Raw genomic sequence first — 52,591 nt, 5'->3', positions numbered from 1 at the left:
GATTCAGCTCCTGGGTTTATGCATTTTATCTGTGATATCTCAGACCAATCAGTGCTGTTTGTTCCTGCCTTGCTAAACTGGGGTAGCAAAATACATTTGGCAAATGTCTGGTGTTCATCATCTTACTATTTTTATAATTGCAAACTATTTGTGTCTTCAATGCTGACTCATAAAGCAAGGTATTTCATTGAAGCTGAAAGGGAAATGACCCTGCATCTTTTCCAGCTTATTTGTCATCTAATTTTTCTGTCCCTCTTAGGGAATCTCTGTCCTACTTTCTGTCACACATATTAGTCTTGGCTGATTGATATGAAGAGATAAAGAGCCTTGAGCAAAAACAGTTTTATAAACAAAGACAGAAAAATTCTTTTGCTTAGTTTATGAGAAAAAAAATATCTAAAGCAAAATGAAAGAGCATTAACTGACCCATTTCAGACTATCTTAAGAGTATGTTAACAAAGAAACTAAATTGTAAATTTGATAGTTTATAAATTTAAAAAACCCCATATAAATAAATAAACCAATGGTGGCTTCATTGTCATATTTTTTTTCTACTGAAATGTGTTTATGACTTATGACCTGAATAGTGCCGTGAAAAAAATGTGTATTGCAGATTAGATTTATGTATTAAATCCTTGTAAATTACACCTAGGAAAAAGTCTGTATTTGTTGTCAGTCACAGAAGTCCCATAAATGAAAAAGGCAAAATCACTTCTGGTGATTTTTCATGTAGAATTTGCTGAAGTAATAAATTATATGTAGATATCCTTACTCTTTGTGGCATAAAAAACTAGTTTCAATACAAAGACCATTAGAACTTGGCAAGTTGATTGGGAGTTGAAACCTGGATGAAGAAAATTTATACCTAATGACAAAACCCTGAAGAGAAGGAGTTAACATCCTCTGCTTCTAGGTATCTTGAAGGACAGATGGCCACAAGGAATTCCTTACTCAAATAGTTTTAACTTCAAAATATAATTCAATAAAATGTTTTGTTGTTATTCATAGTATTCCATGTAATTATATTTAATTGATTAAAGCATATCAGTTTTTGCCTTTTATATGTAATTGAAATTTCCATTCAAATTAGCTTAACTCAAATCATGAATAAAAAGGAATCCCCTTAGAAGTAAGAAGCATTGTCTGGCTTTTTCTAATTAGAGCACCGTCTAAAAACTAAGTTACCTAATTATATGTTCTTCTAGTTCCTGAAGAAAAAGTACCAGATTTAGGAAAAACATCTCACTTATTGGCAAAACATCATGTCTTAATAATTGCTAAAAGCGAGAATCAATCTTCAGAAAAATAACTAAGTATAACAAGTGTGAGATAAGAATAAAGCCACATTTTGAATCAGGATGTGTTCTTTGCTGAGCTAAATCATGTTAAAATTAGCTTTTTCAGCCTTACCCATATGTTACCTTTCTCTTTGAGCTCTTGTAGGCTTTGCGTGCCTTTGATAAGAGCTGCATTTGTGAATCTAATTTTTCTAGGTTTTCTTTCTGATATCAGTTGAGTAATGAACAATTAATCGATGACCTCAAATGATGTGGTGAGTTCAAATTTACATCTTTCTCTCTCTCTTTTCTATTTAGTGAAAGCATGCTGAAGTCAATGCGTCCAGTGGATGTGCTAGGCACTCAAATACCAGGTGCTTGGCTCCGCAATGAAATCCGAAGTCCTCTGTTCAGAAATATATACAGTTCACAAAGAGAATAAAACTCTTCAGGATGTAATCCAGTGTAGCCATTACACTGATTTATGAGACCAGCTAAAACACACAGCTGCTTCAATCTAGGCATGTGGAAATAACAGAAAGAATGATGAACCTCTCTCTGAGGTGCCCTGGTGTCTACATGGGATCCATCTCTCTGAAGTGTCTCCTGAAGCTCCATCCTGAAGGCAACACTGAAATGGTGGGAGCATTTGGACACAAAATGGGAGCACAGTCAGGCTCTTTCCCACCCAGGATATTCAGACCAACATCTCCCACCTTGAGACCATGACACAAAGCCAAGGCAAGGTTCCCTCTTGGACCTGGCCCTGTCATGCAGTCAGTCATTAAGAGACTTACTGGGTGAGAAAGGGAGGGGGTACAGGGACCAAGACCTTGCAGCCTGGTGCTGGGCTTCCTTGGTTTTGGAGCCTGCACACCTCTCTATGGCTCTACATTTTATACTAAACAGCTTCTGGATAAAATGAAGGTGCTGACAGCATTTAGAGGTGGCTAAGGGGAAAGGGAGGTGCTCAAGAATATTATTATGGTTTGGTCTCACTTCTGTGACTTTTAGTGCTTTCTTAAGTCTAGCTCTTGGTCACTTCTCCGAGAGTTTAGAAGTAAAAGAACTGGCACTGCTTTGTTTCTCAGCACATGGATACTAATTGTTTCCCTTTGGATTTATGCCACGTCATTTAAAAAAATATGCAGTGAATAAACAAAGCTGTAAGTCATGTGCAATCATACCAAACCTACTGGAGTTATTAACAGCACACACTCATTGACTTTGTAATGGAGAGATACAACTTTCTGTTAGAACCTCTCCTCAAAAAGCGACCATAGAAAAACCCACGCTCAGATGGACTTCATTCTGAAGAATTCTGAAAGAAGAATTCTGAAAGAATTATTGTTGAAAATTTTTCAGTATTTACCATAGTGAAATTCCACTGAATTGTCCATCTTTGGAGTGCTCCCTGAATACTCAGAAACTGCTAAGCTGGTAATCTTGGCTCCACATACTTTCTATGCCCTTGCAATATAGAGGCATGTACTACTATAACACAGAAGTTTAATTAAAACATTCTTTTAAATGTCTGAAATAAATTAATTCCCATTTCTGCCTTAAAAAAAAAAAAAGTTTAAAACAAAAAGCAAGAATTTGTTCACATGGTGTTACTCTTTCTCTTATCAACTTGCTGGAGAGACTTTTTGTTGTGGTCTTGATTCTTAAGTGCCATTCGCACTCACCCCAGGACATGAAGCACTGAGTAGAGTGAAATAATGGATGTACCCTCCTTAAATCTTCCAGTGGACAGGGCAGGGAACAGCTAGCCTGCACTTTTTTTTCAGAACATAATGTTAAAGACAGTTCTGCACAGACTGGATTGTTTTCCTCAGCTCTGATTTTGAGGAATTTGTCACACACTCGACAGTACTGACACGTGACCAACCCATGCATTGGCACATGTATGATCTTTGTATTTAATACATTCAATAATTAAAAATGCCTAGCACTCCAGCCTCAATCAGTTACTTGAAGTGGGTAGAATTCATACAGGAAATGTCCATTTTCTCTTTAAAGAATCTCTAGGTTTGTCCCTAAAATGAACAAAGTTATCCATAAAAGCATCTCATCTGGTTGGTTTCAGCAAACAGACTAGGAGTTTTTACATCTCAAATTAAGGCTGACTTGCTCTTTTCCTCATCTTTGACGGTAAAACTCAACAGATCATTCTAACTACTCCCTGATACAAAAATGATGTTTTGAATCACATCTTCATATTTATGCAAAGGTCTAAGCTATGCCACATTTCAACACCAGCTTCATGTAAGGGAAATGCATCATTGAAGTGTGTTTGACAGTCTTATGGTGATCTTCAGCACAGGCACAGGAGGATAAAGGGCTGGCTAAAAACTCCAATTAAGTTTTGATTGTAAACTTCACTCCTTTCTTTACAAAAATCATCAGACAGATGCTGTATCTTGTTAAGTAAGAAAAAAAAAGAGAGAGCTGGTGAGATGCACAGTTTTTCATTCAGATTAGTTTGCAGGTGCTGCGCACAGGGCTTTACTGATGATGTGAATCAGTTGTCTGGGTAGCAAAATATTGTCCCCAGGCTCCCAGGCTGTGAGCAAATACTCCGCCGCAGGCCTGTTCCTAACAAGTGTAGAGGGATTAGAAACCATTTGCCTACTTTGAACTGTTTTGCTCCTACTTTCCCACGTGAGAGAGGTTTATGGATCACTTAAGGGAGGGAAAAGTGGTGCTTGCAGGGGACGTCTTTGAAGTGAACTTAAATTTTTGGGTGATATAGCATGTTTTCCAGGCAAACTGCTGCTTGACTAGAAGAAGTGACACAGGCAGCTGGCCACCCACTGCTTTGCGGTGCCTTCGCGTGAAGTCTGGTGCCACATGGGGTATTGTGAAGTGATCTGCAATGGATTTAAGATGGCTTTGAAGAGACTGTCTGAATTTTCTCAGAGGAAAGGAAATTGCCACCTGTTTTTCTTTTCTCACCTCTTCACCATTGAAATGTTAAGTCTAGTTTTCCTTGGTTTAGACATAGACTGTGAGGAACACGGGCAAATGAGAAAAGTGTAAATAAAAGATAGCCATCTGCAGCTGTAGCAATAAATAGCATTGTCTGTAAACTTAATACTTGATCCATGTCTTCAGCCTGAGGAGAGTGGAAAAGCATCCACATCAGTGCACTATTCTTCATTATTCAGCATGAATAATGAAAAAATTCATCCCTTTAAGCAGGAGGAAAATTAGTCTAGTCTTAAGTCTCTTAGTTCAAAGCAGTTTAAAAGCTTAGCCTAGCTGTTTAGGAATAAAATTTGAATGGAGGACTGGTAGAAAGGTGTTCATCTCTTGCAGAACAGACAATTCAACTGTGTAACAGATCATCTCTGCAATGGTGCACCCACATTAACTATTTCAGCCTAAGCCTCCTCTGAAAACAGGACCTTCCAAATAGCACTGGGTAGAGCACTAGAGCATAAGCTGGGCCCACAAATCTGTGCCAGGGAAGGAGGGACAGAAAACATCTTAACAAGATTATCTTATGCCAAGTTCTGTTCTAACAAGATGTGTCTGAGAGAGGGGCTGCTCTGATTTAACTGAGTTGGGAGGGGGATGTGGGATTGTGCCCATACCATTTGATGTGTAATGTATATGGGTAGAAACAGGGAAAGGAGATTGTTTCCCTCTCCCTCTAAAGGAGCTTATTACTGTATCTGAAGGACAACTGGCAGAGGAAAGGCTACACTAGGCACGGTCCTCTTGGCTGAGTAGCCATGGTTCAGGAAGCCTTCCAACTTTTTCTCCACTTTCTTTCACTGCACTATGAGGAGAAGGGCAAAACCAGAAAAAAATGGCTTGCTGCCCTGTGGCTGAGGGCTAAAGCACCATCTCCTTTGAAATCCTAATAAAGCACTTAACTGCTTGCTGTTGCCTTTTGCATCTTTCTCCTTTACTTGGGTATGTGTAGATTGGCAGCTACAGTATATAGAAGCACTTTCAGTACTTGAGCTTTCCCTGTGTTCTCTGGGGTTCAGCAAAGTTCATTAGGGCCATACACTTTCTCACGATTTTTCACGTTGTCCAGTTATGTGCTTTTGCACTCTCATTTTGCAAGGCTAAGTCAGGGAAGCAATTAAATTAATGCATAAAGAGCTCAAAAGCTTGTAAATAATGCAATACTGCATATTGGCACAGAAAGCAAAGAAAAGTGCTATCAAAAAAAGGTGGCAAGGCTTTTAAAGTGCTTCTCTGATGGGTCAAAATGAATGCCATGTGCCCATTGTACTTGTTCTTCTAAAATCAGCAGTGTCTGTGCTGCAGTGTGGCCCCCATGTTAAAATCAGTGTTTTAAGAAAGTTGTTCTGTGAGTAGTGGGACTAAGTGATCCCAGTTTCCTATGAATTGCCCTTTGCCTCCAGTCTTTTATCTCCCCTCTATTACACTTTCCTCCAATTTGAATAATGTCTGGTCTCTACCATGTGCTCCTGATGCAGCAGCTGTCAATTCTTGACCTGAGAAACAGAGCCAGAGCTAATGTGAAGCTACCCATGGAAGATTACCCATGTTTGACTGCCAGCTGGTTGTCAGCAGCTGCATGTGTGAAGAGCAGCCACATCCTAGTTGCTTTGCCTTCATGAGGGAAGACAATTGGGCTTTTTGTGTGCTGGCCATCTTTAAGTTTTCACAAAGTGTATACAAGACAGTTATATTTAAAATGTCTACCTTTTTGTCAATTTTGGTAGAAATTAGCCAGTGGTTTCAAAATTATAGTGTGAGGAAAGTGCCAAGTAAGACAGGTGCAGAAAATCACAGCCTCAAAAGACTTCCTTCCTTGGGAAGTCAGGCTTGAAACAGTTAATGCCAGCATTGCATATTTGTCTCCTCCCTCTTCAACCTGCAAGGTTGATATTTCCAAGATAGTATTTGTCAATCAGGAGGACTAAGCATTTTTTTAATGGTAATACAAATTCTCATATAACTGTAGCTGAGGCTTCAAAATATCATTGTTACATTGTAAGTTTAATTTAAAAACAAACAAACAAACAAACAAGTTGCCAGAACAGGCTCACCTGTTTTGGTTCTCTTGCTGATTTGGCATCTTGTCCATCTAAGTCCAGCATAAATAGCTAATTCTAACCAGGGCTCCCAAAAGCTATGGAGTGGCACCAGTCATCCTAAGCATGCAGAAAAGGAACAGCTGATGACTGTTTTTACACACCATCTTCCTCTAAATGTTAGACGGTGCTTTGCAATGTACTATTATTATTTATACTTCAGCAATACCAAGAAGTCCTTGCTGAAAGTGGAGCCTGAAGGTTCTATTTTTTTGTATCTACATGCTGTAGGAGATAATCTTGTCCCCAGCTCCCCTCTATGCCTTTCCCCGAAAATATCACAGCTAATTAGGCAAAGAGTGGAAGAGGGAAGACAGGCGCCACGAAATGAGGTGACTTGCGCCTGGCTCCAGAGCAGATCAGTGTCTGAGCTGAGAATAGAGCTCAGCCTCCCGCCTCCCCATCGGAATCTCTTCCCTGGACTCCCCCGCCGCGTCGCAAGGTCCCAAATAAAATGTAGCATTTTTAATATGGTGTTACAAAACTCAAAGTTTTAATGAAACATTCTAAATAAACATTCTAAATACTTATTTAATGTAGAAAACTGTGAAAAACCCTTGAAATATGCTGTGTCTTGGGATATGGCTGAGCAGTATTCACTCACTTTTATGCAAGGTTATTATAATCTTTGTTGAAACAAGGAAAAAAGGGGGAGAAGAAAGTAATTCATTTCAAGGATTCTGCTTCATCACATGCTTTACAGGAACTCATGAATTGTCAGGCTGCTGTGACCTCTCATGAGAATTATATTCCCGTTAAGTATATTTGTGTTTACATTATCTTTAGCATAAATGCATGAACATGCATTTACCGTGCACAGGCTTGTCTTGTCTCTTGGCCTTGTTGAAGTGATACAATTTTATTCACCACCACATTCTTTTCCTTAATACACTTTTCTCTCTTGTAGGACTTTTCTTTCTTCATTACTGACTTGCATCACAGATGGTCTTTATTCCCCTTTTCTTCTGAATTAAATAGATAAATGCAGGTTCCTGTGGATATGAAAGGGGTTATGAGTCATACAAACATAAATATGTTAACTTCTCCTTGTGTGGGTTGAAATCCATTAGAAACATTCTTATTCCATGTGGCTTAACCTTGCTCTTTTTTCCTTGTCAGTTTTAACTGACAAGCCACGATTAATTAAAATGTAATTTGGACACAGCTCATCAGACTGTTAGACCTGGGCATCACAAGGCATTCGTGTAATTCCAGGTGCAAAGACACGCAATTTTACGTTGTTGCCTGTCAGTATCATTGTACTATGATGATAATGGATTTAATACCTGGGATTGCAAGGCAATCTTTTGGGGGTTAGGGCAGTACGACTGAAAGTTAGATTCTCTAACTTCTCCTCCCTGTTGAGTACAAAGCAACAGATTCTCTCCTGTTGCAAGGGCTTTTATATTTATTTTTTCAGCTCTCATAAGGATATGTGTACTAGGGGCAGGCTGGTCCCCTAGCCTGCTTTCCCAAATGGTTTTCCCTGCCTTAAGTGGCTGCTGTCCATGAGATCCCCACCTGTGTAGGTTACCCCATGAATGAAAGGAGAAGGCCTCAAGTTGCACCAGGGGAGGTTCAAATTGGACATTAGGAGAAATGTCTTCACTGAAGGGGTCATCAGATGTTGGAACAGGCTGCCCAGGGAAGTGATTGAGCCACCATCCCTGGAAATGTTTAAAAGACATGTAGATGAGGTTCTTAGGGGCATGGTTTAGTGCCAGTGTTAACAGTTGGACTCAGTGATCTTGAGGGTCTTTTCCAACCGAAATGATTCTATGAATCTATGATTGATTCTATAATTCTCCTTGGGGAGGAGTGGTGAAATGCTGAGTCCCCGTGTGCCTGAGTTCCCTCCATGTCACGTGTGCTTCTAATTGAGAGACAGAGAAGGCCACCAGGAAGTCTGCTGTGTTCAGCACTGTACTGCAAAACCATAGGGAAGCAACAAGTTCTGCACTGGGGAAAAAAAGGAAAAGTGATACTGTAAGCAAGCAGAAAACAATGGTGATGTGCCCTTTTCGCTGTCTGAATTTTAACTGCAGTAGAATGTCTGCAAGAGTGAGGAGGAGAATATGGATTCCTTACCCATCTTTCCCAAGAGTCATAAGCATTATCAGTTAGACTGGACCTTGCACAAGAGACAGTTTTCAAGTGTTCTTAATGAATCCACAGAGGATGGGATGTTTCTTATGATGGTGCAAAAGTCCATATTTTTGTTTATATTTGAGAGGTTTCTCAGATCAAATCTGCAGTTTTAAAATTCTTGCTCTTTCCACCAACAGTAATCCAGGGAACTGGTTATGTGACAAGACCTTATTTCAAATGATAAGCTTTAATTTAAGTGAGGATTAATTTGAGAAAGATCTACAGCCATATTACACAGAAGACTGACATCAATATCTCATGAAGTCCCTCCCTTTTGCATGTGTGAACATGACAGGCTGTGGCCACATTCCCCAAAGATGCACAGAGGCTGGTCAGTTTGAGTCCAGCCCACCTACTCCTGGAAACAGAAACACTTTCCCTGTTCCAGACTTTTTATTCAATACAGAAGTGAAGAATTGAATTTACTCAAGTGCAGCTGCTGAACATGGGGAGAGAGGAACATATATCGCCCATCAAATTGCCTAAAGAGATGCCCAGAAAATCAGTGATGCCTCTTCTGCCTTGTCAGCGGCAGCTGTTTTTCTCAGGTGGCGCTCAGAAGTCAGACATGTTCATCAGTACTGACCTGTGTTAGATTAAATGACCTTGGGGTAAAAGATGGTGTCAGATTGGCATTGTTATTTCTGGTTTACTGATCTGTTTTTTCCCATCCATCCTTATTTTTCTGGTAGTATTCCATTTCTATAAGAATATAGACATATATAAGAATATAGACATATGTAAGAAAGAGGCTGCTTCCAAACACTAGGAATTGTGTCATTTAAAAATGTACCTGTACACTATCTCACAGTGTTTGCAGCTAAATTCTCTGTTGCCTGAGACAGTGGCAATGAAAATTTTGTCTCCCTTAGGCTAAGATTCCTCTTCACTTCACATGAGGGCATGAAATAAGCTGATAGGTAGCAAGCAGAGGTATTCTCAGCAGGGAGAACGTTCAAAACTTCCGAGCAAGGAAGGGAGTATATTTTCAAAACTATGTTGACAATCAGGGAATTTGGCTTCTTAAAAATCCACAAGCTTATGTGTGCGTAGGTATCTAAATACCTATGGGACTTTCAATAAATGCTTCCAGCATCAAATATTGCAATGATAATGGTAAGTATTGAGACACATAAACTCGGGCAGCTGGGGTTCTGCTTCTATTTCTGTGACCTGCTATGTGACCCTGAGTCTCTTTGTGTCTCAGTCTTGTCACATCTAATATTCATTTAAGACAGTAAAATAAAAGACAATTTCTGCACCTTAACTGTTTCCTCCAGCTCTAGATTTTGGTCAGGTCATCTATTAATGAAGTTCCTATGTGCCCTACATCACTGTGTGAGATTTCACTGAATGTTGATGATCTTTGAGATACTTGAACGAAAGGCACTATTAGGATATATAACAGAATGTCTTCCTTGAGAAGTGTCTTAATGATGGACATGCCATTTTGAGAGTCTTCCTAGAAGGCAAGAGTCATAATCCTGTACATATTAGTTTAGCACAGGTAGAGGACAAATCCAGAGTGTGAGGGGATGTCAGGCGGTCACAGTTTCTACTCATTCAATACTAATGAGTTCCTCTTAAAATAATACATTACCAATTTCTAAAACAAGTCATTGAGAATTATCCACATCATTAAAACATTGCCATTTATAATACAGCTATTATCAATGCCCTTTTCTATTGCAGCTTCTAATTATCTGAATTTGACACTGATTAAGTATACTCATGAATTAGAAACTGAAATAAGGCAGTATGTGAGAGGAAGATAACACAACTTACTCTGGTGAACCTATGGTGCTTTTTTTCTAAATATGCCCTTTAAACAAAAAGTTAATTCTGGAAAGAAGTACAGAATGATGTTCATTATCATTATTGGTTAGGTAATAAGAAGTTGCCGAAGTCTGAGTTTTGCTTTGAGTATCTGCTGGTCTGCTGACTGAGGCTGAGGGTGTTTTGGATCCTGATCGTTTATCTTGTGAATTTGTTCAGTGCTGTTGTGTAAATGACTGTAATATCACTGTTCTGGCAATATGATATATTGTCTTGGTTCCACTCAGGTATCAGGACTTGGTGTTTCTATTTGGAGCTATTTTCTGCATTACATTTAGCATACATCTAAGGAGTAGCATGGATGTAAGTATTTAATTTTTTGTAAAATTTATTTTTGAGGGTGGAGGTTAAACATGTGTTGTTCAAATACAGTTGGGCATTTGTTTTTTGTGGTTAGAATAATGCCTGTCATTTTTGTTACTTTGTGGGTGGCTTTTGATTTCTTATTGAGGACAACTGAAAAATTTGCTTCTGGAGTTATAACAGCAGCTGACTGTTAGCTACTATCAGATGCTTTTTCAGATTCAGATTAATTCCTTCAACTTTTGCCCCTTGTATTTCATATACTCAAGCCACAGAACACAAGATGGAAACGTGATTTGGAGAGAACTCACTTTTATTTTAAATCCCCTGTAAAGGTCAGGGTTTTTGTCTTTATTTTTATATTAAGTGCATCAGGTTTCTTTCTTAAAAGGGCGCCATGATAACTGCTGTCTTGTTTACAATATAGATATTTTTGCAAATATGAAATCATGCCTGTTAGTTCTGCCAGTAGCAGCAGTGTCAGGATGCCTGCCACACACGTCTGTATTTCCAGCTCTGTGTCGGCGAGAGCCGCTCTGCGCTGCATGATGTGACAAAGTTCAGTGTGCCCAAAGCAACCATTGGCTCCTGGGCGTCTGGAATATCCCAGTGCTGTGTGGTATTCAGATTCATCTGAAAAGGAGAGGCACACTTTTCTTTATAGACTGAGGACCGATTACGTTATAGTGCTGAGCTTCAGGAATTCAAACCTGATTTGCCTCCTGGAGGACTATAAACAAGACGGAAAACCACTGTGTATGAATGTCTTTCACATACAAATGACAAGCTAACATTTTTATTATTGAAATCACATCATGAAACTGCTAATTTTATGCTGATTTCTTCAATATTCTAGATTAGACTTCTGGACATTAGGAAGACAGCTCTCATCAGACTTTTTGAATAAACTGATTAGCCTTAAAGTATCTGTTTTTTTCTTGTCAATGGCCAATCGTAATGTATTTTAACTTACTTAAAACAGAGGCAAATAAATATATATAGTTCAGTTGTTCCTCTGCTCTTCTTACTTTTTCCTTACTTGATATGGTAAGTGTATACAGGCAATTTACCATTTCCAAAACAATGTGTTGTGATATCAGAATGGACAATCATATCTGGGGTACGATATAATAAATCCATCATGAAAAAATGAGGCTTTTATTTTAATTTTATTTTCCTAAGAATGTGATGAGAAACACAGAAAAAGCAATCTCTGAGCATGATCACCTAGAGAAAATAATTTCCCAAGAGGATCAGTAGGATCTTTTGTTTTACAGATCTCCTTTAAGCACAGCCCTTGAAACAGAACAGATGCCAGCAGAATCCTGGGTCTCGAGGGAGGAGAAAAGGAGGGAAAGAATAGGTGATTTCTAAGACATAAGGAAATCATTGAGATTAGGGCAAGGTTGAAAGAAAACAGGATTTCTTCCTGGAAGAGGCTGAACATCCATTTCCAAGGGTGTACCAACATAATCTGTTGTCAGTCATAGGCATATGTAGATACCATGTGTGTGACCTGGGTATGCAACACATCGACACATGTATTTGACAACTTTCTGCTCATTAGTCATTAGGCTGTAATTTCAGCCTGTGAAATTAAGCATTCTTACAGGTTAAAAGGCTATTATTGAGGAGCAAATCTTGTGGTTCTTGTTTCTGCTTATTAAGAATTAGTAAAGGAAGTTGCAGATGGTTTAGTAGATGAATGGGATGGTTGAGATCACCGGCTGGTTAAAAAGTGGATTAAAAGGAAATCAGCTTCACTGACTGTTGAAGAAAGAGGTAACAAATTTCCAGAAGCAAGTAGGAATGAAATGTCTTCAAAAGTATGTATTCATTCTTCATCTGGTTTTCGTTCTACAAGAAGAGATGTGAGTACTATGGGTGAGTGCTGACTTTTGAGTCATGTTGCATTCTCATTTCAGAAAACAACTGCAGGGAGTAATACCAGATAATGAGGATTGATACTTAGCTCTGCTTTGCATCTACAGACAGCAAATCCCTTTAACTGGTGTCATTATCCACATTTTACAGGTAGGGAAGGTCACACACAAAAATGTGGAATACCCTGATGGAGGAGTCCCAGAGCCAGGACCTGAACACAGTCCCTGAATTCTTAAGACAGCATTAAGTAATTGAGATGCCAAGAACTCCAGAAATTAGCAGTGACATTGTTTAAAGAACCATCTGAAAGATGGGGAATGGCAGAAGACACCTCCTATTGACTTCAGTGAAGCCAAGATTTCACATGGGCATTGAGTGTGACAGAAGAGGTGACCTGTTACACCATATCAGCTGCATGTGTGAAAAATGGCTGAAAAGCAACATGCTAGTTACTCCAGGCAGTTCTAACCCAGACCTATTATTTGAAAACAACTTTGATACTTGGGGCAAACAGATAATGATGATGTAGAATTAACAAGCTTAATGGGGTAAGGCAAAAATAAGAAAATAAATACAGAATTACAGAGATTTTAAACTTGAAAATTTCACATGGAAGTGAAATTATGCTAAATTTTTAAATAGCAACTTGTTAACTTAGCCTTACAATTTGTTGCAGATTTTGACACCCTGGGTTTTGACAAGTTTCCATTACATTGTCTGTCTATACTTTTATTTTACATGGCTTCATTCATCAGATAGTCTAGCAAAATCTAAATGCTCTGTATCAGAGCCAGAAAATATATTTGAACTTACTGTCCATGTCTTTACATGCAACCCTTAAGAATCACAGTGAAAAACATTTCAGGATAAGTATTTACCAAGGTCTACATTTACAGAGGTGTTTGTGTCAGACTGTATAGCTTCAAAAATTATTAAATACTCTGGAAGTAAAATCATACAAGACAAGTTAGTTAGATTGGGCAGCCAAACAAAACTTTCAGTAAATGACAGAAATGAGAGTATAAGGGATATTTATTTAGCATGTTCTGCTTTGTTCTGTTCATACAATTTGAGCCCAGAATGATGGAGCACTAAGTCTTTTAGTCTGACCTACTATATATACTTGACCACTAAATTTTATCCAATTATGTCTGTGGTAAATCCAATTACTTCTGTTGGGATACAGTATATTTTCCACTGAGACATCTTGTTTTATCTGGAGATTTCCAGAGAAGAAAACACAACTTCTCTCCATAATTTGTGCCAATGATTGCTCATTCCCATTGTTAACATTTCTAATTTGAATTTGTCCAACTTCAGCTTCCATATGTCGACCCTCTGTTATTCTATTCCTCTACAAGATTAAAGGGCCTTCTAATTCCTGGTCTTTTCCCCTATGAAGGTATGTATGTGCTGTTATCCAATTGCATCTTCTTCTTAGTATGGTAAGTAATTTGACTTATTTTTATACAATCCTTAAATCATCTTTGTGGCTTGTCACTTGTCTCACATATTTTTCAAACATGCCCCTATAACTATGCATGCCAGATATGTAGCCAGCATCCCATGGACAGCCTGGATGCTGCAGCACAGGGAGATGAAATTAACTCCTTCGTCCTTCTCATGCTTTATGAAGACGTTGGGCAACCAGCTGTTCACGCATCCAATATACGCTTTATTCGCATCACTTAGCACTTGTCTTTTTAAATCCAAGCCAAACTAAATTACTTGCCAAGTCTACTTGGCATGTACGGTGCTACAATCAAAGTGTCTGCTTTCATGCGCGGGCTTGCTGCTGCGCCTGGCGTCCCGCCACCCGGGGAACAGCTGCGGGGATGCGTGAAGCCCCATCACATCACCAACACCCGTGCCGGGCGAGTAGGCTAGAGGGGGAAACGGGCACTCCTCGGTGTCCGGGGCCAGGCACGACGTCTCCGCTGGCAGCTGACAGGAGAGGGGCCCGGGGAAAAAGGAGAAGGGGTTGCGGCGCCGAGGGGAAGTGGGAGGCGAGCATACCCGAGGGCGGGCGAGCGCCTGCGGCGGTGGCGGCGGGGAGGCGCCGGGCTGCCCCGGGAGGGCGGACCGGGGCGGGTTGTGGAGGTGTGACCGCTGGTGTGACCGTTCCCCGGCACCGCCCTCCCCGCCGGGTTCCCTCCTTTCATCCCAGCCGGGAGGCGGCGCGGAGAGACCGGGTGTGCGGTGCGGTGCGGTGGGGTGCGGTGCGGGCAGCCCCCGGCCCCAGCCGAGCCTCCGCGCTATGCCGGCCGCCGCGCCGCCCACGCTGCACCCCGCGGCGGGGTCCTGCTGCCCCTACGGCCACTGCGCGGGTGAGTGCCCCCTTCTCTCCATCCCCCGCTTCGGGGGCAGCCCCCGCGCCCCGTCACCGGCCCCTCTGCCTGGCAGGTGACCGGCTGAGGGGGTCCTTTTGGGAGGAGGGGAGTGAACCGGCAGCGCCGCACCCCGGCTGCGGGGCGTGCGAGGCGGATCCGGCGGCGGCGAAACTTCCTCCCCGAGACCTTGCGTGTCTGTGGGGTTGCGGTGACCGCCGTGGCGTGAGGGAGCGGGGGGAGCTCTCGGTGATGTTTGGGCTTGACATAGGAGCTTGAGAAGGACGGAGGAAGGGGCAATTCCTGCTTGGCGGTGGGACTGAGGGGGGACGGGGTCTTTAGGAAGGAAGGCAGGCTTTTGTAAAAGGGGATTCCCGAAGCTGCGAAGTTGGGGTGATCGTTCCACCGTGATTGAAAAATCAATTACTTGTATTTTTTATTAAAGCCGCCGCCCCGCCACGCTTTGTATCGTAGTGGAAACTAATGAAGCGGCTTCGTGTCCCAGCTTTTGGGAAGCAGAGCAAGAGGTTACAGCAACACGGAGATCAAGTCTCTGCTGCTTCCCACGGGGATGCTGGGTGGGGGTCAGGCGGTCTGTGCCCCCTTTCCCAGGCTGAGAGACCCCCCTCCTCAGCCGTGTCGAGGTATAAGAACAAGCTACGGAGTCTGAATGTGGAGTCAGTGTTTACTGTTCTGAAAGGCAGGCACGGTGTCAGCGGTACTGCAATAAAAATTGAAGATTGGAAGTAACTTGCACTCTTAATAGTCGGTGTGAGTATAGTTCATTTGGGATGAATGCTCATGGGCTGCTCAGAGAGCACTGAGGCTCTGCAAAAATAAAGTAAATAGCACGTGATGCAAAGATTTTAAGCTGTTGCACAATCATGTGTTAAAACATACCTGAAGGTTGTGAATTTTCCCTCAGCTGGGAAATGGCTACAGCTGGAGCTACGTGGGTTAACAGGCACAGGCTTAAAGGATAGGGAGGGAAGGGATGCTGTGATTCGGTAGCCAGTCCTCTCTGGGTAAAAATGCCAGTTGTGTCCTTGTGTAGTTATATTGGTTATGTTTGCTCCTATTTAATAACAGAACAGATATTTATAGGAAAGCTATTCCATAAGTTTTCACTGCACAGTGTTATTTTTTGCCCTCCTTAGGGGACATTCAGTACACAACATCATCAGGACTGGATGGGCTGCTGGTTTGAGCTAAAGGAACAGTTTTCAGTTTGTGAGACACTGTGTTTGGAAACAACCCCATAAACGCAAAACTTTTGTTACACTGTGTACTGAAAGGTTTCCTTTTTTAAAAACAAACAAACTCAACAGTATGAAATAATTCTGGATTCTTCCTCTGAGCATTTAGACTGCAACATATATTGTGTGAAAGGATGATCGAAGAGTATCACCAATACTGGCAGTTCATCATGCATGCTTTTGCTACTAGCTTTATATAGAAATGAAAATATATGTATATGCATGTTTGCATGCAAGTTTGTCTTCCCACCTCCTTGACTCCTTTTTCTTTAGCCTATCTTTTTCTTGCAGTTCTTGTGTTTTTACTCTAAATGCAGTTTTTACTCTTTGAAATGTTGAGAACAGCAGAGCGCTGAAACAGTTGGCAAGTGAACCCAAGCTTACAAAACATATTACAGCTACTTTACGTAGCAGAAGTGCAGTTATTATAGCAACTCTGTCAGGTTCTTCTCAAGAGGTGGCTGCATTTTATATCCCAGGAAGCCATCCTGCAGTTCTCTGAAAAAAATACTGGTCCTGCAGAGTTAGTCTCTTTCTTGTAGTGTAATGGATGTGGATCTCCTGACATGGCATGACTCTTACTACAAAAATTTTGTAGGATGTTAGGACACAATAGCTGAGAGCTAGCTTCTTATAAATCTCCGTCTGTGGTTCATTAGCCTGAATTGGTTAACTGGACTTAAACTGTCAGCAAAGATAAGGTAACTTGGTTTTAATGCAAGATATTGGCAACTGTTCAAGCCGTTGCATTTAAGCTGTGCTAAAGTTACTTTGTCTTTATTTTTATTTATTTATTTTTTAAATACTCAATTACCTTGAGCAAGTTAACCTGAGTTTTGAATGTATCTTCATCTGACAGTGTCACTATATGCTTTATATCCATCTGCACTCCTGCTTTTTCTAGTCATATTCTGCAGAGCTTCAGAATTTTTGCACCTGTGGGACTTTCAGCATGTGGTGGCTAAGGGAAGTTGTGTGGGATTCATTTCCCCATTTCTAAGATTACTTAGCTTAGTTTGTTTTCTGCAGAAACAGCTATAGGTTTGTAGAAATCAGGAAATCTGGTTGTCCTTCCTTCTTTTCTATCAGCTCTAGCACGAATTGAGTTGGTTTTTGTCTCTGCTTTTCCTCTGTTCCTTTGACTTGATGATTCCTAAACATTTAACAACATTTGACATCAGTGTTATATGTATTTTCTTGTAAATATAATTAGCATCAGAACATTATGGTCTGATCCAGATCTCACTGAAGGTAATGTGAATCTCTTAATTAACTTCAGTGCAACTTGGATCAAAGCTGCAAATGTAGTTGAAAGGGGTGCTATGTGACACTTCCTAACAGTATACTATTTTCCACGTTTTTCTCATTTTCAGGGCATGGGGTCTGTCCTTTTGGAGTGTTCACCAGGAAACAATGAAAAAAAGGAGTGAGAGCTGCTCCCTTGATTGGTTATAATGTAAATTTGGGGGTTTGGTAATGCAAATTGTTCATCTTATCTAGCAGTAATTTGCCTTCATTGCAGATGAAAGTCTGCACATTTACTATCTTCTCTCTGTTGCTAGTATAGTTTACTCAGTCTAATTATTGTAAGAATGCAAAACAATTATTTATGTCATTTATTCTTAGAAGAAGCTCTCATTAATCATTCTGAAAACACCATCTCCCACTCAATCAGTATTGCTAGCCTGCGCAGATACTCCAATTTTTCAGTTTTCTTGTCACCCCAAATAATGTAGTTAATGGAAATGCTGAGAAATGTCTGGTGCTGTGAAAATCCTGATCTTTCTGCTTGTCATCATGCTTTTAAGTCTGATTAGCACGGGCTTAGAGTTTTCCCTGAGAAAACCGTTTACTTTTATAAGTTCTGTGAAACAATTTATTTTGCAATGTAGACTGTAATATATGAGTCTGTTCTGAAAACATGGTTCTATAATAATGGGGTTGGAAATTCTACATTTATGTGCGAGCTAAACTCTTAGTTGTGCTAAATTTCCAAAAAACACTTTTGGGTAATTGCCCTTTTTGCAAACCAGATGGAGAATCAGACTCTGGCTGGATCTTTCCTTTAGTTATGCAACAAGGTTATCGGTAATAAAGGATATGGAAGCCTAATTAAACCCTCAGTGACACCTCTGCAAGCTCTCTTATTTTCACTGGGTTTGCTCAGTTGCAACTGATTAGTCATCAACTGGAGATTTAGGAAGCAATGCAAATAACATCTCCCCCAAGAAGAAACAGAATCCTGCTCCTTTGACTGAGGCAATGTTGGCTAACAGGATTAAAAGCAATGAAAGCTTATTTGGTATTGAAACATCAATAATTAATTTGAAATATATGGTAGTTCAGGAGTCAAGAGCATCAACATGAAAGTGAAACTCCCTGCACACAGAGCCTTGAGAAGCACACGGAGGGCTTTGCCAGATGGATGCTGGCAAATATTGCAGTTGTGTAAGATGTTTTTATTTCCCTCTGTCACTTCTGTCCCACTCCTGAAAGATTCTTGATGGAAGGTCCTGGACTGCAGAGCTCACTTCCCTGGTTACTGGGGCAGACCCTAAAGCTGTCAAACTGCAGAAAGCAGCCATGGCTGTTCCCAATAAAATACACAGCCTGTCATCTTTGAAAGAAATGAACTAAATGAGCAGTTTCATAATATTCTTTTTTTGGTTTTATGCAGGGTAGCAACTTAAACTGAGCCTCACACCTCCAAAGGCACTGATTCATTTCACGTGCAGTCTTACGTATCACTTAGTCTTTACAAATTATGCATCTGTATACTTCTTTAAAGGGCTTGCTTTATGCTCACTTTTAATTTGCTACCCTTAAAATGTCAGAAAGGAGATAATGAAAGTGGGGTTCTGCTCAAAAAAAAGAGAGTAAAAATGATGGCACTCGTGACTCATTGTCAGACTACTTGAAATTTTTACCTTCATCTGCTGCTCTGGGGGTGATTCAGCTCAGTTTAACACTAACACATGGTAATAGCCATCTGTGTTTGCTGTAAATATTTTATTTTTTAATTACAAATGGCTTGATTTAGAAAATCTTAAATGATGCAGTGGGGTGGCTGTGGGCCTGCAAGGGAAGAAGGTGAGCACCTGGGAAGGTAACTTTTGCCCAGCCACTGTTGCTGGGTGGGAAAAGGAGCATAACACTGAGAGAGCAAACCACGCTGCCCTGCAGCGGGCTAGACCCTGCTGCTCCATCCTGGGGGGGAGCTGGACAGGAGAGGGCTGGGGAAGGCTGCAAAGGGGCTCTGAACATTTAGTGAAGGAGAAGGGGGGTTGGAAGAAGAGGCAAGGAAGACCCCGAGTTTATCTTCTTTGAGGAGAAAGAAGGAAAGGTCCTGCTAAATGTCATTTATCACTTGTGGTTCTCATACAGTAAATATGGTCACATGTTGCTGTGTGCTGAGCCTCCTACATGCATTTCACTGTAGGATGGTACCCACAGTGGGGCTGGAGTGACACAGGCACTATGAGGAGAGACTGAGAGTGGGGTTTGTTCAGCCTGGAGAAGAAAAGGCTGAGAGGGAATCTTATCAATGCTTACAAATATCTCAAGAGTGGATGGCAAGAGGATGGGACCAGGCTTTTTTCAGTGGTGCCCAATGATAGGGTGAGGGGCAATGGGAACAGACTGAAGCACAGGAGATTCCATCTGAATATGAGGAGAAACTTCTTTACCTTGAGGGTGCCAGCGCACTGGAACAGGCTGCCCAGAGAGGTTGTGGAGTCTCCGCTGGAAACATTCAAAACCCTCCTGGACACATTCTTGCACAATCTGCTCTGGGTGAACCTGCTTTAGCAGGTGGGTTGGACTACATGATCTCCAGAGGTCCCTTCCAACCCAAACCATTCTGTGATCCATCCTCAGAATGGAAAAATCCAGAACTCATGTAGCCATAGCGAGGGATCCAATTCCCTCAGCTGAAGTCCAGCCATCTGTAAGGTTTTCACCCAGGGTGAACCTCCAGACAGTCCTTCCCATCTTAGGAACTCCTTTGCTACAAAATCTGCCTGCTTTTTAGCTGCTCTGGTACCCTTTGCCCTTGAGGATCTCCCATAAACTCAGAGATCTATGTCCCGAAACTGGCAGTGAAAAGGAAGTGAGTGAAATGGGCAGGGAGAAAGGAGCAGAGTCCCTTCATCTCTATTTCTGAAGTGAAAGATTGGGCAAGAATGAAAATGGGCATTTGTGGGACTGAAAGGTGTGGGGACCTGTAGTTTCCAGTTTGCATGTCATAATGGATGTTTATTTTATTATTAAAATAAAAAGCTTTCATTCTTAAAATAAAAAGCAGGTGCATTGAAGATATGGTGTATGATGCAAAGTTGTGAAGTCTTCTTGCCTGCCCTTAAGAGGGCAGGGATGGGTACAAGGGTGTGCATCTCCCATACCCTTGCTCTCTAGGAGTAGCCACTAAGGACGTTTTCTTTCCTCGCAGCTGACACTTTGGCACTCACTTAATGGGACCAGACATATTTGGCCGGGAGAAACTTTAGTTCTGTTGGTGACATGTGGGACAGAAGGAACCCAACTTGACATACAGCCGAGTTTGCAGGGCTGACAGTTAAAGGAAAAATAATATTGCATGCAAATTTAAACATGCTTGATGTGAAATTGTGAAAGGTAATGAACTCTGAATCCCCTCATACTGACTTTATAGGTTCTTTTAGGGCTAAGACTGTAAATTTATTTTTTTATTTCCTTTTTGTAGATGAGCCCAAATTAGTTTTTCTTTAGTGACATTAGAGTACTGCCTGAGCTACTGAGTGATTTTAGTTTTCTGCAGATTGGGTTACATTGGGTCAGGCACTGGTCTCCATTATACTAGTGCAAATTGGACACGGATGTGCTGGCATAAGAATGACTGGAAGTGCCCAATAGGGCAGCAGAAACAATCTTATAGAAATGAAACTGATTCTCTCTTTTTTTTTTTTTTTTTTTTTTTTAATTGTGATAGCATTAGAACTGTTCTTGAAAGATTCTAGCTGATAAATGGTATTTGTAACATTGAGCATAGATTTGTTTTTCATCTGCACCAGTAGCTGATGCAGATAAGAATTCATGCAAATGCCATGAGTTGTTTTTTTAATGGTATTGGATGAAATACACTTCAAGTCTTCTAAAAATACTTAGATTGTGCTTATTTTATTTGGTTTAGTAAACCATGGTTATTATTTCATGTGATTTACAGTAATATGTTATTGCATAGTGTATTTTGTAACTTCCTTACCATCAAATGCATTCTGAACACATATGATTTGTTTAATGTATTAAAAAATTTATTTCTACAAGGCCATGTACTTGTAATCTAGCATTATTCAGGTTACAAAGTCAAGCCTTCATGACTATTGATTAGCAGTGCTGTCCTTGCAACCTGTGTTCCTGTGCATTAAGATATAAACATTAATTACACTATCAGATGCTGCGTTTTCCCCTCCAGGGTCTCTGGCTCCATCAGTGCATATGATGGACAAAGCTTACCTAATGAGCGTCTACTTACTGTTTCCTCTGGCTGTTTGTGCCTTTCACTGCGTGCTTTTTGAACCCTGCTGCTAATACACGCTCATTAACTTGTGAGCTGTTCTGTCATGGTTATTGCTACAGCAACAAACATGGAGCAGTGTCTCTGTGATACCTGTAAAGAGAGGGCATGAACTGCAGTCAGTGGGAGTCGAGGTGCAAAAAATGAAGTCAAAAGTACTTCCATCTGGGGAAGAATGCAACTTGAAACACCTGGGTCCTGAATTTTGGGATGACTTAGCATTATCTATATGTTGTGTTTTTATTACCATGTGTCTGAAGTGCCTCTTCCAGTATATTCTCTTGCAGCTGTGAGCACTGAGCAGGTTTGTGGATCAGGTCGTGGGATACCACCAGAATGTACTCCTCTCTACAAAATCAAGATTAAATCATTTGCTTTGAAACTCTATGGAATTGGTTGAGAGAAAATCTGGTTCTTCAGGCCTGTGCTGCCATACACAGAGAAACTATTATTCTTCCTGTATTCTTTCACTACACACTTATCAGCTCTAATTACAGGGGTTAAGGTCTCTATGGGCAACAGCTTTTTTTCTTTTTTTATGGCACAGTCCTGATTCCACTGTGTCTGGAGGAGCATCCAGTGTACCTGGAGGAGACATAGGAAGAACTGTATGCACTTCTAAACTGTCTTGTATGCAAGGAGGAGGTGAATTAAAGTAACGCTGACAACTTTGTTTGTTTGTCCTGTCTTAATGATGACCTTGGTAATGTTCTCTTAATGTAGTCAGCTGTTTCTGTGCATGTGGTTTTTCCTGTTCTTTAAAAAAAAAAAAAAAAGCAAGTTGGACTGTTATAATATGGTGAGTGACAACAAAAGCAGGTGGATGTCCTTGATGAAGAACTTCAAAGGAACAGACCACGTGAGGACAGTTCTGTTGCTGGCTCCTGGTCCCATCCCTTTGCCTAAGCTCAGCATCCAACCCGTTCTTATTCTCACCCTCACATTTTAATGCTTCCCTGTTACAGTCTTCATCTGCTTCCACTGTGTCAGCAAAGTTCATAGAAATTGCCATCAGCCGGTATCAAAGTTCATAGGAATTGTTGTCAGACAGTGTCTGTAGTCCTCTTACAACTTCTTTTCTCTGCTCCTGGTCCAGTTCTTCACTAGGTTTCCTTTTTCAGTTCCAGTGTCTGGCTCTGCTCATGCAGGCTGGCTTCTGGACAGTCACACCCCTTCCAGTTCCCTTTCCTATTCCTAGCCTTCTTCTTCTCTCCCTTCAAGTTTCAGCTCCCTCTCCCAGCTCCTACTGCATTGCGTCTCTCCTTGGCATTTCCCCAATCAACTTCCATTTTTAATCCCTTTGCTGTACCCCATTTTATAAGAAATTTCTAATCCTGTCTCTTTGCTGGGCCAATTTGTCTTCCACAATGCATGGGAGGACAGTGATCCCCTTCTCCCTCATCCTGTTTTTCTGTCTCTGAACATGTTTGTCTGTAGTAGTGGTTTACTTTTTTAGTAAAGTCCCTGTGCTCCATGTTTTTCTTCCAGTTTCCCTTCTGACAAGACATTTCTAGTCTCCTCGGTTTGCCTTATTGACTCTCAGTCTGGCTGTGGGAAGTCCAGCCACCTTTACTCAATCTCAAACTTTTGATTCAACTGTTCAACTTCTGCTTTTTCTTATTAACATTACTGTCTTGGCCTCATAGCTGGTGGGGTTTTTGAAAGCAGGCAGACACTGACCTCCCATGGAAATGGCTTGTATAATACCTCTGAATGCCCAGTTTTCAGATGTTCCTTTCCTTTGTGATCTGCTCTGTCTGCTTTTGTCTGAACTGAATACCTGCTGCACAGAGAAGTGCCATGGAATCACCAAGAGGACTGTTGTCTCAGTTCTGGTGTTTGATGCTCCTGGATCAGTTACTAAAGTGGCTGATCCAGTGGAAAAGACATTTTTCAAGCTTAGCTTGAAGCACGCTGTGGTCCTCAAGGTCCACCGTACCACTGAGCTGTGTGAGCCTTTGAAACTTGCGTAGGTTCGAACCACCTGGGACTGTCCTGCAATGTTTGACACTGTCTTGCTCCAGTCCTTGTGAAATTTTACTGCGTGACTGCCTTTTCGTTGTTGCTGAAATAACTGCCAGTCCTGACTCAAACAAATTCTCTGCCCTAAGGTGATGTAAAGAGTAGGGAGGGGAGGAAAAGGAAAGAGAAGGTGCTACAACTATGGCTCTTTAGAGAAAAATTCTGCGGTAGTGTTTCCAACAGCAGGGCTGTAAATAATGCCCATGTAAAATTTACTTGCTGTAAAAGGATGCCTGTGATCATATTTTGTTTCCATGTAACTAATTTAGTACATTGAGAGTCGTCATACCGCTGCTTCGGTTTTGGGCACCAACAGTGTGTGCTAGCCCCGACAGTTGCAACATTTAATAATTTACAGCAAGAAGAGGAGATCAGGATGGCATACTTCTGGAGGCAACTGCTGATGCACACTGGTAACCTGTGTGAAACACGTACTTGGCTGCTCTGGGTTAAAGTCCAGAGACATTCTTCACCCTCAAGTACTTTAAGATACCTGTTGATACTTAGACATGAATGAAATGGTTTGGGTTCCAATTAAGATTAAATTTTTACTCTGTGATCTTTGTTTTGCATGTTCTCAGCAGGAATTGCGGCGCTTATGGAGAAAACAGACATTTCTGTCCCTTCACATTTGAAACAATATTTTGGTTATGCTATATTGGGATCAATACATCAAAACAACTCCCAGATACACAGTTTTTGTCATGTGCAACTTGACTGCTAATTTTGCTAATGTTTCGGGGAGTTTTCATGGTTGCTTTTGTAAGTGAAGGCTTTCATGTTGATCCAAGGTCTTCTGAAGAAATTGCAAGGCTTAAATAACACCGTTTTGTTCACAGAAAGCAAATCCATAACTAGATCTTATTGCAGTGTTGCTTTCTGTTTTAAATTGTGCTGTAATACTCCTTGTAAAAATTTAATTCCACTGTAGCCTGTGACTTGATAACAGAATTAGCTGCTGGGTGAACCATTCAGTTAATTACTGGAACTGTGATCTCAAGCAGGAGAGCCAAGAAGGAATACCAGATGAGTGGAAATATTTTAATCAATGAACAAAAACCTAGAGACTGGTCAAGGGAAGGGATAAGTTTTGAAGGGCAAATGGCAGCCGTATGTTTTTAATTGCAAGAATAGGTGACCTCTGGCAAACCCCATTACTGTTGTAGGGGGTGTAGCCAGGCAATTCCTTAAGATCTAGATTGGCTGAAGCACTGTATACACACTTTATTCAGAACTTAAGTCTTTTAAATGAACACTGTTTTACTCCAAGCCCAGAATATGAGCCAAAATCCTACAAGGAAAGGTCTTCTAGAGGAGTTTTTGTGGTTTCCTTCCCCTCAGTGGGATTGACTGGGACTATCACAAGTGGTTTGTGAGTTGGATTTTGAAAATGAACCACAAAAGCTGCCCTCCCTTTAACAACCTTTTTCTCTCCAGGGAGCACTTGTGCTCTGTTCAGTAGGTGCTGAACTTCTCCTTCCTTCTACCTGTTTGAGCCCCCAGATACATGTTTGTCCCATCTTCCCTGCTTCTCTAGGGAGTTGGTGTGATTGTTTACCCTACAAGACCATCATTTCTTCATCATAGAACAGAATCATAGAATCGTTTCACTTGAAAGAGACCCTCAGGATTATCAAGTCCAACCATAACCTAACCTAACTCTAGTACTAAACCATGTCCCTAAGAACATCGTCTAAATGCCTTTTAAACACCTCCAGGGATGGTCACTCTACCACTTCCCTGGGCAGCCTCTTCCAATGCCTGACAACCCTTTCCGTGAAGAATTTTTTCCTAATATCCATTCTGAACCTCCCCTGGTGCAACTTGAGGCCATTTCCTCTTGTCCTATCACTTGCTACTTGGGAGAAGAGACCAACACCCTCCATGCTACAACCTCCTTTCAGGTAGTTGTAGAGAGTGATAAGGTCTCCCCTCAGCCTCCTTTTCTCCAGGCTGAACAGCCCCAGTTCTCTCAGCTGCTCCTCATCAGACTTGTGCTCCAGACCCCTCACCAGCTTCGTCACCCTCCTCTGCACTCTCTCCAGCACCTCAATGTCCTTCTTCTGATGTGGGGCCTGAAACTGAACGCAGTGTTCCAAGTGGGGCCTCACCAGTGCTGAGTACAGTGGCACAATCACTTCTTTAGTCCTGCTGGCCACACTATTCCTGATACAAGCCAGGATGCTGTTGGCCTTTTTGGCCACCTGGGCACACTGCTGGCTCATATTCAGCTGGCTTTCAATCAATACCCCCAGATCCCTCTCTGCCAGGCAGCTTTCCAGCTACTCTTACCCAAGTCTGTAGAGCTGCCTGGGGTTGTTGTGACCCAAGTGCAGGACCCAGCACTTGGCCTCGTTGCACCTCATACAATTGGCCTCAGCCCAATGGTCCAGATCCCTCTGTATGGCCATCCTACCCTCCAGCAGATCAACACTCCCACCCAGTTTGGTGTCATCTGCAAACTTACTGAGGGTGCACTCAATCCCCTCATCCAGATCATTGATAAAGAGATTAAACAGAACTGGCCCTAATACTGAGCCCTGGGGAACACTGCTCGTGACCGGCCGCCAACTGAATTTGGCTCCGTTCACCACAACTGTTTGGGCCAAGCCATCCAGCCAGTTCTTTATCCATCGAAGAGTACACCCATCCAGACCATCATCTGGAGCTCTGTATCGCTCTGCGAGTCCTGGTTTTCTTTTCTCTGTGCCCATGTATTCAGCCTGGGTGGCACATGTGGTGTCCTTGGCCAGCTGTGCTGCTGTACCCCTGCCCTTCCTTAGCAGCCTCCTCGACCGTGCTGCTTCCATACAGTCTTCTGCCCTCTTAATCTTTTGCATCATCCTATAGATTGACACTTGCTGGTACACAAGCATGTGAGCAACCTGATCTAGTTGAAGATGTCCCTGCTCATTGCAAGGGGGTTGGACTAGATAACCTTTAAAGGTACCTTCCAACCTAAATGGTTCTGTGATTCTAGATATAGATAGATGCTAAAAATAGACAGATACATACAATTATAAGAAATACGGATATTTGATAACCATTAGCTCTCGGGGAAAAAAAAAAATTTTATTTCTGATATATAATTTGCCAGTACTCAGACTCATTGAAGTGTGTTTTTGATCCCACGTCCCTCTTCCTCCTTCTCCCACTTGTATATAAATATGGAAACAAGACTTTGAAGTGATATAAATTGTAGCTATGGGATTTGTGTATGTGTGTGACCTTTGGAGGCTTTCTAGAAATGCTTGTTACTGCTTTAAGTATATGCAATCCTGACAGATTGAGGCTTACATCATGCGTGCCAATTAAAATAACTATAGCATAACTGCAAAATAACAGAAATTATGACTGAAAAAGTTGTAACAGGCAACCAAAATTGATTTTTTATTTTGTGTAATACATAGTCATTGTGACCACAAACTTGACAAAATTTGACACTTCTACTTTTGTCAGAAGACATTAGGAGATTCCTTTATGCGTTGATTTAAGCATTCATGTAACTTCCTTCTATATCTTAGAAGAATATGAGTATATGTTAACTTCTGTTTTGTGTCAAACTGTTTTTGGCTAGAAATTAAGCCAATTTTAAAAGCACATTCTTGCATTGTTCTTAATAATTACATAGAACCACTCTTTTCCCATTAGTTACAGAATTAAAAAATAAACTTGGTTTCTGTTTAAAGCTTAGCCAATTTAGTGAAGAAAGGAAACATGATTGATGTTTGTGTAATTCAAACAATCAACAGTGCAGCCAGGCACTTAAAATTAATGGTTTGTAGAAAGGTGTGATAATAGCAGCATAGCTGGGAGAAACATAATCTGTGGGAAAAGTAATTATTAGCGTAGCATTGTTTTTATGTTGTACTAAGATTATAAGCAGTAAAGATGTCACAGACTGTTCCCATAAGCAAGGTAATGCTTTGATGACAGTGGATATGCAAGACTCTGGAAATGTTGATTAAATTCAGAGCTTTGGCAGTTCCTGGTAACCAACATGTTCTGAAGTTGATTTAGATTTCAGGAAACTATTATTACATCTGAATTTTTTTTCCCCCCATTCAGAGTAGGCTTTATTCTGGGTGGAATGTAAATATCTGATTGCTGAAAAATTGCTAGCACATATGTAGTTGTCTTTTGATAACAAGAGATCATCCTTAAAAAGCAGAATGAAGACAGAAATAACTTGTGCAACCACCAAGCATTAGTCACTCGTGGCTCTTATATAATGCTTACGTCTTCCATCAGTATGCTGGCAGCTGGGCTTCTTTGTGATATTTACTTGGAGAAGAAGTGTCTATCTAATTTGGCAGAGGAAGAAAATGAAGCCAAGATGTAAGAGATGTGCTGGGGAGCACACAGGGCTTATAGCTGGCGAGAGTATTAAGAAGTGTCCATCCTTGTGCGTGGAACGAAGGCAGCAGCAAAGTGGGGGTTCGTAGCAGTGTCTTTGTATGGGCTTTCCCCACTCAACCCCTGGTCATTTGGATCTGCTATTTTTGAGGCAGAGGGAGTAAAACGTTCCAACAGTTGCTGTAGTTTTCCCTATTGTTTGTAATTCTAGGTGAGGAGGCGTATTTCCTCTTTACTCTATTATGCCTTGATGAAAAGGACAAATAAAAATACATAGCTTGAAGTACAAAAAATGGCTTTTCAGCAGTTGAAAACCAAAATGTAGGAGGCTTAAGCTTGCCGGAACCCTTGAACACACGTGTGTTAACCCTCGCACCAAGAGAAATACTCATATGCACAGATTTTCCTTTGTGGATTTGCACGCTGCACTGACTATGTAATCGTAGTAATATATAAAAATGAGTGGCATTCTCTGGGAGATAAGCCATTTGTGTATGGAAGTTTCCTTGTAATGGTTCAGTAATCATTCTGGCTGCTTGATCCTGTTAGATGGTACATGTTGAATGTTTGTTCTCAACTAAACCACAAGACTTTTAAATGGAATTGGAAGCACTCTGTGATCTCATTCTGAAAGTTCATTTCTTGAGGCTGAAAAGAATTGAATTGTAATCAAGTTTTCATCTGAAATACAAGAAACTGGAGTACTTTAAGGGGACATTTTTATTCTTAGCTTATTGTTGTGTTTATGTTACAGCTTGGCTTGTCCATAACCACGTATTATGTTTTCAATTCTTCCTTTTTAGATTACAGATAAAGGATGGTGCTGTTTTCTTGTTGGTCAGTGTTCTAAGATGAAATATTGTACATAAAATTATTCGTGTCCTTAAAAGATATTCAGGAGTTTGTGCAATTTTTACATAATTAAAAAAAAAAAAAAAAAAAAAATCAAACCAAAATGTCAGAAAACTAAGATGACCTTTCTTTAAGGGAAAAAATTAACTTACGTTACTATTACATGTACTATAAAATTGCTGTGAAATTATAGCAAGTAATACTTTTTAAAAAGAATCTCATTTACTCAATTTGTTGTAGAAATCTAGAAACTAAATGTATGGTCCAGGAAAAGTGAAGATAATTATTTATAAGAATATAAGGTTGCATACACATAGCTATCTCTAGGATTTTTAAACCAGAAGTAATTAATTTCTTTTACTTTATGCAATGTAATTGTGGAACTTGCTGTCACAGGGTTTACAGAGGCCAAAATTGTAATTGGGTTCAGAAAGGAACTGAGTGAGTTCATGGTAGGTGGATTCATAAGAGGATACTAAAAAATCTGGATGCAGTCCTGGCACAAGTAACCTCATTTTATTAAGATTTCTGGGAGATGGGAGGATTTAGGAGAAAGATCTATTTGTTTTCAATATTATTATTTTTTAATAGCATTTCTCTGTCACAAGGTGCATTTACATTTTCTCAGAATCTTGAAAATGGTTGTAGTTGCATGTATGTGGAGTTATTCCTTAGTGTCAGTTAAAGTTTTTTATGAGCATTGAAGGCACCTACCCTTACTCTCTGAGGTCACATACACTGATATGTAGAAAACTATTAGACAAAAAGATGTGATGATGCAAAATAAATAATCTGCCTGCTTTTTGTTTACGTTAGGGCGCCGAGGCTTCTTTGACCATTCGTCACACAACGGAAGCTCAAAAGTAAGAGAGAGGAAACTACATGGGACTTGTCCTCCTGTTGGTCGTGGAAATTCTGGAAAACCTTGTTCGAGTGAAAGCAGTCATAGGCCCCCATGTTTTAACGCCCGCAATGGTTTTCACACAATACATTCAGAGCACAGTCCTGTGAAGCCGAGGATTATTACAGTGGTGAAACCTGGTGGACACACACTCAGAAGGATAACCTTGCTTCTCAACAGGAGATCGGTCCAGACCTTTGAACAGCTGCTGGCTGACATTTCAGAAGCTCTGGGTTTTCCACGCTGGAAGAATGACCGTGTGAGAAAGCTTTACAATCTGAGAGGCAGAGAAATCCGAAGCGTTTCTGACTTCTTCAGGGAAGGTGATGCGTTCATAGCTATGGGGAGGGAGCCCCTTACTTTGAAAAACCTGGAAGTGGTGTTACAAGAACTTTATCCTGAAAATCCTTATGCTGCCTGTGCTGCTATTCAGCAGAATGAGGGGAAGTCCCAAAAACTGAAGAGCAGGCTGTATGACAAGGCTTTGATAGTGGACAGTGGCTTTGATGAGACAGAAATTGCCAAGAGCTGCAGTGATGGCATGTCTCCAAAACTGGTAACTGGACATGAGGGGAAAAGTCAAGCCAAGACAAAGCAAGAGGAAAAAATGAGAACCAAAAAAAAGTGGACTAGAGGGAGCCGGGATGGTGAACATGGAATAAAGCCTTCTAGAAAAACCCAAGAAAGTGAGAGGTACCTTAACCATGAACGAAGTTCTGAGGAGGGATTAGGAGGGAGTTTAGAGGAGTTGGTGAGGTGTGAGAAGTGTGAACAGGAAAGGCAGGCCAGACAAAAGTTGCAAAGGGAAAGGCAGGCTGAGGCCTCATTTGAGAACAGAGACCTGAACACAGGTGCATGTCAGAGGTACCAGATAGAAAGAAATGCAAAAATCAGGAATTGCCGAAAATCTTCAGAGGCTTGTCTGGAAGGTGAGGAAGTTGGTTGGAAAGATAATGGCTGTAGGAGGATGTGGAAGCCCCTGCCTAGGAATGATAATGAAGGGCTGGAGAAGCAAAAAAGGAGCATCGAGAAGGAAAGGGATGTGGAGAAACGTGAAAACCATGGGAAGGAAGTAGTGAAAATCAAGAAGAATACTGTAGAAGGGCTGCAGCTAACTCATGAAGTGAGGGAAGAGAATGGAAGTAGCTGTGTAATGAACCAAAGTGGTTGGCTAAAGAAAGACTCTGCAAGGGATGCTGAGAGACCATCGAAGACGTATAGAGAGGGCAGAGAGGGACAAAGGGCTAAAGAGGAGGGTGCTAGAGGAGAGGGGAATATTGCACATAGAGAGAGTGACATGACACGACGAGAAAAAATGGGGGAGCGCAGAGTCAATAAAGAAGAAAACAAGGCTCAGGGATTGGAAAACGCAAGCCGGAGACATGCCATTAAAAGCAGAACTGATGTGGAAAAGCACTATGAGATTGGCAGAACTATTGGGGATGGGAACTTTGCAGTGGTGAAGGAATGTCGCCACTGTGACTCCAATCAGATCTATGCCATGAAAATTGTTGACAAATCCAAGCTGAAAGGGAAAGAGGACATGATGGAAAGTGAAATTCTGATCATTAGGAGTCTCTCTCATCCCAACATAGTAAGCTTAATTGAAGTGTATGAGACAGAAGCTGAGATCTACCTAATCCTGGAGTATGTCCCAGGAGGGGACTTGTTTGATGCAATCATAGAAAGTGTGAAGTTCACGGAGCATGATGCTGCTGTCATGATCACTGACCTGTGTGAAGCACTGGTTTATATTCACAGCAAGAACATTGTCCATAGGGACCTCAAACCAGAGAATCTTTTGGTAGGTATTTGCAAACATACTGCGTATGTACATGAGTTGAATTTATTTTTCTTTTAGTTATGAATATTTGAATATTTTTAAGCAAATACTGTGCAGAGATAATGCACTGTGGTAGAACTGTTTGGAAAAAATAGGTACAATGGCTGTGCATTACAGATAGTAGTGCTTGCAGATAGAAATTCAAATAAAAATGACCTGGCTTTCAGGGGTAGTGAGCCTTTGTATTTTTCTGGAAAATGGGCTGTAACTTGTCATCTGACTTCCAGGTGTGCAAGGATGATTTTTTTTTTTTTTGCATGAAGCATGCACTGAATCATAAGGCATCTTCCGTGCAGACCAAAAGTTACCCAAATTGCTAATTTAGCTTATTTATTTGGTGGACTTTTTGTCACACATCCCACAGACCACTGCACTAGTCCTCTACTGTAGTGATTTCTATCTTGTGACAATTTATTTTCTTAGGAGCCAAAGTACAATGCAGTTGATTGAAATAATCTGACAGTAAAATGTGAGTGTTTTGCTGAAATACAGCACTGAAGTCAACTCAGATAGTAACTTCACGCCAAAAAGTTTCTTTTTTTTCAATAGATTTCTCAGGCTACATTCTTTGCATCCAACACTGAAGTCAACAGAGTTACTCACATGTGTGAATACGCACAGAAATGTTTGCAGTATTCACACTTGACAAGACACCCATTGTAGAACAGCAACAGTTAGCAATGCTTCCTTGCTAATTGTGTTAGTGTCTTCTATTAGAATTCCAAATTTCCTGATACCAAATATTTGCCAGTCTCTTAAGAAATCAAATTTGATCTGCTGGTGGAAGGTCATACTTAGCCAGGAAAAAAAAAAAAAAAAGAGGCAATAGATTATTTAGTCCTATATGCCATTCAGTTCTTTAAGGGAATTAATTTTTAGTATAAATCAGTGTGAATATCTGGAGAAAAGCAACAGTGTTGCCTGTATGACAGGCAGAGATTGAACAAGGCTGGGCCTGAAAGGTTTGCTCTCAAGCCTTTTGACTAACCAGTAGCATCTACATGAAGTCCTGCCGTGTATCCTGCTTAGTCTGATGAAATTCCTTGGCATATGTGTAAATAAAAGACAGTGAGTGAAAGTGGCTGGTTTGAAGGAAGAAATTTGCATCTGAGTCCTACCTTCATGCCTTGTTTTGCCATTAGAACAAAACGTCACTTAGAATTGCAGGGCTTTTTCCAGAAGCGAATTTTCCATTTCGAACCGGGCTTTACTCCTTCCTCTTTTCTGAAAATAAGCTAGTGCACCTGAAACACCTGAGACCAGATGCTTCATTTCTCTCTACAATATGTAATCATCACAGTGATGCAGGTAAGTGAAGAGAGGCACTATACAGGTCTGTTCTGGTTGTTTTCACATTTAGTTCACAGCACTGCAGAACAGAGATTGCTGGGCAGTGGCAAAGTTGTGTAGCACTGAAATAATCACATTGCCTGTTTTGATAGTCAGAAGATATTTTTAAAGGATAGAGTGGCCCTCAGCCTGTATGTATTTTGTCATATGAGAGAGAACAGTGCTACCAAAACTCTGTGGGAAAGAAAATTGTGCCTGTTCCAGTTTCACCTTGCTGCTAATTGGCTGTGAACACCTGTATTAGATACCATTTACATACAGCATCCTTTTGAAAAGTCAGTCTGTTCAACAAGCCAAATGATTTTATAAGCTCTTGATAGTGTTGGATAGCTCATGTTGCTATCTAATAAGCATCCCTATAACTATAGGCCATTTAACCAAGATTCTGGCTTTTCTGACTTTTAATGTGCTGCCTCTAACCCCTTGGAGTGCTTGGAGCAGTAGCAGCAGAGTAGGGCAAATTTCATGAATTTATCTGCTGTTGGTGGGTCAGGGACTGGGGGCAGCCTTCTGGAGAGGAAGCACATTGCTGGAAAGGCTGGCATCTTGCAGGGATGTCCTTGGTTGTGGCATACCTCTTGTTGCACTTCTGATTCCTACACTATGGATGTTTAAGTCTGAATTGGTCCCTCTTGACTTTCTTCATACACAGAGGACACAAATAGGTTTGTACTTTTGGGATGTTGACTTGTTTGTGCTACTTTGGGGTCTTCTTTTGGTCAGGTGCATCTTGTCCTTCATTTTTGTCAACTATTTTTCCTTAACCGTTTCCAGCAAGTGGGAAATGGAAAAGATCCTTGGTCTCTTTTACTAAGGAAATGTGTTTAGCTACTGTACATCTACTTTGTGTGAGAATGTAACACTATTCCTTATGACTTTTGAACATACTGGCTAATTTCCATGAGAGCTGACGGAGAAGCAGTGAACTGGGAAAAAAGTTTCTGTAAGTTTCAGGAAAATAAGTAGCTGGGGAAAGAAGGAAAACCCTTTCTGTCCCTACAGAGGAAAAGATGGAAATACACTCTGATGTGTAGTAAATTGTAAAATTATTGACACGAGGAAGAGATGGAAACCTAGTTTAATTATTAGTTCACTGCATGACTGTTCCTCATATGGAACTGTCCTCTAGTTATAAACTTCTGTAGGAGTCTGCCATTACCTTTCTTTTTATTTTTCCCCTCCCTCTTTTACTACTGCGTGTGCCCACAATGACCAGACTCCTTGCAGCGCAGCTGTGAGGCAGGAGGGTGGTGACACGTGCTACAAAAACAAAATCTGCTTGACAGCTGATGTGAAGACAGGTGCTCTGACTCCCTCCCATCTGTTAACACAATCACCTGATTCAGGACTAGGTGTTCAGCAATAAAACCTTTGCTACACCATATGGTATATTTGGTCCCACAAAAGAAACCAGTCATTTATTTAATGCTGCCTGGAGGAGCAGAGTTTGCTGGCACAGTTTTTAGCTAAGGGACAGTTTAATTCTACAGGTGCTAGCATTTCTTGACTTGTGGGTCAGAAATTAATTTCAAAATGTAGTGGTTTTTTTTTCCAAGTCAGAGCTGCAAGAGATCGAAAGTCACATCCTTGCCTGCTTTTCTGGGGGGCTGGCTTCTATTAGTGGTTATAAACTCATTTCCTTGTATACTTCTCAAATGTGCTAATGTGGTAATTGTTTAACACTCACCTTCATAGATAATAGAAGAGTTATAGCTTTTTATGCATTTGAATTTTTTTCTTCCCCCCCCCCGCCTCAAGTTTTTATATATGTATGAGAAGTTCAAGTGTTGCTTTTCTTTAATTTAATTTTGCTTTTATGACAGTATTTACATATACACAAAGCGCTGTCAGAGGTTTTCAAGTACGTTTGGGTTAAAATCCTGTTTAACCTGTCAAGAGCTTTCAGTACGATGAACCTACACAGGGAATTTTCTGTAAGATTTTTTCATAGCGATTCTTCTAGTTAGAAACAAGGGATGTCTGAAACTCAAATGTGTAAGCAGTGCTTTTTGTTTAACTCTTTTTAATATACAAAATGTCCAATGGTCTAGCTTGCTTTTGTGACGTCTAGATGAAGAATCTCTGCTACTGTATATATGTGCATGCAGAGGAATATTAATGCTATAAATAATCTTCTTAATCACCCTGATGGATTTCATAAAGTAGATATGAAAACGAACAAGGACATGAAGAGCTGAGAGTCATCAACAGACAGGAGAAAAGGAAATGATCAATTAATCCCTTTATTGAAGAGGCTCTTGGCTTTTCAATAGTGTATTATAATCTCCTGCATGTATGGCTGGGATAGCTAGAAGTCCTCAGACAATACTATCTTGCTCTGCTGGATTTGACAGTAGTGAGCAATTCTGACTGCCTTTAGTCCAAGACTAACAGATACTGGCTTCCCTTGCTGTTGAGGGATACAAGTAGTTGTGCTGCATAAATTGTTTTTTCTATAGAAATCGTACTGCATACTGGTCTTCCGTTTCTCAGTTAGCTCTATAGGCAGGTAAGACAGGGCAACATTTTAAAATGGACCTTTGGAACCATTTGTTGTAGTTTTGAATGCAGAGGCAGTAGTAGCTGTTTCTTGGGTGTCACAGTAAGGCTAGTATGTTCATCTTATGTTACCATTTTTGCTTTGTTCTCACTATTTCACAGGGCAGCTACTGTAGATGTCAGAGGCTAGAATTCTCTTGAGCAGGTTGCACTTTTCTCTGATACTGCTATGAATAAGTCTGGCCTCAGGAAGGAGTAAAAGCAACCTGAGAAGCTTTTGTTTCTACAGTGAAGCATATTTGCATGCTCAAGGTGATGCCAGGTGATGGAAGGGCAGACTGGAGAGTAACAAAGCTGGGGATGAAGGGAATGCTCACCCTTTTGAGTTGTTCTGAGCATAGTGTTACTGAAGATGCTGAGGTTTTTCAGGCGTGCTGACAGGTTACATGCTGTCTTTGAAATGATTGTCATAAACCTGTGAAAATATACCCACGGTGCATGCTGTTCCTACCTGTTCAGTTATTAAGGAAAATGAAAACTCAGTGGTTTTGTCCTGGAAGAACAGATGGTGTAGTGTTGCCACCTGGTGCTGTAATGAGAGATTGGGAGTCAAGCATCCTGATAAAAGAAAAAAAGTGCAACAGTGTGTTTTACAGAGCAAGACATTTCCTGCTATTTTGGGACTGGGATTAAGACCAGTGTGTTCTCCGACGTCCCCACCTCCCCGATGATTTCTAAAAAATTCTACAAACATTTCAGTATTATTTGCCTTAGTAGAGTAGCATGCAGGTTATTAACTGAAATTCCAAGTGACATAATTTTCTTATATAATTCTAAAAGCTTTATTTATGCAATAGGAATATATATTGGTGCTCCAGTTTTCATAGTGCATATAAAATTGTGCATTTCAATGGTGAGTTTTTGTAGCATTCTACTACTATTACCTTTATTGTTAGAGTATAAATCCTGTGGATAGATGCTGCTCTAGAAAGTAACTGTTACTTTTGAAATGGTGGTGGTTGGTGCTTTGCTTTGTTTTGGTTTGATTTGTTTTTCAGGTGTTGTGTCCACAGTGCATCATAACAAAAATCATCATGAAGTTTACTAATATAACTGAGAAAATGGCTATCACAGTTTACCTTTCTCCTTCAGAAGTTTTGACTGAATGGTTGTAGTAAACTTTATTTTCAGTTTCATACTGAAAAGTATTTTTTCTTAGAAAGAAAAAAAACCCAGATGGTTTGCTTAATCTAAACTGGAAGAGTGCTTATATTTTCTATAAAGAAGATTAAAAGGGATTAGTAGGCCATGATGTATTGTTTTGTAATTTAATATTTTTTTCTTGAAAAAAAACCAAAACAACAACAACCACCACAAAACAACACCACAAAAAAAACCCCAAAAACTTATTGCTTAATCAAAATCGGATGAGCGCTTGAAGTTTCCATAAGGATGATAAATGGGCATTAGTCAGCTAGTAATGTAGGAGAGCAGATTTTGTCTCATCTGTGCCCTTAGTTGTCTTGTGATAGGGACCATTCTGAATTTTTGGCTTTCTTAAGCACTGTCTGATGGCAAAGTATGAAGTGTTAAAGCATGGTATATACCTGTTGCATTGTACTCCAGTTTGTTCATTCAAAACTGATGTCCAGATTTCCTTGACTTCCTTATAGACTTTTGAACTGCTGATCTGTTCTTCTTGTTCTAGATACAGACCATTTTTCATTTAAAGCAAATTCATGACCTTTTTTACTTCTTAAAGAATATTCAAATAATCAGTCATCAGTACTAAGAATACTGCTTCATTTAATTGTACTGCTACATTCTTTGTGACTTGGCCTTTGAATCATAGAACAGTTTGGGTTGGAAGGGGCCTTAAAGGTCACTTAGTCCAATTCCCCCAGCAGTGAGCAGAGACAACTTCAGCTACCACCTCTCTGGGCAACCTGTGCCAATGTTTCACCACCCTCATTGTAAAAATTTTCTTCCTCATGTCTAGCCTGAATCTCCCCTCCTTTAGTTCAAAAAGCATTACTCCTTGTCCTGTTGTAACAGGCCCTGCTAAAAAGTCTGTCCCCATCTTTCTTACAGGCCCTTTTTAAGTACTGGAAGGCTGCAATAAGGTCTCACCTTCTCTTCTCCAGGCTGAACAAACCCAACTCTTTCAGCCTGTCCTTAGAACAGAGATGTTCCAGACCTCTCATCATTTTTGTGGCCTCTGGCCCCTCTCCAACAGGGCCATATCTTTCCTGTGCTGAGGGCTCCAGAGCTGGATGCAGGACTCCAGGTGGGGTCAGAGCAGAGGGGCAGAATCACCTCCTTCAACCTGCTGGCCACACTGCTGGTGATGCAGCCCAGGATAGGATTTGCCTTCTGGGTTGCAAGCACACCTTCCTGGCTCATGTCCAGTCTTTCATCCACCAGCACCCCCAAGTCCATTTCCTCAAGCCTGCTCTCAATCCCTTCATCCCCCAGCCTGTACTGATACCGGGATTTGCCCCAACCCAGGTGCAGGACCTTGCACTTGGCTGTGTTGAACCTCATGAGATTTGCATGGGCTCACTTCTTGAGCTTCTCCAGGTCACTCTGGATGGCATGTCGTCACTCAGGTGTGTCAACTGCACTGCTCAGCTTGGCGTCACCTGCAAACTTGCTGAGGGTGCACTCAGTTTCACTGTCTATGTAATTGACATATTTTGTTTCTTAAAATAATGTTTCATTAACTGTGGTACAAATTAATGCTAAAGACCCATGCATACAAAATTAAAATGGGAAGAAGTATTTTGATTACTTTCCAGGTGGATATAAGAGATGGGAGCTGCTGACCCATTTAGGAGGACATTCTGCATGGATCCATTTTCCAGCTCTTACTACATGATGACTGTGACTCATTTATTTTCGGGGCAGTATGTGCAGTAGCAGAGTAATTTGCAAAGAAAGTAAAGCTTTTGTTTGGTTGTTTTGTTGTTAGACCAGTATGATGGAGATGTGCTTTTCAAGTGACACTGTAGTCAGTAGCTTACCTCGGAATATTGCATTTAGGCATAACGACACCCACAGCATTCTTCTTTGCTTTCCCACGGGAAAGGAGGAGTTTACTTCCCCAAGAGGAAATAGTAATGCTTAACTGACTCTTGGTTATTTTTTTGTCTTCTTTTAATTTCTTGGATATTACAGTGTGCCAGAGTTTGTAGAGTGAAATTTTGTTTTTCCATTATTGCTTAGTATATGGAGGAAAAAAAACCCGCTTTCTGAATACTGTTTCCATTTCATGTTGCTTTACTTGAAGGCACTGTTATTACAACTTCTTTCTGTTTATTAGTAACTTCCTCCTTTAGCTTTTTCTGTCTTAAAATGCATCTGGACTAAATATATTATCTTTCATTTGGTATAGGTGCAGCATAATGCAGATAAAACTACTACATTGAAACTAGCAGATTTTGGCCTTGCAAAGCAGGTTACAAAACCCATATTTACTGTGTGTGGAACACCAACGTATGTTGCCCCTGAAATACTTGCTGAGAAGGGTGAGTGTATATATTTATAATTTGTCATAAATCATACAATTACTCTGAACTTTCTAATAATGAAAATATTCCAGAACGTTTCAACCTACTGATATGTCTTCGCATGGTAGGGGTTGGCTAGCAGTGTAATCTGTGAAAGGAAAATAAACCTTTTAGCTTTTGACAGACACAACATCAGTCATGTTTGCATTATTAATGTCTATGGTAATATAACACTGATTTCCAAGCAGACAGGCCATAAAATATCATAGATAGTAATTGCTGCAGTGGGTAAACAGGCAAAAGTTCATGCTGCAACCTGAGGGTAGTCAGCTCCATTTCATGACTGTAACCCAAACAACTTCCCATGGCCTGTAGTGATGCAAAAACATTGTGAACATGTATGTTAAACTTATGTAATGAGCTAAAACATGTTTCACATCAGAAGACATTTTGGAGATTTCATATCCGAAAAGGTTCAGAACTGGAAAGGAATTAATTTTGTTGGTGACTCAAGCAAAGCTATTTCTGTGTTTTGTTCTGTGGAGCTGGGTTGCACATCTCCAATTATACCCAATTTCAAAGGAAACTTGGCACATTCTTAGTACTTTTTTGAAGGGAATCTAGGGAGGACTATTTTAGAAATATATTCTGTGTTTTCTCAATTAATCTGCAGCTGACACTGGCCCTGTGAACCAGTGTTTGTGAAACATGAAGAAGAGAGGCACTTTGTGAGAGCTTTTGTGTTATTAACAGGCAGAGCAGCTCAGCTCTGTGTACCAGCCACTTATTCTTCTGCTGACTTCATCTGCTTGAGAAACTGAGCAGAGCTTCTGTTTCTTGGAAGACAGAATGAAAAACAAACAGTTCCCTACCAGTTGTGAGTTTTCTTTCTAAAACAGGACTTTGGTTTGTCTTTTCTTCCTTAGGCTATGGGCTTGAAGTAGATATGTGGGCAGCTGGTGTGATCCTTTACATTCTGCTCTGTGGGTTTCCCCCTTTTCGCAGTCAGGAACGTGATCAAGAAGAGCTGTTTCAGATCATACAGCTGGGTCACTATGAGTTCCTTTCCCCATACTGGGACAATATTTCTGCAGGTAAGATTCAGCATGTACAGCAGATCTGAGAAGTGACTGACTGGAGTGGGAAGAACTCCCTTTTGTTCAGGACAGTGAGCTCAATGAACTTGGGTGTGTCTTACAGGTCTTTTTTGTGTAGTTCTGTGTTTGCTTTAAATGTGAGTTTAGTCCTCTAGTAGTATTGATGGCTGTGAATCTGAATATTAGGTCTGATTAATTCAATTGATTGCTCCCTTCTGAGGCAAGAGCAAGGATTTTCCTCACCTTGCTTATATGAATTGTCTCTGTAGAAGAAGGTACCCAAATAACCTCCAGGGTTTTGTTAGATTGTGAATATGTACACAGAAATCTCAAAAGCTGAGAATGAAATCCTTGCTCTGCAGAACGCAGTGTGGATTTTCTGTTGAGATCAATGGGGTCTGCATGTATTAGTTTTTTCCTTCTCACAGGCTAGTACAGTGTCTGTTGTGCACTCAAAACCCTAAAACCCCTCTTTTCCTGTACAGTCTTTAAAAAAAACATGCTTACAAGCCTTCTGTGACTTTTATTCTCCTTGAGGGACAGCATACTCAATGCTAATTCCCATGAATTTGAGCACCTAGCCTTATGCCTTCAGTGTGCTTTCAAGATTAAATTCCCTTCACTTTCTCCTCTCTTTCTGAAGGGGGGAATTATATCAGTAAAAGACATGCTGGAGATTTAACATATCCTATCGCTAGTTCTAAATCCAGTTGTTAGAATAGCTCCTGGGGATAGTCACGAAAGTCATTATGGTAAAACTAATAAGAAAAAAAGAAGGATGTTTTGTGTAGATATAAATGTCAGCATCATCATGCCACTGTTCTTTTCATCACTTTCCTTTTCTTTCTATCATAATAGCAGCAAAAGACCTCATAACCAGGCTGTTGATAGTGGATCCCCAGAAGCGCTACACGGCACGGCAAGTACTTCAGCACCCTTGGATCAGAACAGCTGGAAAAACGAACAGCAGGAATTTGCAGAGGGAAGTGACAATAAACATTGAGCGCCATTTCCGGGCCCAGCGCCGAAAGGAAGTTACAGATGAGGACACGTGAAATGTCTTCAAGCTCATTTAGTCTTCGTATTATTGATTAACAAATTATTTAAGTTTTCTAAATTAATTAGGCCCTTAGTGTATAACCATGCCTTTTTTAATTTTTTTTTTTTGTTATTCTGAAGAAGGACAGAGATCAAATTTGCATCCACCTCCCTCTGATGTTGTGTGATGGGAGTCTCTCTGACAGCAGTGGGGACTAGGTATTTCCTGGAGGATATATATTATTTTTCTTTACTGATTTGGGCTTTTACATTACAAAATGTATATCTGTTTTAGATGACAAATATTTGCTTCTGTGGCTGACACTAGAGATGACTCTTCTCTTGTCTCTTTTTGTGTCATATTTTCCAGGAGTTCTGTTTATAATTTGTCTTTATAATGTATTCAAAATAGCTGTCTGTGTACACATCCTGCACTAAATCTCTAAACTGTCTTTTTACCAATTCCTTCTAGCAATGGAGATGGTGAAGAAATTAAAAGAAGTAAATACATTCTTTAGCTGTAGGATATGTTAAATAAGCAGCAAGATACTACTTACTAAGTTGTGAGGGAAGAAAAATCCTTATCAACTAAATCAGATGTTTTATGATATCTTCCTTGCCAACAACTTTCATTGGATGTTCTCAGGACGGGGCAATAGACTGTACAATGTTTCTGTTAAATGATGGTGGTACTGTGTAGTATGGGAGCTTCATTTGTTTATGAGAAGAAGGAAGGTATCATGGCTCATACCTTTTTGAGACTGTAATAATAACTTTCAAAGTGCTTTTTATCCTACTCTGGGACACAGGAAGTTAAGCAGTTCTAAGGGAACTTTGGTTCTTTTCCCAAAGGTGGATTTATGGAATGATAACCCAAGTGCTTTTGCATACTTATTTTTTTCTTAGGAGACATCCATGGCACTTGTGACTCTTCCATGCTGATGGAGAAGAGAAAGCTGGGAAGCTGCTTTTGTGACTTAAGTTAACTCTTACCTTTGTGGTTCCCCTTTCATCAACACATTTCATAGCTGAATTGCTTTTATACACTTTTTCAATGTAGTTTATAATTTTTTTTCTCCCTGTTGCCTTCCCTGGGGGCTCTTTCTCGTTGCTCCCATGAGAATGAGCAACGGGATGAAATTACATTAAAAGTCAACTTGGGGAAAAACAGCAACATGTTGGCTGTGGAAGGGTCTCCCAGGGGAAGTGTCAGATGCTTCATTGCATTTGTTTTTTGTAATTTGATTGGATGCAGTTTTAAAGAAATCCTGCTGGGAAAAAATATGGTCCTGAGAAGGGCCATGTCCTAGAACAGCTTTTGAACCTCAGAATTTTTGGTTAACTAATAAAATCCAAAAAGTGCTTGGGTTGTTCATTTTATAATGCTTTGTCCACAGGTTCCGTGTGCTAGCAAATAATATTGACATTAAAATATCTGTGGTATTAGCATTGAATTCATAGCTTGTAGAAATGAATGAGGGTGTTTTACAATTGCAGAGCTGCTGCTCTGTGTATTTCGTGAGAAATGTCTGGAGCATTTCAAAACCAGTAGAACATTTTCATAACTGTATGAACCAGAATATCATTTTTGGTGAGTGCTAATATTTCATGTGAACTTTATGAATTACCAAAAAGTGTGGGGTACTGTCATCATGTTTGTTTCAACTTGTGACAGTTTTGCTGCAAGAATGATGTATGAAAGTAGAGACAACTCGGCTCTTAAAGGATAATTGCACTTTCAATTAAGCTGGTTTATTTTTAATACATACTGGAATAAGACTTGCTGTGGTGTTCAAGAATTTGTGGAACAAACCGGTCAAATTTTTACTGTATGCCCAAGTAGTATTTATATGATATGTGATACCTCTGCTTTAGAAGCCCCGAGTCAGGAAAACTTTACATTTTCCTGAAAACAAGAATGGATTTAAGTGCTTTCCTGAGTTAAGGGTATGTGTAACCTCCTATTTTAAATGCATTATGTAGTGTTTGACTAATAGTAATAAATTCTCCTATGTTAATTTAAGTCTATTTTGAATAGGAAACTGTGGAAAAATAGCTTCTGACTTGCAATATTATATTTTGTAATTATTTTTAATATAGTCATTTAGGAATAAAGCTTGAAGTGACAAAAAGAATACTTTTATCAGCAATGAATCTAACAGCTTGGGGACTGTGTTATGAGTTTCCTTTTTCAGCTTTAAGAACCTGCCTACAGCCTTATTCATAGTGCAGAAGGTAGAGAATTTGCTTGCAATGAATATAAAAGTAATTATATTTTTTCCAAGTTCTCTGGGTCCCAGACAGGCTAAACATGGACTGTGCTGTTACTGCATTGCATCTCTAAGTACAGATACCGCTGTGGCAGTGCTGAGGGACAGGTTTGCTGATATTGCTAATAAACATGCGGCATTAGTCCGTCCTCCAGGGTGGAGGCTGAAAAAGCTTCCAGGTGCTTCTCAGGGTTTTTGCCTCTTCTCCTCCCTTTGCTCTTTTCCCTTCCCCCTTTTCTTTCTTTTTTTCTAATAATTACTGTCTCCTTGGATTCTGGAGTCGTCTTCCCCCTAGGCTTTAGTTTCTTGATTGGTTCCTTTGTCTATAGGAAATGTGAAGAAGCTCAAGGCTGGGGAATGTTGAAGTCTCACAGAAAGAAAGTTCTTTCTGATCTGTCAGGAGGAAGAAATAGCCCTCCTTGGCCTTCTTTAAATCTTTGTGATTATACTTTCATATGAACTTATACTCCACTGAAAATAAAACAAGCTATAGTGCCCCTAATACTTTACATACTAACGAGGAAGAAAGTCAGAATGCACCACCAAGAAAAACAAAAATACCCCCAAAAACTAAGTGCAAAATATGATATTAATTCATATTGCAGACCTCAATAATAAGATGCACTTACAGAGGATTTGCTAGGTGTAAGGCAACAGAAGGAAAGAACCAGTTTGTTTTCTGGAAGCTTTTGCAAATCAACCAAGTATGAAGCCTTTCATGCCTATTAAAGGTGTTGGTTGATCCCTGTCTCACAACTATGGATCCTGACTGAGTTCTAGTTATTTCAGGGTTATTTAATTACTATCTGGCATTGACTATTTCAAAATTTTTCTCTCTTTAGAAACGAGAGACTGTGACTCTCTGTCATCTTTAACCACAGACTTGGCTATTCTCTAGTTGGTTGCAGTTTTTAAGCACTGTCTCATATTTTCTTGCCCTAACTGTAAGACTTCTCTGACTTCTGAGGCACCAAGATCCAAACATAGAATTGAGTCAACAATATTTCATTTCCTAGTGACACGTGCCTCATAGAATTGCCTTTTTTTTCCCCCCAAATTATTTATTACTGGGTCAGCATTTAAAATCAGTCAAGGCTTTAAACGACAGTAGTGAAAAAAGTGGTCAATGCAGGATCGTTGGGGTCCATGTAAGGTTGTGCTAACTCCTTAGAGATCAAAGAGTCCTATGAAGTATTTTGAGCATCCTTGGAAGCCAATGTTACCAGCTTTGTGCATCAAACTTTCATTGACTTTGTTAGGAGTTCCAGAGTGTTAAGTCCAGGCTTTTAGTGACTGCCTGTGACTGACAAACTAAGTAGTAACTCTCTCCAGTGGTATGGTTTTCACTGTCTAAAGATAAAGCGGTACCTGGATGTTCCCCTCCATTTGTCTGCCAAAGTCAACTTCTTCACTTTCATGTATGCTATTACGTTTCATTGATCCTAGACCTCACCTACCTATTTTCTATGACCTATCATCTGTCCTACTGTCATCTACCTGTAATGACAGTCTAATGACTCCCATTACTGAAAGATGGTGAAATCTTCACATATTAATATGTTTTTCTTGAGAACATGCTGCCCTTAGAAATGGGAAATAGAAATGGGGCAAGCGCAGGAACTGAGCAAAAATTTTTGAAAACATTTAGGCATCTGAAGGTGCGTAAAAGATACTAGTAGTTCATGTTGCATAGTGCTTGACTGCCTTACAATGAACAATGGGAATTTGGTCCTTGCTTGTATCTTTAGTCACCTAATATTTAAAACTGTGTGCCCAAGATACTCGTGATTGAAATTTGGCAGTACAGCAGAGACTCTGTTTCCTCTGGGACGTGGACACTCTTTTTTATTCTGGGACCCTTCTTTACTGAAGATTTGTTTAGCTACTCTGTGCAACAGCTGAACTGAAACCCTGTTAAATCTGCCATCTCTGTTCTGACTGGCATTATAGGTGTATTTCCCATATCTCTGTTACTGCAAGTTTTTGCTGTAGGGTGAAAGAGGAACAGTGGTATGTTATTCTCTGGGCTTGGGACTTTTGGGTTGTAGTCCTTTGTGAAAGTGAAGTTTCTGGAGTTGACTGCTTGCTTTTCTGCAAGGATCCAGATTTGGGGTAGTATTCAGTCTGCCTGAGAATACAGTAAATTTGCTGTGATTATATAAACTGGTCTTCCAGAGACAAGTAAGTATCAGTTTGAAATCTTCCTCCTATCATTCCTTTGGTTGCCTAGATTTCTCTTAATTTAAGCAACATATGGAAAAATGCTTTTTATGTTCCTGGGCATGCATTCCTCTGTCCTGGCTGGAGCATGGAGTGCAGTACAGCTGGGATCCAGGATCCATTCCTGCCCTGCCACCCAAGCTGATCCCAGGCTGCCTCCGGCACAAGGAAAAGGGCTGGTGCGGAGATCTGGAGGCCAGGGGCTGCTGCCATCCTGCTGATGAATGAGAGAAGCTTCATGAGCTCAGAACAGCACCAAAGTTATGTTAGAGCAAAGCCCTGCCTGACGTCACTCTGTCCTCTCACTCCTGCAGCTGTGGCACCCAGCAGCCTTGGGCCAGGGTCACCTTCTGTCCTTGAAATCCTTCCATCTCACCTTTGCTGTGTCCAACTTTGAAGCCTCTGCTACTAGCAATGGTGAAAATAGCACCTGGTACTTGTGCAGTACTTCATGTGTTCAAAGCTCTTAACAAACATTAAGTAATTAAGCCTCAGCAAGTCCTTATGAGGCAGGTATTTATTCCAGCTGAGTGTTTGCATTCGCAATTAAGAATATGCTAGATGTAATCCTGCTGTCAATCAGACTAATTGACTTAAATGTCGAATTCAGTAGATTCCCCAGGTAAGTTCAGTTTAAAAAAGGTTAGCCTGGGGAAGGGAATTATGCACTGGGGATAAACAGCGCAAAAGGAAATCCTCAGTCAGCGAAAGGCAAGGGTGGCTGTCCGTGGTGAATTTAAAAACAGTCACAAAAAACAGGAGCTATTTTGTCATAGCTGCAAGATATCTTCAAAGAGATTTGAATTAACTTGGACTTAAAAAGTAAGTGTCTGTAACTGGGTTTGTTTCAACAGGAGAAACACAACTACCCTTGCAATAGCAAGGAGTGCATCAAGGAACTGAGGGAGGCTGCTCTGTGCATGAGTACAGGCTCAGACTCTCATCTGGACTTTTGTTTTGCTGGAGAATGATACCTTCCCTACACATCTTGCAGGAGGCCAACATGTAACCTGCTTGAGGCTGATGTGCACCAACACAGACATTTCTGACTGTAGTGTTGAATGGCAGCTGAAGTGCCAATACATGGTACTCAAAAGAAGAATGTCTTCTGCCTGGGACAGCCCAGGCTGTACACTGCACATTCACGCAAAGCAGCACCATGAACTGTGAAGCCGTGTGCTGTGGGTCACAGTATCACAGTATGTTTGGGATTGGAAGGGACCTCAAAAGATCATCTACTCCAATCCCCCTGCTGGAGCAGGAACGCCTAGGTGAGGTCGCACAGGAACATGTCCAGGCGGGTTTTGAATGTCTCCGGAGAAGGAGACTCCACAACCTCTCTGGGCAGCCTGTTCCAGTGCTCTGTCACCCTTACTGAGAAGAAGTTTTTTCTCAAATTTAAGTGGAACCTCTTGTGTTCCAGCTTGATCCCATTACCCCTTGTCCTATCATTGTTTGCCACCGAGAAGAGCCTGGCTCCATCCTCGTGGCACTCACCCTTTATATATTTATAAACATTAATAAGGTCACCCCTCAGTCTCCTCTTCTCCAAAGTAAAGAGACCCGGCTCCCTCAGCCTTTCTTCATAAGGGAGGTGCTCCACTCCCTTAATCATCTTGGTTGCCCTACGCTGGACCTTCTCCAGCAGTTCCCTGGTCCAGGCTGTCTACTGAAATGTGTGGAGAAGAAGAAAAAAGTTACAAATTAGAGACCTGACATCCAATTTAAACCTCCCCTGATGCAACTTTAGGCCATATTCTTTCGTCCTGTAGCTTGCTACTTGGGAGAAGAGACCAACACCCTCCATGCTACAACCTCCTTTCAGGTAGTTGTGGACAGTGATTAGGTCTCCCCTCAGCCTCCTTTTCTCCAGGCTAAACAGCCCCAGTTCCCTTAACTGTTCCTCATCAGACTTGTGCTCCAGGCCCCTCACCACCTTCATTGCCCTCCTCTGAGCTCTCTCCAGCACCTCAGTGTCTTATAATGAGTAGCACAAAACTGAACACAGTGTCCAAGGTGTGCTCTTGCCAGAGTTGAGTATATGAACTTGCTGATCTGCTGTGGTCTCCCTTATATATTTTTTGTGACTCTCCAGAGGACTAAAAGGCATTTCAGGAGGTCACTACTCCATGTTCTTCCAAGGTAAGATGCCTGTGGCATTTCTGATGGACACTGTATAGTCTGTTCTTCAAAAGCTTGAAGAAAAAGATCTCATATGCTTTTCAGGCAATCTGTAATATTATTTTGCTCTTCTTACTGTCAGAAAGTGTTTCCTAATATCTCTCTTGCCAAATTCTTAGTTCACTGCTTCTGCTCATGGACAGAACAGGTTATTCCCTTTCTCTTTCTGCACCTGAAGGTTCTTCTCTCCACACTCACCTCTCTAGAGATGTGATGGGGCTGGCTCATGCCTTCATCTGGAAAATACCTGGGAGATAGGAAAAAGTTTTGATATCCTGAGGTCTGTTCTCCAGTAGACTTACTGACATTTTCTCAGGTTTTAACACGGGCTGGAGCTGATCACGCCTACAGTGGGATCGGTATCTATGCTTAAGTGCATGTTTCATCTTACTTCACTGCCTACACCTCATTTTGGTGCTGTCTGTAAGCTACAAGCACTTTCCAGTTTGGGTCTTGCCTCCCCCTTTGCACTAGTTTCATTACTTCAGAAGTGGCTGCAGCACATATAAACTTTAAAGCTTGTGACATTGCTGCTGGAGAAATATTTCTGAAAATTGAGCACTTCATATGAAGATTTGAAGTACTTTACTTAGACCAGTACTATGAACTTGAAGAAGGAGTTCTACAAAGACTATTTAAAATACCTTCTGTGTGGCAGCACCCAGGGTGGACTCTTGTGCTAGAGGAGGTGTGAGCAGGGTGTAAATAGCAGCTTACAAACAACAAAAAAAATCCAACACCTTTCTTCAAAATTTCACTACAGAAAGCAATCTTTGTGGAAATTCACAGTGAAAGTGAGCAGCAAGTAACATTTTTGCAGTTGCTGCAGAGAAACCATTTTATTGCCTGTATCCTTTGCTAGAATCTGCAAACTTGGCTTTGAAAAATGTATGTGGCTGTAGATTCAAGCTGACAGGTGTTACAGCATGAAATGAATTTGAGAGGAGGAAAAATGACAATATGAAAAAGTATGTTTAGGAAACAATATGGCTCAGGGAACTGTATTAACCAGTCGAAAATGTTGCTTTATGTATTGTGACATCACGAATTTTTATGTCAAAGTAAAATCCAATAATGTTACTGTGTTTTAGAAGCAAATGCTGCTTTTGTGATCACCCATTTCTTATAAACAAAGGAATGGTAGTTTAAAGCAGAAACATCTGAATAAAATCCCTAAAGAGCTTTAGGCATGTGACGGAACATTTTGAGTAAATTTTTTTTTTCTTTATATTCTGATAAAATTTCTATGATGATGTTCATTAAATGGCTGCAAACTCCTGGAAAAAGCATGTCATCAGGTAATATTACTCTAAGATTCAAATTAATGTGGGCTTACCTTTTCAGTGTTTCCCTATAAAACTGGGCCCTTAGATTTTAGGAAACTAAAGCTTGACACTACATTGACAACACATGCGTGCACATGCATGTTGTCTCTAATGATTGTATGTGTTTATACTTACCTCATTTTTTCTAATGATGCTGACTTGTCCCAGGAACTGTACTGCTCACAGTACGAAACACTTGAGAGGATTTTTCTATTAACTTAAATGATAAAGGTTTACAGCGCTGCAGTGTCTTGAAGTGTTTCTTGAAGTGAAGAGCCTTTTAGGTAATTCTAGCTTTACTAAAGCACTTCTAATATTTTAGAAAAAAAAAAAAAACACCTCTCATGATGTGGCTCTATTTAGGCGAAGTGACATCCAGAAGATAAACAGGACAAGTACATGCTGGATGTATTTATCACACATTTGTAGTGTTTGTCACATCTAGGGCTGCATGACCCAGCACCTGGTCTGACTGTAGACAATAGAAGTTGTTCTTTCTAAACTTGCAAGGAAAACGAAAGTGGAAAGGACAGGAAAATAAAGAGAGGTGAAGGACTGCAGCAGCTGACTAAATGCTGTTCCTACACTTCCCATGACCTGGTGAGCTATAGGTTTGTTAGGTGACCCAAACTTGGATGTCAGCTGGTGCTGTACCACTAGGCTGAGCTCACAGGTGCTCGCTGAAGGTTGCTTGCTCCCAAGTTAGCCCTGCACAACCCTTTCCTTTTTTTTGCACTCATACTGGTGTGAGGTCTTTTTATTTATTAGTACTTCAGGTAGCTGCTGAGTCCACTTGCCTGCTTGATAAGGTCTCTCATGCCTGGCAGAATGTGGCTTTTTTGCAGCTGTTTCAACCTCCCTCAGATCCATTTGACTCATAGAAACTCTGCAGAGCATTGTACTAAAAGCACTGGAGCTTTCTCATCCTTTGCATGTGGGTCTCGCGGCATGTCTACTAGCAGTTATTTGTTAGATGGACACTCTCCTTTTTCATGTTAATAGAAGTGTACTTTTTCTTCCTGAAGATTTCCATTAACAGCCAATAACACTTGTATAAATTATTTCCCACAGGGCTGTCTCCCTTGCCAGGAATGAATTATTTAACATATTCCTGCTTCAGGCAGCTGGAGGATACACACAGAAACCCCATCGTGCTCAGGAAGGTCTTCTGTGGTGAGCATGTCCCAGGGACCCCAAAGAGTGCATAACTCCAGCCAAAGCTTGGGAGCTTTATACTAAAAACTGCTGATGAACGTGAGCTAAATGCTCAGTTTGAGGCTCAGGACCTTCAAAGCTTCAGAGAAACATGCAGTGAGCCTGTGAAACTCCATGTGTGATAGTGGAAGGAAGGTAGGAATAAGGAGGTGGGTGCCCATCGCTGCTCAAGCCGGCAGTGCCAGGCCTGCCTTGGCTTGCTGATGGCCTGGGGAGCTATTTGTGAAGCAGGAGCACGCTGCTGTGGATGAAGCACCTTTGGGATGGTGGTACTTGTCCCCCATGAGCAGAAGTGTTGCTTTTCTAGGAGGTGAGGTGATGAAGGAGGAAGAGGCAAATGCTTGCCATGAGTGGGACTGGAGGTTGCTCTCCCAAGGCTTCTGCAGCCCTAAACATCCAGCCAGTCCCAGCAAAAGCCACCCTGTTACTCTTCCCTCTTCCGTAAGACATCTACAATACAGGGGTTTGTTCATTGCTCATTTACTGGTTGGATTTTATAAACACAGAGGAGTTTTGCTCAGCTTATCCATACATCTCTTTGCACAAAACTAGGCTTCTGATTTTTCCTTCCCCTTCAAGTATTTCAGTTTTATTAGGGTTTCTGAGAGAGCCGTGGCCAGGGAGACCACAGGGTGGTGCTCTTGGCACAGAAATGGGGAGACTCGGGTGCTCTCCACACACGAATTAGCTTCATACTAAGGTTTTGGTGTGGCTGCAGCATGAATTTGCAAATGAACTTTGTCACGAACAGCTGGTTCTCTCCAGGATGTGCAGAAGTCCCCTGAATTTGAAATGAGTCCAGAAAAAGCTGTTTAAATATAGACATCTTCTTCCAGCCCCTCCAGAGGGGAAATACCCGGTTTTAAAATGGGGATCTTCTTGACATCCCCTCAGCAAGGAGTGTGGCCCAGAGGATGACTCTGATGATGCCCCTGCTTCTGCATGAGAGAGTACCAGGTGCACCAGTGCCGCTTTTGGGACATGTGCCACAGCTGAAAGCAGTCAGTGAGTGTGCAAATTTCATATTTTTGTTCTGAATCTCCCCACAGAAAAATGCTGAGGAGACATCTTCCCTCCACCTGCTTCCCTGGGAAGCCTCTCTTGTGTTGCTGGTCCCAACAGGCTGCCCTGGGGGAGCTTGCCCAACACCTGTCTCAGTGGGGAGGTCCCAGCAGGGATGTCCTAGGCCTCCCAGCAGCATGTGTCAGATCCCAGTTAGACCCCTTGGCTGCCTCTGTAGCAGCAAGGCCAAAATCCTGAATGTGGTTGAAAAGGCAGTGTTCTCTCCTTCTCCCATCAACATGCCTCGAGGTTTCCCTGTTGGGATACCCTACACCCCATTTTTTCCTGACATGGTTTCACTGATATAAACTGTGCCTGTAGCAAACACCGTTCGTCAGTTAATGACACCTTATTTTTTTTACAATTTGAAGGCTTGGATGGTTTGGCCACTGTTTTACCCTCACCTCCCATTCAGCATGTCTGTTTTGGAGATAAACATGAAGACTTGTGCCTGTAGCCAAGATGAGCAGAAGACTTGTCAACGGGGTACCGTCTGGTACCATCAGATACCAAGGAGGATCCAGACAGAGGTGAACAGGGGGTGGTCCTGGAAGTAGTGTGTCTGAGTGATAAATAGACTGAGGGTGGATGGAGATGCTGAAGATAAAATGTGTTATTTTGTTCTGTATCTTACTAAGCTCTGTGGGCTGTTTTCTTCTCTCTGAGTCAGAGCCGAGGAGCTTTGTCCCTGCACTGTGCTAAGGATGACCTGCACTGCAGGAACTTGGACACCGTGGTCCTGGACCAGCCTTTTCTGAGCAAATGAAGCTGCTGGGGTAGGCAGGAGGCAGCTGAAAGGAAGTTTTTATCCCCAGGCAGGGTTTCAGAAGAGGACTTGGGATCTCAGCAATCCTAGCCAGACAGGGCATCCCCCTTCCCTCAGCTCACTTTTCTTTCTGATGTCTTCCTTTCACTAGGAGATAATGCTTGATTTTGATTACACTCTGTCTCTCCAAATTCCTGTGCTTGGCTTGCCCCCACAGCCTTCAGCATCAGCATGAGAAGATGAGGCACCTGGCAGAGAAAAGACCTTTGAGGTGCTGCTGAGTAATTCTCTCCCCGCTGCAGGAGACAGCAGCCCAGTATGTGGTAACTAGCTTTCATTTTGGGCATGGTGTAGGTGCTGTGACAGTGCTGGCCTTTCCAAATTACTGCCTGGGAGCAGCTGTCCCGATACAGAAGATGTTA

The 52,591-nt window shown here is 41.0% G+C and overlaps 1 protein-coding gene across 2 annotated transcripts; it reads left to right on the top strand.

The window, feature by feature from the left end:
* The first annotated feature begins 14,702 nt into the window (after positions 1-14,702).
* DCLK3 (doublecortin like kinase 3) lies at positions 14,703-43,265 on the top strand. Of its 2 annotated transcripts, none has more exons than XM_082045473.1 (5): positions 14,703-14,856; positions 29,710-31,598; positions 38,881-39,013; positions 39,922-40,089; positions 40,951-43,265. In XM_082045473.1, the coding sequence occupies exons 1-5, from the start codon at positions 14,787-14,789 to the stop codon at positions 41,145-41,147; spliced, it is 2,457 nt and encodes an 818-aa protein (XP_081901599.1). In that variant the 5' UTR covers positions 14,703-14,786; the 3' UTR covers positions 41,148-43,265. The 2 variants fall into 2 exon arrangements, with proteins under 2 accessions (XP_081901599.1, XP_081901600.1); XM_082045474.1 differs by having other exon boundaries at positions 40,001-40,089; positions 40,951-41,113.
* The last annotated feature ends 9,326 nt before the right edge of the window (positions 43,266-52,591 follow it).

This window comes from Streptopelia decaocto, assembly GCF_964273445.1.
Source record: "Streptopelia decaocto genome assembly, chromosome: 2".
In the NCBI taxonomy this organism is placed as follows: domain Eukaryota; kingdom Metazoa; phylum Chordata; class Aves; order Columbiformes; family Columbidae; genus Streptopelia; species Streptopelia decaocto.
This window is presented reverse-complemented; position numbering and strand designations above follow the sequence as displayed.

Bases quoted from the DNA above. Each gene is read 5' to 3' on its own strand.
- DCLK3 (XM_082045473.1), top strand. From the start codon at position 14,787: ATGCCGGCCGCCGCGCCGCCCACGCTGCACCCCGCGGCGGGGTCCTGC. The intron at 14,857-29,709 runs GTGAGTGCCCCC...TGTTTACGTTAG, and splicing joins CCCCTACGGCCACTGCGCGG to GGCGCCGAGGCTTCTTTGAC. The intron at 31,599-38,880 runs GTAGGTATTTGC...CATTTGGTATAG, and splicing joins TCAAACCAGAGAATCTTTTG to GTGCAGCATAATGCAGATAA.